Below are 50652 nucleotides of genomic sequence, written 5' to 3' on the forward strand. Positions count from 1 at the left end.
CGAGACAATTTTGTATGTTCACGTACGACATTTCTAACTGCGTCAAAACACAAGCAATTTTAATCGAACAAAAATTTACTGAGTTTATCTGAAGTAAATTACGTTGAGATTGGAGAACTGAGTAAAGCTTAATAGAAACAGAATGGTTGTGTGCAAAGCCACAACCGCAAGGTTGACGTGAAACTACATAAGTCTGTTTGTTACAGTTTTTGGATTATTACATTCGAAAATGATCGCAAGGGATAGCTTCGGAACAAAGCTTTCCTTTACAATACAGTGCTTTTTCGATTTTATCACGGTCAAAAAAAATTTTACCGTGAATTTGGCGAAACCGTGTTTTTAGCGAAATGATAAAAATTGAATTTTTTGTGTTGGATTCATTTGAAATTTATGGTATTTTGAGTAAAACGATGCACTTGCATAGTTGAATGGAATATAAGTTCAACATACAAATGAAAAAAAAGAAAAGGTTAGTTTTTGATATTTTTCTCCGCTGAATTTTCGCGGACTTTCTCACGGCTATTATACATGCAATATCAATATGATTTGTACTGCTCATTTTTTAGCATAGCTAACAGAGTCTAATGCTTGTTTATGTGAAATTGTCGAACCGCTAGATTTTATAATTTTTAAGCCACGCTCTATGAGGACCGAACCGTAGGGATTTTTAAGTTGTTAACAGATCTTATTTCTCAACTTCTCGAATAATACGTAATTTTTTCTTTAAAGTCAATGAAATGCGTATTTCACGGTTCATTTTTCTCAAAATTAAGACACAAACTATTTGTAACAGATATGACACTTGGTTGCCTCAGAAAATTGATCAAATAAATTGAGTTTATAAAACTATACACATGCAAGGACACAAGGCACAAATGAAAATGATGTTCCGAATACATTTTCTGCAACTGGAAGTATATTATTCTTGATTTGAAGTTTTTTTAAAAAAGCGTGATAAAAACGAAAAAAAAACCGTGAGAAAATCGAGCGTGAATTTGGCGATTAGTGATAAAAACGACTGTTGATAGAAGCAAAAAAGCACTGTAATTCTTTTAAGTATAGACGCTAAGATTATGGATGAATATTTTGTATGAATATGTTTATATTCATAACGAAATCGAAATGGCAACTAAAGCCGATTTGCGACCTCCTGGTTCCGGAAATACTCACATTAGGTAGTATTTGTCTATTTTTGGCTGTTTTCTAGAAACCGGAAACCGGGATCGATCCTTTACCGATCATTGGCATCCCGATTATGGAAAAATTCATATCGAGTGGTTTTTGGACATTTTGAGCTGTTTTCCGGAAACCGGAAGCCGGCATCTTGAATTTTTAAATGACGTTTGAAATTGATTTCTGGTTTCTGAGCACATGAGTATCATATTGAAACCAGAAATCAGTTGCCAAATATGGAACAGTGCCAAAAACGGAACATTTTCTGAGAATTGTTTGTTTATTTATCATAAAGAACATTTAAATATTATTTGAACATTACATTCACCCTAAAGTGTCTTTAATTTTTTCTCACGAATGAGAATGCAACTGATCACTCAAGGCGCAACAAAGGATTAGTCCCATATATTCTTCTTCTTCTTGTCGTATTACTGAAGAATCATGGGGTATTATTGTTTCGAATGAAGTGTTTAATTACGTTTGAGAGAGGTAGCTTTGTGAAAAAAGTAATGTTATTTAAGGGGGAACCCCACTCTGAAAGATCGAAAATACTGAATTTTCGTGATTTTGTTTTAGATATTCAGAGTAAAGTGAAGTATTGAGGTATTTTGGCTATTGATTAAGGTATATTTGAAGTATTTTGCATGTCGTGAATGCAAGTATAATGACTATTACGCTGTTGACAGCTGGGAACGTGGATGCTCTCTCTAAATCAGTACCTATCTGGTGGTAAGTTTTTCTCAGCATCTACTGAATCGATTTAGCTGATTTTTTTTTATTTTCAGCATGTAAAAACATTTTTAATTTGTTACATAGCCGTTTTTGAAAATCCCAAAAATTGACAAAATGGCGGTCATTTTTAGTAAAATATAATTTTTTTCCATGAAAAATTACTGTTTAAAAATTCATAACACAAATATTGTAACAAGTAGATGTAACAAGTTAGATAATCCATGTTTACATTTACTTTACGAACTAATTTCATTTTTTGTCATATGACTTACATTTTAAGCTTAGTAAAGCGGGCAATGTATGCAGTTTGCGAGGATGCGAAAATGAACGAGAATAGAAGGTGTGACTTTAGGCTTAGAAAAAAAAATTCCCTCGTCCAGACGGGACTCGAACTCGCAATCTGCATTGTCTCCGGCAAGGTGTTTTAGCCAATAAAACTATAATTACATAAGCATATTTTTCAATAATTACATAAGCATATTTTCCTACTTTTTAAGCCCCCCTTCCTCCCTTGTAAGACATCGTAAGATTTTTTGATACCCCCCCCCTCCCCCCTAGTAAGATCTTACTGCCAGCATATATAGATTTTTAGTTTAGTTTCAACATTATGAAGCAAGCACAATACTTCGTTTCCTCTTCTGTCCTTTATTCGAGTAATTCCGTAATTCCTTTTTCATGATTTTTTCCGTTCACGCTTTCATGAACATGGTTATTTGAACAGCTGCATTAACAACGTTTTTCTTACGCAAGATAATCAATTCACCTCCCTTCCTCCCCTCCCTTGTAAGCTATATGCTTACGTAATTATTGAACGGCTCCTAACTAGTACTAAACCAAAGTCGAATCACCCTCTACTATTGTGTTCCCGTATCACAGCACGCCACGATGAACTGCATACACTGCCCGGTGGGAGTTAAACATGGTGTCGAGAAAAACGCGGCCAATAGCGTAATACTCACTGTATCTGTACCCACGACATGTAATATACATCTTCAAATATACCTTAATAAATAACCAAATTACCCGAACACTTAACCTTATCCTAACATCCGAAAAACTAATCATGAAAATTTTTTTTTTTTTTAACTTTCCAGAGTAGGGTTCCCCCTTAATAAATACTTGAAATATTCTCTTCAAGTTATTTATAATTGAATGCATTTATCCGAATGTTCCACGGAACAGCGTCAAAAAATGTAGAAAGACAACAACGTGGAAAAACAGTGCTTTTTGTCCTTGTAGCATTTTTATCTTCACAAAATTAACAACATTTCATAAAAATCGCTCGAAAAGCCATCATTGGTATTTTGAGTAAAGTTAGTCGATTATCTCCGTCTTGAGAAATATTATTCCCAAATAAAATGTGAAGAAAACAATTTTTGTATTTTCGTTAAGATACGCTCCATTTCGAATAAAATGCACAAGATTTTGTTCAATGCAAGAGTGAAGAGAGAAAAGGCAACAGCTGATGTATGGTGCTGCTAGAACCTTTAAACGTATCAATGTCCTTTTTTTGGAAGTCCTTTACTTCAATCGAAATTGTGAAAATTTGGTTGTAACAAATATTTTAAGCTTACTTGATAAAAAATATTTCGAAGAATTATTCTTTGTCTTGTTTTACATTTTTTTGAGTGAATTAAGTTTCTAAAGTTGGAGACTGTCAAATAGATTGTTTAACTCCCTCGTTTTCTTATCTAGATTAGATCGTAAGCCATGAGTTCGAGATAGATTATACTATCTTGAGATATTGTAATTATATTCACAATCAGTTGTTTGGTATAAAAGAGAGAGTGGTGAGAGGCTCAGTCTCTTTTCCTGATTGGACGTTGCTAAATAAAGTTATTATATGAAACAAGAAAATAAGTTGTTTGAATACGAGTAAGAAGAAATTATCATTGGCGACGAGAAAAAAAGCAGCAAAAGCTGCAGGAAGCGCGTAACATCGTATCGAAGTTTCAATAAAGCACGTCGTTGTGAGTATAGCTGGAATCAACGATAGCTTAATAGATTAAGATGACGACCAAAAAAGAAGATGGAGAAAGTTCTTCACAAGCCGTAAAGCTGATCGGGACACTGGAGAACTTTATACCAAGTGCGGACTTCGACGATTATTTGGAAAGAGCGGAGAACTTCTTTGAGTTGAACGATATCAAGGATAATACGTTCAAACGGAAGCTAATCGTGCACTACATCGGGTTGCCAGCGATAAAGAAACTACAGCAGCTCCTATATCCCAAAACGCACAAGGAGGTCACATACGAAGAGGTGATTGAAAAGTTGAAGTCATACTTCAGTCCCAAAAAGAACCGCATAGCCCAATCAGTGGAGTTTTTCAAGCGAACCCAGAATGAGTTTGAAAAGGTAGCAGATTCTGCGGTTGAGCTACAGGCACTCTCAAAACATTGTGAGTTCGGTGAGTTTCTCGATAAAGCGCTGAGAGACAAGTTCATAGCAGGCCTTTCGAACGCCAAAATCCAAGGGGACCTGTTGAACAGTTCAGACGACACCACGTTTGAGAAGGCAGTGACGGTAGCAAAAAATCTGGTTCCGAATGGCGGAACTTTTTTGCTCACGGATTGGGTGAATGTGTAAAAACAAGTGGAACTGTGAGTGACCAAGAGATCGATCGCGAGAAAAGTAGATTGTTCACTGTGTTGAAAACGAAGTACCGAGAGCTTTTCATGGACTCTTTACAAAATCCCGTTGAAGGATTTGAAGCTAGCATTCGTGTGAGAGAAAACGCGTCCCCCTTGTTTTATAGGCCATATGAGGTACCATTTTCACTCAGAGAAAAAGTTTCAGATGAGTTGGACAAGTTGGTGAGAGAAAATATTCTTAAGCCGGTGCGCCATAGTGATTGGGCATCGCCAATCGTAGTAGTTCCTAAACCTGACGGTAGTGTGAGAATTTGTATGGATTGTAAAGTGACAGTGAACAAGGTCATTTGTAACGAGCATTATCCGTTACCCAACATTAACGACGTTTTCGCTAAATTAAGTGGTTATAAGTATTTCGCTAAATTGAATCTCCAGGGTGCCTATATGCAGATCAAGGTCACCGAAGAATCTCAGAAATATCTCGTAATTAACACCCACAAAGGTTTGTACGCGTATACGAGATTGCCGTTTGGAATTTCGAGTGCCGCTTCTACTTTTCAACGGATTATGGACGAGATACTGGCGGGCATAGAGGGTGTTGAGAGTTATCTAGACGATATTTTGACTGGGAGTGAGACTGTTAAAGGATTGTTTGAAATTGTTTATAAAGTGCTTGATCAGCTGCTAAAGCACAAAGTAAAAGTTAACTGGAACAAGAGTGAGTTTCTAGTGCAAGAGATTAAGTATTTAGGGCACAAGGTTTCGGAGAAAGGTCTCAGTCCGTCAGATGAGAAGGTCGAAGCCATCGTTGATGCTCCACGTCCCAGAGATGTTTCGCAACTAAAATCGTTTCTAGGCATGATCAATTACTTTTCGAAGTTTATCCCTAATTTGTCAGTGAAACTTTGTCCTCTTTATACGTTGTTGAAAAAAAACTCTCGTTTTGAATGGAATGAAAAGTGCGGGCAAGTGTTTGGGGAGTGTAAGAAGCTCCTACTAAGTAACAACCTGTTGGAATTGTATAACCCTGAGTTGCCCATCGTGGTCATTTGTGATGCGAGTTCAAATGGGGTGGGCGCTGTGTTGTGTCACAGAGTAGGCGAGATAGAAAAGCCGGTGTTCTATGTTTCTAGTACTCTGCCTGCGTCGGAAAAGAATTGACAAAGCTGTTTGTCACTGTACAAGAACTGTGTGATGTATTCTGAGAGAGTATTTGTTCCAAGGTCTTGTAGGATAAGAATCTTAGAGTTGTTGCACGGATACCATCTCGGTGTCGTGCGCATGAAACAGGCAGCTCGAAAGTTTGTGTTTTGGCAGGGCTTGGATAAGGAAATCGAAGAGCTCGTCCAGCAATGCGAGGTGTGCAGTAGTATGGGGAGATTTGTCAAGAAAAAATTTTCAGAATGGCCTAAAGCTCTCCGTCCTTTTGGCCGTGTTCATTTGGACTTTTTCCAATTAGCGGGGAAAACGTTTTTAATTTTAATTGATGCTTACTCCAAATGGATGGATATTAGGATGATGCAGGAGAAGGATGCGGAAGCATTGATCGACGTACTGAATTCAGTGTTTAGGGTTTTTGGTAAATGTGATACCCTTGTCAGCGATAACGGTCCTCCCTTTTTTAGTAAAGCCTTTTCGAAGTATGCTAAGATGATGAGAATACAGTTGTTGCATAGTCCCCCTTACTCGCCTGAGAGCGATGGACTTGCAGAGAGAGCAGTACAGACTGCTAAAAGTGGAATTAAGAAACTGGTCGATCCGAAGTTTAACCATCTAAAATTGAGTAAAATTATAGAAATGTTTTTGTTTAGCTACCGTAATAGCTATAGTCAAGCAATAGATTGCACCCCTGCTAGTAAGGTTTTCGCGTTTACTCCCAAAACGGATCTTGAATCGAATTTGAAGCCACAAGATGGAAAATTGAAAAGAAAAGTTACCTTTAATTTGGATATCAATGACAAGAATTATGTAAAAGAAACGGGTGAAAAATCTAAATTTAATGTAGGAGATCTCGTATGGTACAAAAGTGAGTTCAAAAGCACTAGATCTTGGCTTGAAGCAAAAGTAGTTGGAATCAATAGTGCTAATTCGTTTTATATCGATATTAATGGGGTAGTAAAGTTAGCTAGCCGAAATCAGTTGAAACCCAGAGTGGTGAAAAGAAATGATTATATTTATCCTAAAGTTGATAGAAATGTGAGCGAAGCAAAGCAATCTAATGGGAGCTCACGAGCTTTTAATGTCGATATACCCGAAAAACTGAGAACACTCGAAAAACACAAGAGAAGTGTAAGTGCGGAACCACCGAGAGTTCCCAGAACAAATATAGAGATTCGAAAGAGTAAAAGAGTAGGGAACAAACCAGTACGGTACGCTAATCTGACGTAATGGAATTTAGGCAGGGAGTTGTTAAATAGATTGTTTAACTCCCTCGTTTTCTTATCTAGATTAGATCGTAAGCCATGAGTTCTAGATAGATTATACTATCTTGAGATATTGTAATTATATTGATAATCAGTAGGGGTCTTCACATCAAGCTCGTATACCAATACCCAGCCGTAAACTGTGTATCTTCCATTACTCGTCAATGGAGGTGAGTATTTTTACGGCTGGGTATTTGTTTACGAGCTCGACATGAATACCCATAGTGTGTTTCCGGTTGTATGGTATATAAGAGAGAGTGGTGAGAGGCTCAGTCTCTTTTCCTGATTGGACGTTACTAAATAAAGTTATTATATGAAATAAGAAAATAAGTTGTTTGAATACGAGTAAGGAGGAATTATGTTTAAAATTAGTTTATTTGACACGGCACGATACATTTTCTGTTTTACTGAGCCAAGTACAATTCGTATTAATTCTACTTTAGCAGGGAAAAGAGGGAGGCCTTTTTTTCATTCTCGCGGCCGACTACGAGCTAGTGGGGATTTAAGGTGAGAGGAGGGGAGATACAATTTTGACTTAAAACTAATTTGAAACTTTGTTTTTCAACTGGTAGAGCAATTGTATTCTTGTTTGTTGTATGTTCAAAATATTTGTGTAAGCATAGATGCGGGCTCTTCGTTTCCGTGTCTTCAGCATAGCATATTTGTATCCTTAATCTGACAAATGGACAAAGAAAATTTTAAATTTTAATGTCAGCGTTTTTCAGAAAGCAGTATAGCTGTGTCATGTACTGGGGATCACCGCTTCCCAGAATGTCTCTAACGGGTACGTTCGTTTGTTTTCCTCGGGCCCGAAGGGAATCTATAAGCTCGGACCTAACACCACAGTATTCGGTACACGACCAAACAACATGCTCGATGTCATGGTAGCCATCGCCACAAACGCAGTGATTACTGTCTACAAGCCCTATACGAAAGAGATGCGTGTTTAACGTGTAGTGATTGGACAAAAGTATGGACATCACGCGAATGAAGTCCCGACCGACATCCAACCCCTTGAACCATGCTTTCGTCGATACCTTAGGAAAAATGGAATGCAGCCACCGTCCAAGTTCATCTGAGTTCCATGATGATTGCCAACTGTTGAGTGTTCTCTGACGCAAAATGCTATAAAATTCATCATAAGCAATTGGTCTTTCATAAATATCGCCATCAATAGCACCCACCTTAGCTAAAGAGTCAGCCTTTTCATTACCCGGAATCGAGCAATGAGAAGGGACCCACGCTAAGGTAACCCGGTAATTTTTATCTGTTAAAGCACTTAAAAACCGCCGTATTTTCCCCAGGAAATACGGGGTGTGCTTCACAGGCTTCATCGATCGCAGAGCCTCAATGGCACTGAGACTATCTGTGAAGATGAAGTAGTGGTCTATGGGTAGGGTTTCGATGATTCCAAGAGAGTACTGAATAGCAGCAAGTTCTGCGACGTACACGGAAGCAGGAGCATCGAGTTTGTAGGAGGCGGTAAAATTTTCGTGGAAAACACCGAAGCCAGTGGACTCATCTAGATTAGATCCGTCAGTGTAAAACCTTTTATCATAACTAACATGTTTAAACTTATTGGAAAATATGTTAGGGATCTCTTGGGGTCGCAATTGATCCGGGATACCAGAAATGTCTTGTTTCATGGTGGTGTCGAAGAATATAGCATTATTAGAAGTATCTAAAAGTGCGAAGCCATTTGCTCTTTTCGAGCAAATGCGAGTTGAATTTCAGTAGAAAGCAACGCTAGGCAATCGTTCGTCCCTTTGCCCCGGCGAAAGCCAAATTGAGTATCTGAAAGTAAACCGTTTGTTTCGACCCATTTGTCTAACCGTAAGAGGATCATTTTCTCCATTAATTTCCGGAGGCAAGAGAGCATCGCAATCGGCCTATATGAATTGTAATCAGAGGCAGGTTTCCCGGGTTTCCGAACAGCAATGACTTTTACCTCCCTCCAGTCATGCGGAACAATATTTAGCTCAAGAAATTTGTTGAACAAATTCAAGAAGCGTCTTTTCGCAGAGTCGGGTAGATTCTTCAACAGGTTGAATTTTATTCTATCTAACCCTGGAGCCTTATTGTTGCACGACAGGAGAGCCATTGAAAATTCCAACATCGAAAATGGAGGCTCTTCCGTAGTTACTAAAAACGCGTCGCGAAAGGTTTTCTGTTCCAGTACAGAGTCCGGAAAGACCTTTTTGGCAAAATGGAGTATCCTGCGATCTGAATACTCATCACTCTCATTAAAAAAGTCACGGTTCCGCATGCGCCTGGCGGTATCCCAAAGAGTGCTCATCGATGTTTCCCTCGACAACGCGTTTACGAACCACCCGCGTTTTTTCGCCTTTACTAAGCTCTTCATCTGCTCGCCCAGTGCCTCGTACTTTCGAAGTAGGTTGACAGTGCCGTACTCCCGGTAGTCCTTATACGCCGCGGACCTTCGCGCGTACATCTCAGAGCATTCGTTGTCCCACCATTTGTTGGGAGGGCGCTGTCTAATCGTTACCCCGGGTATCGGTTTCGTCTGAGCTTGAGTCACGGCGTCGATTATCAAGCCAGCTAAGAACGCGTATTCTTCCTCCGGAGAAAGTTCCTCGTGAGTCTCGATAGATTGCGCTATAATAGACTCATAACGCTTCCAATCAATATTACGTGTGAGGTCGTAGGAAATATTGATTGGGTTCGGGGGAGTTGAACCATTAGCAATTGATATAACATTAGCAATTGATAATAATTGGAAGATGATCACTACCGTGGGGATCGTTGATTACTTTCCACTGGCAATCTAACGCTAGTGATGTCGAGCAGAGGGATAGGTCAAGCACGCTTTCACGTGCTGGAGGATTAGGTACACGTGTCGCTTCCCCAGTATTCAAAAGTGTCATATTGAAGTCGTCGATCAAGTTACAAATTAAAGAAGATCGATTTTCGTCGTACAACGACCCCCATAGCGAACAGTGAGAGTTAAAATCTCCCAAAATCAAAAAAGGTTCGGGAAGCAATTCTGCTATATCAAGGAGTTGCTTCTGTTCAATCCGCGCGGATGGGGGAATATATAACGAAACAAGGCATAGGTCTTTTCCATTCATATTTGTTTGAATAGCAACAACTTCAATATTCGAGATCGAGGGGAGGTCGATTCTGAAAAAAGAATAGCACTTTTTGATCCCTAAAAGTACCCCTCCACCGTGTGAGTCTCGATCTCGACGAATGATGTTAAAATCGTGGAAATTAAGTTGGTCATTTGAATTGAGAAAAGTTTCACAGAGCGCGAACGCATCACAATTGTATGTGTTTATCAAATGTGAAATTAAATCAAATTTGGGGATGATACTTCTGCAGTTCCACTGTAACACAGTGACAAAATTCCTAACCTCTTTCAACGTATTAGTCATCGAAAGATACGATAGCTGAAATGAGGGGCCAAGTTGCTGTGAGTTGCTTCAAAAAGGTTTTCACTGTTGGGAGAAGGGCAAGAAGAATGTTTTGAAGGGGATCTGGTATGTTGAATGTTTTAAATATCCAGTCCACAATATCAGAGAATTTTATGAACCCTGTTTCTTTTATGTCTTCTGATCGAGAAATGGGTGCACGAGGGGTTTTTGGTGCCCCAGGATGCGGTGGGTACTCCTGGTTTGATTTGAAATTAAAACCGGGGGGTACTTGCTTCGGGTTTTCTTCACCGCTTCCTTTTTTGTGTTGTCTTATTGGTCATTCCGCTAGGGATTATCTTACGACCTTTGCGAGAAAGATTAGGAGAGTTGAGCATTCTCCTCTTCCTAGATCCCTCTGGCAAGGCATAAGAACACCCTTCGACGGAATCGTCAGATGTACCCTCATCGGTTGGCAAAAAGGAAAAGATGTTTCCTGTCGAGGGTGGCTCAGCCCTCTCAAGCATTTCACAAAAGAGCGCTTTGATCGTTCCTTAAGGGAACGCTTAATTTTTTCCTCGCAGGGATGTACACGTGGTACTCCCTTGTAAAGAGCTCGTAGCTAGCAATTTCGTTTGCTTGCTTCAGGCTACTCACGACAACTCGCAGTTTGTTCGGCCTCACCTTCGTAATCTCGGTTACGGCCGAAAACTGTTTTGCCAGGTCTTTGCCTATTTGAATTATATTCAAAGGTTTTTTATGGGCCGGAAGTAAACAACGTAGGGACCACTAGCGGCATCTGGGTAAGCTTTCACCCGTATGTCCGGTACCCTTGATACAGGGCTAGGTAGCGGGGATGGTACAGGGGAAGGTAAGGGAGAACTGCTGGGGGAAATTTCAGTTTCTTCCCCATTTGTTTCCACATCCAGGAAAAGTTGCACCTGCATGTCGTCCATTTTGCGGAAGCGTTACGCTCTACCGCACACAAACGATAAAATATTCGAATGTGTGGGGGGATCAAATAGTTGGTATTAAATTTTAAAAACAATATTTCAAACTACAATGGATCAAATAAAAAAAAAGACAGTAATACTAATAATAATAACAATAGTAATAATACTAATACTAATAATAATAATAATAATAATAATAATAATAATAATAATAACAACAATAATAATAATAATAATATTGATAGTAATAATATTAATAATGATAATAATTCTAAAGTGAATACTCCACCGAACGTCTAAGTCACGACCTCTCGGCTGCTAGTAGGATCAATCTGAAAGTGTGTCTCCGCAGAATAAACAATGACGATCCAGCTTCGTGTTATAACACAGTGGCCGTGGTCTTGTAGATGCCACTTGTTGTTGATTTCGACTCGCTCGGTCGTATGGTGGTCCGTGCTGCTAGCGGGATAACAGCGGTGCGGGGGAATGATTCTTGCTGATATATCAGCTGCGTATCGGATCACTGGCGGGGTAGCCTGCCCCTACCAGTGTGCAGAAGATGTTTCTGCAAGATGTACTGCAGCCTATTGTTATCGCACTGCACAAGAACTAACCGACAAAAAAAACACCCGTACGATAACTCGTGTATTGTTATTTTGCGAATTAAGCAGAGCTGAACAATTTGCGTCTAATAGAGACGAAAGCAAAACAACGAATGCTAAGAAGAAATTATCAGAGACAAAACTTTTATTATTCATATAAACAAGAAAAATATGAATTATCTTTTATTCGCAAAAAATTGCATAAGTTTTTTGGAAAAAAAACCTTTTCTCCTCGTGTAAATTGTCTATCAAAAAAACTAGAGTCGAAAAAAATCTGAGATGACTTTCTTTCAAATCAATTTTTATTCCTAAAATAAATTTCTCAGTGTACGATTTCGAATTTAGTTTATTTAATGCTTTAAATGAAAGTTCAGACAATTCTTTAGAAGTCATCCATTGAACATTCTCAATTTCTCGTCAGTATTTAGATATCTCGATACATAGAAAAGATGTTCAAATTTCAGACCTTTTCAAATGTTAGTCTAGATGAATTTTCAATAAAAAAGGTATGCAAAGTTTCCTAGTCTTGTAAGGTCTACACACACACAAATGTTATTTAAATTTTGAGAAAACCTTGCCAGGCTCTCAGTCGAGTTGGTCAAAAATGTGTCACATATTGTATGTATTTACACTCGTAGAGAACAATGAGGGTTTGAGGCGCAAATCAGCAAAAGATTAAAAAGAATTAGAAAAAATGTGTTGCCAAAAACGGAACCAAAGTCGGAACGTGCCAAAAATGGAACATGCCAAAAACTAAACTTACCGGTATTATTTTTGCTTACCATTTAAAGTCCAACTATTTATATTTCTTTTTGTTCAATATAACAATATAACTCAAAACAAACATTCCAACATACTGAAAGTCGAGAAAATACCATAAATATCGTTTGTTTTATCTAGCAATAATAATTTAGTAATAATACAAATATAGTCCTACGTGCTTTTTGAACAGATGACTTTTGAATGCTTTAAGTTACTAAGGTAGTTTCTTCATTGTGAAGTGGAAAAAAAGAAGACAGAATAAAAACCAAAATTATTGGTGTTATTTATTTTTTCTTTCAAGCAATTAACTACAGCCGATAATACTTCGCGCTATCCCCAACAGAAGCATAAAATTGAATTATAGTCTCTACAGGCTAACACTACAAACAAACCATTAATTCAGCTAATATTGTAGTCACATTAACACCGGGCCTTCGAGAGTCCGCTGTCCACAACACGGCTGCCGCTTTTCATTGTGCCACGAAGGTCCGAAAGGTAAACAAAATATATAATCCCCATTAAACACTTTCGACACGGTGAAGCCAGCATACCGGCCAATTGATGCCGGTTTACTTGTTCGATCACGTTTCCTAGAAGAGGGTCACTTTTAATTCGGCAGCGGATTAATGCCGATTTTCCCGAGAACGCCAACCGAAATTCCTACCCAAACGATCAATAGACTGAATTCAATGGTTCCAAACTGTCTGGTCCGCAGTTTCTTTTCACTAATTCAACTGGGATACGTAAAAGTACCCTGGGCTGAAAATGTGGCGATACTTATAATTTGTGTTTTGTGCAGCCCATAGAAAAGAAGTTAATTTATTATCATATAGCTCAAATGCTTTGTCGGCGAAACTATTCCAGAACTGCACAGAGTTTCAAATCCAATAATCAACCGTGTGCTAGTAACAACAGTTGTCTGCCAGGCTGTCTAGCGCGGCCGATCCCATCTGATTGTTGTGAATGAATTGTACTTTTTTCTGTGATCTCCTGATCCCTATTCGTACCTTCGGCAAAAAACGATCTTTACACTCAAAACAAATAGCTACCATCGATCGGATCGGTGCAGGTACCCGATTGAGGACTCCTCGGTCGTGCTTCTCATTCATGGAATACAGAAGGTGTTCATTCAGTTTCTTCGCTCAACGTTTTGTGTGTTTTTTTTTCCTTTTTGTATGGATATAAACGCATCACTTGTACAGAGGCGTAAAATAATGGCATTGCACATTAACTTTTAAATGTGATCCGAAAATATAGGCAAACGGGGCTACTCGCTGTGCGCGGTGACAAAAACCCCACCGCAGGAGGTTATACCTAGACCCTGAGTAAACAGGTTTGTCCCTCCTGTGGTTCATTCCCTGGTGCGATTCTGGAGTGTTCAATACTATTGAATTCCAACGTTACGCTTCAAGTGCGAATTTGAATAGAATGTTCTTTTTTTCTTTAATGACAAATTTTCAAAAATCAAACCATACGTTTGTGTTACTCCGAAAAACTGGGCAGAGAGCGTGGGAACGCGCAGTTAGCATATTTCATGCATAATTTGCTTTTTTTCTGTAAAAGGAATTCAACCACTGTCCTGAATTAATAATTGCTCCGTGTTAGCATAGAAAAATATTTAAATTTTGTTTTAAATTTGTCTATGATCGGCATTTTTGAAACAAAACGCAAAAAGATGCCTAAATCTTTGTAAGCATTCGTTCTGTATCCCTGTATTCACTATAAAACCTTAATTTCTATTTACACTTCATTAAATCAATGCAACATTATATAAAAATATATTGAATAGAACAACTTTTGGAAAATTTTCGCTTTTTTTTCGTTCTGAATTATTAAAACCTTACTTTACATATTGGGCAAGTTGAAAATCTCAAATTTCAGGAGTAAGTGAAGCACCACAATTGAAATTTCAAGAACATTTTTTTCTAAATTCGATGGGAAAAATTTTAGAGCTGTTCACTATCATTCAACCAACTATCATCAAAAATCTATTTCGAATCCTGCAATTCAAGTATTCATTTATTTATCCCACGATGAGACTTGAAATTTATGCGCTCAGAACTAAACTAAAAACATAATCATATCCTAAGATCCACGCCAACAGTTTATAGCTGGCTGACAAGCGTGATCAATTCGATTTGATATCATTTTACAATTTTAATGAAATTTGTTTGTTATCCTAATTTCACCACTAATTGGATTAAACCTACAACCAATTATCGGCGCACCTCAAACACACCGCTGTCGGTTGCTGAACGCTGCTCGGCCGGTATGGGTGTTTATTTTCGGAAGGAATGATTAAGGACTTTTCCTTTGTTGCTTGCCCGTCCCGATGAAGTATGACGATACGTTACAGAAGAAGGGACGAAAGTGTGAACCTAAACATATTTTTCTCGCCCGTTTTAAAAATGCCTGTTTCTAAAAAAACGCAGTGAAACAGGAACAGGCACTGTACAATAGGGTGATACTGATATCAATTTGATAGTTCACATTTTGATAACTCTCTCTCTCTCTCTCGTTTGTCTTGTGTTGATCAACTTAAAATTCGTTGCAATTATTCCGATAATTATAGTTACAAAAAGTTTTTACCGATTACTAAAGTAGCCCCACTATACTTTAGAAAAAAGCGTAATCCGCTCGAGATTAAATTTGTCCGTACGTTTAACTCCGGAAAAGTACACGTCTCGCTGTGTCGCTAATAAGGTTTAAATTTTACGGTTTTCGGATAAACAGCATCAGCTTGATTCCCTGTTGTTTCGAGTGTGGACAATAAAGAGAGAGCTGTATGTGTCTCGCATGTTCCTAGTTCTCAGGACGACAAAGACGCACTCAGCAGGAAACCTACGGTTACAGGAAGCAGAGTTATTCACTTCGAGTCTAAATGACGCATTCTCCGGCTGAAGTGCAATAAAACTGATGGAGAGGTCCGATCGTTTGAAGTTCGCCTTACCCCCTAGAGCCTCTAATAAAAGTAAGCTCGCCTCTATTGCATGGTAAATTGGTTGGAACGAGTCTTGAGACAAAAAGCCTGCAGTTTCCCTTGATAAAATAGGGATAAATGCATCTTAAGTTCTGGATTGAGCAATTTCTGTTTTGATTGCAATTTTATTACATCATTTGGGACAAACTCAGCAAGAAACTGTCACCCAATGTGAACTCACCAGTTGTGACAGGCAGTGAACATGTTAAGGGGTGAAAATCAGCAAGACCGCATAACAATGACTTCATACTGTTGAACGGGTCGCAAAGAGTTATGGGTTTCACAATACAAATGCAAACGTTTTCCCAGTGTACCAATCTGTCTTCCTTGTTCAACGGGTGGCCTTTTCCAACTTTGAATCCAAACTAAAACTGATAAATAACGGATACCACACAGAGGAGTTTTTGACATACCATCCCAAAAAAAAAACACTTCCCGTGTGCATTTGAAGCCTATTAGCAGTCCATTAAATCCCACAAGAATCGAACTTTCCACAAAAGGATGCCGGCTTACGCCGAAGGAAGACAGAATGAAGCCACTGACGAAGCTGCAACGTAAAATGGTCAATTTCATTTCCTGTCTTTGGACACAAAGAGACTAGAATAAAGAATTGAATAAACAATCCGGAACCTGGAGAAGATAGAAATGAGCAGTCCGAAACAAACATCGGAGATTTGCAGATGATAAGTAAGATTTTAAATTTGACATTGATCCTCTTAGAATGACTTCATTGGTACTTTTCTATATTGTTCTCCTTGAGATAATAAGGAACACGTTTCCATGGGTTGAACAAGAATCGTACAGATAATAATCATACATGTGCAAAATAAATATTTTTTTTTTGCGGAAAATTTATTCAGAGCCCAGAAGTTTTTTGTCAAATTAAATTAAAATTCATTAACTACAAATTTAGAAAAAATAACTTTATTGTATTGGATTAGATTGAATTAAGCTAATATTAGATTTAGAATACATAAAATTAAATTTGATGAGATTTTATTGGACGGGATTGGTATTGAATTGCATTTTGTTTTGGATTGGATATGAATTATATTTGGATCGCATTTGGATTGGATTAAATTTTGATGGGTTTTACTTCAGGTTAGAATTTGATTTGTATTAAATTGTAGTTGGATTGGATTGATTTTGGTTTGAATTTGGATTGAACTTGGGTTTGGATTTTATTAGTTTTAGAACGGTAAAACCGTTCTAGAACTAATAAAATCCAATTGCAATTCAATTGAAGTCAATTGAAGGATTTGGATTGGATTGATGAGCCACTTAAGGCCAATTGAACAATTCTCTGCACACGTTCTATGCTATACGACAGGATTTAGTATTGTTCGGGGTAGTGCGAAGGTTCGCCCCGCGTGTCACTGAGAAAAAATGGTAGCTAACTAGGTATTTATAGTTTTTAATTTCCTAAGTACAGATGAATTGGACAACTAAGTACTGGAGAACCTAAAAAAATATCCAATTTTTTGCCCCATCTCATAAAAAGCAATGATACGGCTTGCTATCTCTTGTAATAAGATGGGCTTGCATAGCGGCAGTCTATTGGTAATTCTCTGGTAATCGTTTAGTTCAACTTGGAACTGTTTACTTTTGAAGTATTTGTTACCCAACAAACAATTTTTAGTTCCACTAAAATTCTCCAATTGTAGCTTCGACAAATCAACCAACAAAATTGTCGCGCCGAAAAAAAGTGTCCTGCTTTACACAGAGAGATAAGCAAAATTTTGTCAATTTTTGAATGGCCAGAATTTTACGCAAGATGAATTTATTTGATGACCGGTTTCATTTTACTGGAAAACTATCCTAGTTTCCTAGTATTACTTGGGAACTTGGCGTGACCAATCTACACCGGGCATGTTTCGGATTTAGGGAGTGTGTGTCAAAGTGATCATTTTTGCAACGCATAGTTCGTTTTAGGCAACTAAATTGTCTATCTAAAATTCCTGAAATTAACTAAAATATACTTAAACTAGGTCCCAAGAAATTGTGACTATCTACTTAACCTATAGCACAATCTAAACTGTTTCTACCTAAGCTACAAAACTAGAGGGAGACTAAACGTAATTTGCATACATTCTAAATGTTCGGATAGTTTGTTTCGGTACACAGATTTTTTGCAGCGAACACTTTTTTTACTGTGTAGCTCAAAGCTAAAATTAAATTGTATTGATTTTTAAGAAAACAAGCATTACATGGTATTCCACTTACATTTAGTCCTCTCCCGTTCTTATCTAAAATTTCCGAACCCTTTAATTTTCCAGTTGACGCAAATACATTCGGGCGTGCGCAAATCTATCGGTCATGTGTAGTAAATTAATTATTTTACATTTGTGGTTTCAAAATGGCGAAATTTGTATTAAATTTATACCTCTTTTATTTTCAACAAGTGGAAACGTTGAAACGGCATCCAATGCACTTGCCAATCGAGCAACAGTAAATTTAAATAATTTCCGATAAACTTAATTTACTCTATAATTTTAAACTCAATAATCTTATCTCCTTTAATTTCTCTCGAACTATTAGCTTTCAATCTTTCGAACTTCAATCGTGACTCTTCTATCTACTACTACTTCTTTCGCGCTAAAAAATATACTTTTTCCTCCTATCTATCCTGTTTATTCCTCCAAATTATTTATGACGTTGGTTTATAGTCCGCCGCAGGGGTGGACGTATCCGCCTGTGCCTGGCGGGATCAGTCAGTGTCGCCAGAACATCCTCCGCCCCGTGGATCCTGGTGGAGTGGTTCCGTAGTGTTACAGGATCCACTATCTACTTCCATTACTGCCAGTTTTACAACTGTTCGCTTAAGTTCTTTGCCCTCAGCTGTTCGAATTACCGCCTGACGAATTCTGCCATTCGAGCCGGCCATCACTTCTACCACTCGTCCACGCGTCCAAGTTTTCCGTTCGCCTTCAGCTATGTAAACCAAGTCTCCGACTTTTATCGGCTTACTCTCCGCGAACCATCTGGACCGTCTATTCATAGTCGGGAAATACTCCTTCAACCAACGGTTCCAAGCTATTTCAGAGAGATACTGTGACATTTTGTAACTACATTTCAGTGTCGTAGCCAGATCTACGGATGTTCTCACAGGCTGGTGTTCTCCTGAAGAATTTCCCAGGAGGAAATGATAAGGCGTTAGCGCCTCATTATCAGCAGATGATTGGGGCATGTACGTTAGTGGGCGGGAATTTATAAGCCCTTCTGCTTCGGCCAGCACGGTCAGCAACACCTCTTCGTTAAGTTTTCGCCCGTTGTCTAGTGCCTTCATCGCTTCCTTTACACTTTCACCATTCGCTCCCATATGCCACCCATATGGGGTGCCGAAGGGGGATTGAATGACCACTTAGTGCGTGCATCAGTAAAGGTCTCTGCGCAGTCGTTGTGAATATTCAGAATTTGTTCAGCCAGCTCGTTGCTCGCGCCGACAAAATTGGTGCCGTTGTCTGAAAATATTTCCACCGGCGATCCTCGTCTGCGAACAAATCTTCTGATAGCCATTATGCAGGAATCGGAGGATAAATTTTGTGTAACCTCCAAATGAACAGCACGAACAACTAAACACGTGAAAACGGCCACGTATCGTTTTTCCTTGCGACGACCAACTGTTACCTCCACTGGGCCGAGATAATCGATACCAACATAACTGAATGGTTTGACGAATGGCATCAAACGTGCCTCCGGCAGTGGTGCCATCCGGGGGTTCACGGGTTGGCATTTTGTTACCTTGCAACGTTGACAATTTCTCATAACTTTGTCGATTGACGATCGCAAATTAAATATATGGAAACGTTGACGTACTGTGGAATGGGGTGAAATTGATCAGTGGGGTGAAATTGATCACCTGAACATTCGTGATAAAAAATACTAATCAAAAGATATTGCTCTTACAACACTAGGCAATGTTAACGTGTCCTTAAACGCAACTTTTGCATGATTCACATACCTGTCAAAGTTAACCCTTGCATGGCCGATGCAATTTTTCATATTTTCGAAAAATTTTTCTAACTCAGTCAAAACTCAATCAAATTTGATCAAACAAGTTTCCAAATAACAAGAAAAAGTGTTGAATTTACTTAAAGTAATCTTAGTTGAGGGTTAATTACGTTAAATTTGGAGAAGTGAGTAATGTTTGATAAAAGTTCAGAAAATGTAATTTTCAACAATGATCATTCCTTACCATTAAAGAAATACTGATGAATTCGCAGGAAACCACAAAAAATTTAATTTCAGAGCTAGTTTTTGAGCTTTTGCAACAAACAGAATTGAAATCGGTCTAACGACGATAAAATAAGAGCAAATTTAGCAACAAGCAGCTCGTGAACCAAAGTAAACAAATTTTAACCTGAAATATCATTATTTTCGTGTCCAAACTAGCTGTAAATAATATTTTTTAGTACAGAAATCATCATTTATCTTTAGCATATCGAAAAAAAGCACATTTCCAAAAGAATGTATGGATTTCAATGGTGATCAATTTCACCCCAATTTACCTTATAGTGCCTTATAGAATGATCGATTTTATTTCATGAAATAGACGATAGAAATATCACCAATAGCCATAGAGGTTTACTGGAGCACATACCAGTACGTGTTTCAAAATTATACTATTTCGGGAAAAATGTACATGAAGCTAGTTTATTGGAAATTGTTATAAAAATTGATCAATTTCACCCCGTTCCATGGTACTTCATTGACGACTGTCTCGCGATTTGCGTGTCCGTACCGGCAATGATAGTTGTTTAGTAGTAATTTAGTGATCAGATGTTCCTTTGGTAGTATTATGGGAAACCGGGCATCAAACGCGGCAAAGCTAGCGTTCGATGTCCTTCCTTCCACTCTGATTACCCCGAACTCATTAGCGAATCCGACAGCGAAGGCGACATCCTATACAAAGGGCTCGATTTTTCGATACTAACCCATTTGTTCGATTGTGACACGTCTCGGTTACTCAGTAAAATTCTAGTTTCATCGGGAAAGCTTTCAGTTTGTGCCACTCGAAACAGATACCGTTCTGCTTGTTGATACTCATGCTGGCGCAGAAGGACTGCGCTTGCTGGTAGGGAACGTAGTATAAGCTTTCGCTGTGCCTTGGTGGCTTTGATCGTTTCGATCGGAAGCCCGGCCTTCTTACGATGACAGTTAGATGCGAAGCGACTCACGAATGCTATGACTCGCAGTAGCACAGTCCACTTTGAGATGCGTCCGATGTCTATCAGAGGTCCGGGGACCGTAATGTGATGCAGTAGGATATGGGCTCTCAACTCTTCAGAAGTGTCTATTATTTTCTTTTGCTCTGGCCAGCTTTCTTCAGGATGATGAAGAAATTTTGGTCCTCTGAACCACCTTTCGTTGGAGCTAGGATCTGTATCTTTGCACCATTTTGTTAGACAGTCCGCTACATTGTCCTTTGAAGGCACATACCGCCAATTATCGGGCTCGGTCAGTGAAAGAATTTCGCCGACTCTGAATGCGAAAAACTGCTTGTAGTTTCGGTGCTGCGACCGTATCCAGAACAGTACTACTTCCACATCCGTGTGTATGAACTTCTCCGCAATCGAAAGAGTATGAATTCTCAAACAGTGCGCATAATTCTTGCTCCCAGCATTGCAGCTTGCAGCTCCATCCGTGGTATTGATTGGTACTTCAAGGGAGCTACTTTGCTTTCCGCCATCACCAACGCGCATTGTACTTCCCCATTCATTACAATCCGAAAGTAGGCGGCGCAACCGTAACCTAGCTCGCTAGCATCGGTGAATACGTGTAACTGCAATGACGGGTACGCCCCAGCGTGCGTGTTATCGAAGTGGAAACGAGGAATCTCCAAGCAATTGATGCCTGAAAGTAGATTGATCCACCGCCGCCACTTTTCAAACTCTTTATCACTTACTTCATCATCCCAATTAAGTCCGACACGCCAGAGATCTTGAATCAACATGCGGCCATGAATTAGATATGGGGCGAGAAATCCCATTGGGTCAAAAAGACTCATGACAATCCGCAGTATAATTCGTTTGGTTGGTCGCAAATCGTTTATTATATACGGAGCCAACTCCGCCTGCCAACTTGTAGAAAATATGAAAATATCTTTCTCTGAATCCCATACAATTCCGAGAACTCGATGTCGTTTTTCTTCCGGGCTACAATCAATGCTTAGCAACCGTTGCTCGTGCGTTTCCCCCAAACGTTGTCGCACTTCGTTACTGTTACTGACCCAATTTCGCATATTAAATTCAGCTCGCGAGTGTATCAGTTTTACTTGCAGTGCTCGTTCTACAGCTTGTTCCGTGGTATTAGCGCTGTCAAAATAGTCATCCATATACGTTTTTCCCTTGATCGCTGCTGCTGCTTCCGGGAATTCCGCTGCATTATCATCCGCATTTTTATTTAGTATATACTGTGCGGAGCATGGCGAACAGGTAGCTCCAAATGTGGCAACATCCATCACATACACATCCGGTTGCAGTTTCTCGTCGAAACGAAACAAGAATCGCTGTGCATGCTTGTCCTCTGGTTTTATACGAATTTGATGGAACATCTTCTCTATATCCCCTCCAAAGGCGATCTTTTTCTCGCGGAATTTACTGATTACACCTGGTAGTGAGTATAGTAGAACAAGTCCTTTTAGCAACTGAGAATTAAGTGACACGCCACTTATTTGTGCGGCTGCATCCCACACAAGGCACGTTTTGTTTGGTTTTCTAGGGTGTGTCACCTCACTCATAGGTAGATACCAAACACGACGGGGATCTGCTAGCTTCAGTTCCGCTTCCGTCGCTATATGTGCGTAGTTGTTTTCCATGTAGTCGTTGATTTGCTGATGAACATTGCTACGCAAGTCAGGATCTTTTTCAAGTTTTGATTCGAGACTTCTCAGTCGTTTCTTCGCCATCGGTAGACTATCGGGAAAGCAAATTCGATCATTTTTCCACAACAGCCCAGCAGTGAATCTCCCATTTTCGCGTTCTGTAGTGCGCTCCAAAATTTGTTTAGCCCTAACTACTTCTGCAGACTCTGGCACCAGAGTAGGCTCGATACCATTGTTGTCCATGACAAATTGCAGACGTATCAGTTCGTTCAGCTCACGCTCGACGATGGATTTGCAACCGTGGAGACCCAACAACTGGTAGGAATCCCGATTTTTCACGCAGGGGCCGTAAAGGGTCCAGCCTAGGGCACACTTTACTGCAATCGGCTCCCCTGCTTGACCTACACGACTGTCAAGTGGAGCGAATAGATCTAGGTGTTGTAAGCCAATAAGCAATTTCGGCTCTGCATCCCGGAATAACGAAATTGGAATATTTTCTAAATGTTTGTATTCTTTTGCCACCTCTTCAAATCGCAAACTTTGCTTCGGCAAGTTCAGCACGCCGACAGTGTGCACCGCAGATAAATTAAATCGCTCTTGCGCTTCTCTACCTGAAATCATCAAGTTAACCCGTTGCGATGCATTTTCTTTGCGTACTACATTTGACGTCCATGTGAGCTCCAATGGCTCCGGTACGCCATCAACTCCAAGATTGCGCGCCACATTCGATTCTATCAACGTCAGAGATGAACCTTCATCAAGAAAGGCGAAAGTGTCGAAACTATTACTACCGTTGTAGAGTGTGATCGGTACTATCCGGAATAGGACGGACTTAATCGCGGCGCGTTGTGATTGGCAACCCGCTTGCCTTACGGTGGCTACCTGTTCTCGATGCAGCCTGTGCTCGATGGGGGTGATGACGCACTCGACATTCTCCTACATTGCAAAAATATCTCGAGCGGCACGGCCAGGTACCGTGATCGAAGAGGCATACTTCACACAATTTTAGTTGTCTCACTGCTTCCAACCGCTCTTCAGTGCTCATTTGCCGAAACTTGTCACAGTTCCGTACTCGGTGGTCCAACTTTGAACAAACCGAGCAAGGTTTCTTAGGCAAGGGATTACTTTGCCAACCGATGTTATCACCATGAGCATGGACATGTGCCTTCTGGTTCTGTTTCCCCTTTTCCGGTTGATCAGTCACCTTTTTTGGTGGTAAGAGTGTTGTAACTTTGCTGGCATCTTCAACCAACCTATCCATAAACTCGCCGAACTCTTTTAATGTTGGCTTGACGCATGTTCGTTTATGTCGCACCCACTCAAGCTTGATTGCCGCCGGTAGCTTGTCTACAAGCTCATCCAGCAACGTCGGAATTGTCATGTGGCTCCGCAGTTTTGCGGCTTCAAGATGATCGCATAATTGTTGCACCGCCATGCCAAAATTCATCAGCGTATCAAGCCGTTCTGGTTTGGGCGCTTCTAGACAACGAACCTTTGATAGTAAATTGTTTACTAGCAATTCTGGCCTCCCGTATAACCGCCGAAGAGTTTCTATTATCGATGGCGCCGCGTCCGGAAACATCAATTTAGTCACTACTGCATCGCGAGCTGGGCCGCGTAGGCAATCTCTTAATCGAACAACGTTTTCGACTGGTGAAAACCCGCATGCCACGTTTGAATCAACGTAGCTGCTGTAAAAAATTGGCCACTCCTCTGGATCGCCCGAGAATGTTGGCAGTTTATTCGGCCACAGTTGTCTCGCCGCTATTTGATTCGCGTTTGGTGGAACTGCCGATACTTCTTCGGTACCAGCGGTTCGTTTTTCCCGCCTACCTTCGGCAGTGTAGTTACCATCGAGAACAGTTGGCTTAATTTTAGGCTGCTTTTCAGGGTCTTCTTGGACTGAACTAGAGCCCCATTTTTCGATTCCGTCTTGCAAACTTCCATCATCTGCAACTGATTCGTTAGACCCACACTCTCCCCCTGCATTTATACCATTAGGAGGTTTGTTTTACTTTCGTTGCGTTCGTAGCCATTCCCGCGTCATTGATATTTTGCTTGAAAAAGTACAACGGGAAGAAACATCGTCATCAGCAAGTTGCTCTTCCAGACTCTGTTTCTGTTCTAAAAACTTCTCCAGCATTTCTAACTTTTTCCTAGCAATGGCATTCTCCTGCTCTTCCAACTCCTTCTCCTCCCGCATGCGCTCTTTTTCTTTCTCCAATTCTTTTAATTGATTCAACAGTTTTTGCTCTTCTAACTTTTGTTTCGCTTCTAATCGCTGCAGTGCTAACTGCGCTAGAGCTCGTGAGCTAGAAGTGCTCACTGAATGTTTTTTCGATGCGCCACCACCAGTCGATGGCACACCACTCTTATAATCGCTGGCCTTCGGATCCCTTTTAGGCGAGGAGATCTGGCCGCCGTCCCCAGTAATAGGATGATCATCATCTCTCTTTGCACTCTTCCGCAATAAGGTGCAATTCGCACAAAACCATTTTCGGCTCGATATTCCCGGCGATACTGCGGCGCAATCCATATGGTACCAGACTGTGCAACCATCGCACTGCACCATGTCGTGAACCGAGTTCGGTCTATCGCACGTCCCGCAGTCAAACCTATCGGACTCATCAGATCCCCGTGACATTCCGAGACTAAATCTTCGAGAATGTTCGGATAGTTTGTTTCGGTACACAGATTTTTTTGCAACGAACACTTTTTTTACTTGTAGCTCAAAGCTAAAATTAAATTGTATTGATTTTTAAGAAAGCAAGCATTACATGGTATTCCACTTACATTTAGTCCTCTCCCGTTCTTATCTAAACTTTCCGAACCCTTAAATTTTCCAGTTGACGCAAATACATTCGGGCGTGCGCAAATCTATCGGTCATGTGTAGTAAATTAATTATTTTACATTTGTGGTTTCAAAATGGCGAAATTTGTATTAAATTTATACCTCTTTTATTTTCAACAAATGGAAACGTTAAAACGGCATCCAATGCACTTGCCAATCGAGCAATAAATATAGATAATTTCCGAAAAACTTAATTTACTCTATAATTTTAAACTCAATAATCTTATCTCCTTTAATTTCTCTCGAACTTTTAGCTTTCAATCTTTCGAACTTCAATCGTGACTCTTCTATCTACTACTACTTCTTTCGCGCTAAAAAATATACTTTTTCCTCCTATCTATCCTGTTTATTCCTCCAAATTATTTATGACGTTGGCTTATAGTCCGCCGCCTGTGCCTGGCGGGATCAGTCAGTGTCGCCAGAACACTAAACTTAACCTAAACTAAACAAAAGATGCGAACTAATAATTTAATAACTAATCCCCTATGTATACCTTTGCTAACCTAAAATATATTTCTGTGACAGGAGAATTATATTCTCGCTATTTTCAACAACGGATCAAAGTGCGTTTCATTTCCGTGTTGCGGGGAATTATAATTTTGGAAAAACTCGTTTAATTAATTTCAACATGTTTATATCAAGTATATCCAGATTTAGAGAACCGGGAGCTGAGAGATTGAGTAGAGACAGGTTTCCTTATTAGTCTTGCGCCTGAAGCAGTCCACGTTACTTCGAAAATTAATGCTGATCGACCGACCTCTTTTTGGGTTTTTTTACAAGCTTGTTTCACAATATATGTTTCTTTCTGGAAGGATGAAACTATTATCTACAACTTTTCTGAAGACACTAGGCCGATCAAAACGAAGCGTTTAGACACTAGAAATATTTTTAATCATCAATAGACGTTCGGCACAGGAATAAATATTTTACTCATCAGGCACATTTTTGGATAGGCCCTTTTAAAACAGCAGTCGTGAGTCTACAAGAAGAACTCATATCATCAAATGACCTTTTTATATATAAGGAACCACTGTTCAGCAAAGTTTCAGCAAAATCTGAAATGACATGCTAAAAAAAATATTTTTTTATTATGTTCAATGGAATATCTCAGTTGGAATTCCATCGGTACCAGCGAAGAAAAAAGGTTTCAATTTTCATTGCGGCTTTGAATAGCATTCGAGGCGTTATTTTGAAAATGTCAAGGTCAATAAGATCAGCCGGAACATTGGCAGTGGCGCGACTTGCGTTGTCGTTGAAACACAATCAGAAGCAAATACCGAAGAGAATTTTTTTGAATTTTTTGACCATGAAAATAGATTGAGTTTGGATTAAATTCAGATTGTTTGACCGTTGGGCTAGAATTCGATTCAGATTAAATTTAGATTAGATTGGTTATGGAATAATATCAAACTTGGGTTGAATTTGGATTGGATTGATTTTGGATACGATTTAAATTGGATGGATTGGATTCGGATTGAATTTGGATTGGATTTGGATTGAATTTGGATTGGATTTGTATCGGATTTGGATTGGATTTGGTTTCAATTTGGACTGCATTTGTATTGGATTAGATTTGGACTGGGATTGTGTTTGGTCTAGATTCAAATTGGATTTGGTTGGTATTTAGATTCAATTTAAATCGAAATTGGATTTGGGTTGGATTTGAATTGGATTTGGATTGGATTGAGATTGGAATTGGACTGGACTGAGATTGACATTGGGTTGGATTTGGATTTGGATTGGATCTGGATTGGATTTGGATTGAATTTGGTTTGGATCTGGATTGGATTTGGATTGGATTGGATTGGATTGGATCTGGATAAGATTTGAATTGGATTTGGGTTATAATTGGATTTATCTTGGATTGGATTTGGTCTGAATTTTGATTGGATTCGAATTCAATTTTAATCGAAATCGGAATTGGATTCAACTCATATTGGATTTGGATTAGATTTGCATTGGATTTTGATTGTATTTGGACTGAATTTTGATAAGATTTGAACTGGGTTTGGATTGAATTAACATTGGATTAAGATTATTTTTGGATTGGATTTAGACTAGATTTGTATTGGATTTGGATTGGGTTTGGATTGAATTTAGATTGGAATTGGATTGAATTAGAATAAGGTTTGCATTGGATTAAGACTACATTTGAATTGGGTTTGGATTACCGTATAGTTACCATCCACCGTGCACTTAAAAAAAGTCATACTTTGTATTATCATTAAAAAAAATTTTAACTATTTTCTCACGGAATTTAAGCCATCAGATATGTTAGCTAATACTTCTTCCATGAAAAATATATGAGACAGTTTAATTTCTCAAAAAACTTTAATAATGGACAAAAATATGCCAACTCTTGGGCGCCATTTACCTCTCATCACAATCAGAAGGTACCCATTCACCGCTCATGCGTGAGCCATTCACCGCTCACTTTGAGGTTCATAAGTATTTGTCAGGTAAAATTCAATTTTAGAGGAAACTTGTTTATTAAATTTTCAGTACTTACAGATTATTATCACGGCTTGATTGTACAGTGGTTTTCTTTTTAAATTGAGCTTCTTTGTTTGGTGTTTTGCGCTTTAGTGTTTGTATGCGTTTAGCTTTTTTAAGTGACTCTTTATCGAGCTTTCGTTTTTGTCTCTCTATGCGTTTTTTCGCCTTTAGTTCCCCCGCAGCTTGCTTTTTTTCTCTTTCGCATCCATATAGGCCATAAACTCTTCACTAGTAGCTACTGACGGTAGACTTGTAGCCATTTTGGCTCGTGTCCCTCGATTTTCAGTAGCAGGCATAACGAATACTTCGTCGAAACAATCCTTTACACTAATAACTAAATCCTTATCTTCCCCAGTATTTATTTTATCTGCCAAAGTGTTTGTATAACTGGTGTCTTCAACTTGAGTAGGTATGTCAGCGCCTTCCAAAACAGTTGTATTTTTATCTTCATCGTCGAATCCTAGAAAATCCTCGCGCTTCGTTCGTCCTGTTGATCTGGATATAACTTTGCCCATATGTTCCGTCATACCTGATACAGATTTTTATCTTCTAGTGGTACATGCCAGGAGTCCGATTTTACTTGTCATTCAAACTCTGCTTTCTGCTCTGCAGTAAGGAATGTTTCAAAATTTTCCAGGAAGTTGTGTTCTATAAACGGCTGTTCGTTATCGGTCGTCACCGTTTCCTTTACACTGTCATAACACTGTCATAACATTGACTATATTTTCAAAACTTTTCAAAGTCGAAGCGATAAGAGGGCAGATTTCAGATTTGGAAGTAGGTCTCATTCCATTTTTCGATCGAAATCGCAAGAGCTGCTCTTCCCATTGTTTTTTTTTTTTTTTTTTTTTTGGCGCGAAATATCCTACGTCAAGCGGTTGAGTAATATGGGTGGAGTTAGGGTACAGACATACAAGAATTATACCAGCCTGTTTGCAAAAGTCGGCTACTTGAAGGGTGGTATGACTCTTATGTCCGTCCACGAAAAGAAGAATGGGAAGTTCTACGTTGTTTTTAACAAGCCACGGTTTAAAAATGTTCCTAAGAAAGTCGGAAAAAGCGTTACTGGTCGTCCAGCCCGATTCTGTTCTTCCGATTCCCCATCCGGATGGAACACTACGAATGACATGAAATGGAATTCGGCATTTGTATGGAAAGAGTATCAACGGTGGAATCAACGATCCGGTAGCACTTGCCGTAAAAAGAGCTGTGTAGCTCTCTTTTTCATTGTTTCCGAACACTGAATATACTCGCTTCATTCCTTTAGGTCCCAGGCATTTCCTTTTTCTAACAACTGAGTTCAAAGGAAGTTTCATCAAGGTTGAAAATTCTGTCAAGGCATTCCAATAAATGTTTCAAACCTTCTGAATCCAAATAACTTTCATTCTTTTCGAACCAATCTCTGACATCTTCCTCTTTCACTGTAGCTCTGTACCGGGCCATCGTACTTGGTTTGCAGATCTTGATACTCGGATGCCGTTTTAAAAATAATATCATCCACTTTTTTCCAGGTACACCATTTTTGAACGGTGTTACTTTTTTAGATACTGGGCGAACCTTACGCGGAGTTGGTTTTTAGTTACAGGAAATCCTGCACGAGCAACAGAGATGGCCCACTTTTCTATTTTAGCTTCCTCTTCCTGACTAAGAATTGGTGACTTTCCAGGCGACGAATTTCCCGGATACTTATAGTCAATCTTGTCTCTCAAAGTTGATTGTGGAATTCCGTAAACTTTAGCAGCATACCGGACGGAAACTCCACGACGAACCATTTCCAAAGCTTGTTCTATGTCCTGCTGCTTGTATTTACTTAGTTTTCTGTTAGATGACATGCTGTGTGGAAGAATTTAATAAATCAATTACGAACAACAACAAAAAATCGGAATTAAAAACATAAACGGTGAATGGGTATGGGCGTAGCGTGAAGGATCCATTTGCCGCGCATTCAAACTTTCATAAAACATGTATAAATACGCATGTTTTATAATCCTTTTCATCTTTTTGCGGAAGCACTTACCTGAAAAGGCAGCTCTGAATAGATTTTTCGGGAAAAATAATACAAATTCTAGGTTCATTGGCTTAAAACCACAGATGACTATTTTGGCGAGTACATGCAACAACGTGAAAAAATGGCGTTTAAGAGAGACACGGAAAATAAAATATTTATTTTTATTGTGATGAAATGGTTTTACACTGAAAAGTTTTTTACGCATAATTTAACTATGCTTTGCTGAAGTGTCGTTGAAATTTTTTTTCATGAAATGTGTTTTGCTATGGAAAAAAAATAACATTTAAGTAAAAAGTGAGCGGTGAATGGCACCCTCACGGCGAATGGGTACTGTACGGTAGATTTGGATTCAATTAGGATTCGATTTAGATTGGCTTTGGATGGGATTTTGATTGGATTTGGTTTCTGTTTGGACTGCATTTATATTGGATTAGATTTGGATTGGATTGGGATTGCGTTTGGTCTGGATTAAAATTGGATTTGGTTGGTATTTAGATTCAATTTAACTCGGATTGGATTTGGGTTGGATTTGAATTGGATTTGGATTGGATTGAGATTGGAATTGGATTGGATTGGGATTGAGATTGGAATTGGATTGAGTTTGAATTGGATCTGGATTAAATTTGGATTGAATTTCGTTTGGACCTGGATTGGATTTGGATGGAATTTGGATTGGATCTGGATAAGATTTGAATTGGATTTGGGTTATATTTGGATTAATTTTGGATTGGATTTGGTCTGAATTTGAATTGGATTTGGATTCAATTTTAATCGGAATCGGAATTGGATTCAACTCATATTGTATTTGGATTGGATTTCTACTGTATTTGGACTAAATTTTAGAAAGATTTGAATTGGGTTTGTATTGAATTAACATTGAGATAAGATTATGTTTGGATTAGATTTAGACTGGATTTGTATTGGATTTGAATTGGGTTTGGATTGAATTTGGATTGGAATTGGATTGAATGAGAATAAGGTTTGCCTTAAATTTAGACTAGATTTGAATTGGGTTTGGATTAGATTTGGATGGAATTTGGATTCAATTCGGATTCGATTAGGATTGGCTTTGGATGTGATTTGAATTGGATTTGGATTGGTTTTTGATTGGTTTTTGATTGGATTTGGATTGGATTTGAATTGGATTTGGATTTAATTTGGATTCAATTTGGATTCGGTTCAGTTTGGCTTTGGATTGAATGCGGAAAGAATTTGAATTGAATTTGCATTTGGACTAGTTTCCGATTGATGTGGCACATAAAATTAGTTTTTGATTGGTTTTAGATTGGACTCGAATTGGATTATGATTGAAATTGGATTGGACTTGAATTGGTTTTGGATTGTATTTGGATAGATTTTGGTTTGAATTGAGTTTGCATTGAATTTAAGTTGAATTTTGATTGGATTCGGATAGGATTTGATTTGAATGGATCGGATTTGAATTTAATTTGCATTGAATTTCGATAGGCTATAAATTTTCTTTTGATTGGATTTGGATTAAATTTCAATTGCACGTGGATTAGATACGAATAAAATTTGGAATGGCTTTTGTTTGCATCTACACTTTGTTGGATTGTTAATGAACTAATTAAGAAAATCGCACAACCATAACCATAAACCAAAAATTTTCAGCTGACATCAATAGCAAATTTTCTCTTATTGTCAAACAGAACACATTTCGTATAGGAACCGGAAGGAATGATCATTTATCAAATATTTACCACCGCCGCCGGGTTTGTTTAAAGTGTCAATTCATCGTTAGATCGATACATCAAACAGTAACTCGCATTTTATTCCACCTCACAAAACCCACGAAAGGCCCTGTCTTAATTAGCTTACTTCCATAAGGAGCGAACCACTAAGCACCGGATGTGAGAAATGTTCCGACAGCGGTCGGTCGCACTGTCGACCGGCGGCTGTTGGCCGGAACATTATAATGTGGCGATAAATGAGAATGCAAAAAAAAACTCTGCTTCGAGATGCACTTTGCCGTCATCAGTAGAGAAATAACGAACTATAGCTAACAATACAACACGGTACCACATGCAGGAATATAATTGCTATTAACATTATTCTGATCAACTTTATGTGTTGATCTGCTTTTGGTCGGAAGGTACCTGCTTTAGAATGAAAAACGACTCTATTGTGTGGGAGGTGATGCTTTCGGAATGGAACAGAAGCCTACGATCGGAAGAACCAATTTTTCAATTTCGGAAATATTAATGACCAAAGAGAAAATCGCCAGCAAATTGGCTTCGTATCTCTTGTTTGATGTTTTATCTGCATCTCCAACTCACTTCCTTTGACGTAGGTCCGGGTTGAAATGGTCTACGTTCGAACCACAAAGGAAAGATTGGGAAAATGGGATTAACTTGTCTCCGGTTGAGTGGAACATTGTTGATCTTTGGGATAATCCGACGAGGAGCATGAAATTAAGAGGCCTCTGAAAGCGTGTGGCCTATTTGAATATCCCAAACGGAAGGTTTCCGAACGACTGGTAGTTGATTAACGGAAATCTTCCGATTCCGTTTTCTTTTTCTTTTCTAGTGTTGAACAATGCCGTGAGGGATAATGCAAATTTCTTCATCTTAACTACGGTATCTGCATATCTTGAAATAGATTTTTTTCTTGTAATTGTGATATTTGTGCTTCAAAACTGGCCTATCCAATTCACAGCTCATACTGAAATCAGAGGTATAGCATTTTCAGACTTTGTTATATTACACTGGACATCAAGAATTGAAGTCCAGACAAAATATAAAATTGAAAAGCTTGTGTTTCCTTGTCCTATTTGGAAATAGCTTACATGCCAAGTTATCATCTATATTTTAAATTCCAAAGAATCTTTTCCATCTGTGCTGTTCCAAAATCTATAGATTTTATTATATATGAGGAAATTGTTCAAAAATTGTTCAAAAGCGACCAACGTAGAGTTAGTTTATTGAGGAATAATGACCTTATGATAACCATGCCATATTACATTATTGCCCGTTATCATAAAAAGTTCCTTATGTTCTCAACAAATTACCAAAAAATATTCACTTTAGGCAATTTTAACCCATTTTTTGGAAATAACTGAAGCATTACTAATTTTTTTCTCAGCATTTTATGTTTCAAAGAAGGAATTGAGTACTCAAATGCATATCGATGAATAAAAACACTACGAATAAATCAATAGGTTTTATAAGTTTTCATAAGTTAAACACGTAAATGATACTTCAGATTGTTTGTTGCGTACAAGTGTCAAAGAATGCAACTACATATATTAATAAAACACGAAAACAATAAAAAACGCGTAAAATAAGACTCAATCGTGCAAACGTAATTCCAACACAATGGAGGTACATGGTGAAACGCGCAACGCTTGCAATTCAGTTCGCCCGTATAAATCAATCTATAAAAGTAAATCAGTATTTGGAAGAGAAGCGATTAAAATAATAACAAAGAAGATATTATTCTACGCACCGAACATTTCACGAAAAAGCGGATGATATAGGATAGTGGCTGCCGATGGCTAGACGCCGTAAACAGATTTCCACCATGAATGAAACAAAAAAAACATTTCAACTGAACGTGAGCGGATTCTAAAGGGTAACTAATAAACTACGCCGGGCAGTGCAATAGGTGTCAATACACATAAACAAGCGAATAAATATCATAATGTTTATTCCGTTTGATTCAGTACTGATGATTGGCTTACATTAGTTGATAGCAGAAGCTAGTATGAATAATATTTTAATTGAAAGGGTAACCTACCTACCGTACAAGATTGCAAATATTTACTTATCAGATGACTGACCGATTTCTTCTGTCGGGTACCTGTTGGATCAACGTAAACTCTTCACAACGAAACGGGTGCACAATCTGGCTGCTTTGAATGTCTTCTAGATCGTGCGAAAGGAAGTCAAACTGCCGATAGGCGTTCGAAGCAACAATGATACCAAGACAATGATTTGGATTCTATGCCTCCCGGATATTTGGTGAAGTTATAGTATATAGTTACCCTTGAGCATGTGAAAAGTAAACAACATATATCTTGAGTCTAGCTATTAAGGGATCATAACAGCTATGAACTTCAGGCTTTTATATCTCTTGAATGGTTTAGTTTTTATTCAAGGTGGGAACCCATATTTAGTAAAAGAATCGATCGAGTCTGGAAGAATGTATTATATTCAAAAGTAACAAGTAACGGTTAGTTTTTCTTAAATAATTTAAGTCCAAGTTTCAATTTCAGATTAAAAAAACTAATTTGTATTTAACAATAAGGCCGATAGTCAATCTACCCAAGAACTAGTATTGGCAGGTAAAATACAAAATTTTCTCTAGCTTTGAACGAAAGCTTTAATTTCGCCTCGCAAATTATTAGATGATTCAGCATAAGCGGCTTGGCAAACATTCCTTTTTCACGGTCTTCAGAATTGTGCTATCGACAAAAAGAAAGGGGTGAGCACTGTTGGCAAACAGAACAAGGATCACAATCATGTCTACACAAGGTAAAGATTTATGATTATTTCGTTATCGTTTTGCTTGTCTTTCTTTGTTGCAGCTGCTACTACGTGGATCTCATCGATGTTTTTTTTTCGGTGGATGCCCTTTGGGTAGAAAAGCTATCATATCCGAGATAAGAAAGTAAGATGTTACCAACCATTCCAACCAATAAAAAGTATCTGTCGAACAACACTCTTCCAAGTGGCATATGGGTTTCTGTTTCTGTATTCATCCCAAGCCAAAACATATACAAGTTACTCTTTAAAAAAATAGCTAAGTTTTATCTTAGTCACTTAATCAAACTAATACAGCTGCAAGGTTTGATGCGATACAATTCGCATTCTAACACATAATGCATAATGGTAAGTACATACTCAAATTCTTAACAATGTTTAAAAAAAGATTAAACTAAACTGACTAGCTTGAACCATAAGTACGGAGTACGGAGACTGTTTGTAATTCATGATGTCATCATTTGGAGAATATGAATCACATTTACATCTATCCTCTCTCCCAATTCTTCAATGTCTTCTAAAAAATGATGAATTTGAAGCACATGTCAGTTGATTGTGCGTCAGTAGGTCCATCTCGTGCCGGGCTCCAACTTCCGGTAGACTGAATTTATCGTTTGCAGAGCGAAGAACATCGCTCTGATGCTGGAGCGCTCGTCTATCTGCTACAACTTGGTAGCTTATAAAGTTCTGAAATTGATACGAAATACATTTTCTTTGCATCCCATAATCCTTTAATTGTGCAGTAAGTAAAATTTCTCTGCCACTCGCCAAAAAATTGCGGGCGTGTCTTCGAAAATCTTATTACTATTAGTACTATAGTTCACGATTACTATAGATGTTTTACTACTTCAATCGAAAATTTGTGGTCGTTTTAAAAAGGCGGTGGTTTTTAGTTTTCATGACATGCCTGCATGACGGTGCTGCACACACAGCCGGGAGATCCAAAATCTAGTGCTGTGAAAGGCGACCTACAATCACCAGTGCGCGGTCCGCTAGCTTCGTTAGTTGGTCCGTCCGCTGTGAAAGGCTGCGAGATATTCGGAATCACTGGTCGATCCAGTTCCCAGTATATCATCCTCTTGCGGCAATGATCGGTTACACATTTGTTCCAACTCGTGTGTTTAGTCAGAGGAAGCAGCACATAATAACACTTTCAACATTTCGTAAAATTGTTTCATATTAAAGACTGGAACGCGCAAAAATTTGTCGACTTCAAATTGGTATATCTTTTATCCAGCTTTTTACGCACCATAATGGCGGACGCTATAATGAAAAGTTCATTACATGTTATCTACCCTTTGTAACCGTTTCGGTTAGAAGCCGTCGGTGATAACTGCTAAAGTTACCACAAGGGGCATGAGAATATCGCACTGCCGTAACACCTCGATTTAGAACAACGATGCTATAACCATAACCGATGAAACCCGAAGCAGGGCGAAGATCATCGGATCATCAGGCACATCCGATATTGGCGAGCTATCGTCAGCCATTGCAGATTGATCGCTCGATAAGCCCAGACCAGTTTAGTCGAGTAAAGTTAAAAACCAGAAAAGGTTTGAAAGGGCTAGTGTTCGTACACGTAACCTCAAAGATCAAATGGGGAGAGTGAATCAGGTAAGCCTCCGTATAACCTTAGGCGAAAGGTTGAGCTAATAGCTGTTATAAGCAATTAATTGGGCCTTTAGTGTTCCAATCAGGACCCAGAATTTGGATTATCGCTTCGTCTCAGGGGTAGTACATTGGCCACGTGCAAGCCCTCCGAGCGATCGACCTACAGGCTACGCCATCTTTCTACCCTCACCACCAAGCGTAGACAGTACGTCAGTCAGCGAAGTCATTGGGATTCGGACCAATAAGCAAGACGAGCGAACGAGCCGTGGGACGGCGAAGATTCGCTGAATTCCCCAATGGTTGCGGCCTGGGAGGAGGAGAGTTGCGGAAACAGCCAGCAGACAGCGGTATCGTCGACGTGACGGCATAGGTTGCCGAGCTACAGAGCAGCCAGCATCGGTAGCAGAGTTCTTCAGAGAGATTGTATGTAATTAGCATGTGTATAGACCTAAGATAAAAATGCATGTACTTAGTTAAGACAAAAATGCCACGTGATAGAGTAGAGTCAGGTTAAGCCCCCCATATCGTAAATATAGAATGCATGTGAAACCCAACTGCTATTTTCGTCATATCGGCCGACCCTGAGAACTTTTGCAAACCTTGGAGAAGGTGTTCGAGAGAGATAGAGAGACATTGCTCACCTGGTTGAGTAGCTGAGGTGACACCTTTTGACAGCTCTGCTTACGTCGGTTCGACTCTTCATGTATTTCGCAAGGAAAACAATAAATCTGGCAACATTAGTGTTGCCAAAACTCAAGAAATCACTAAATTGACGTAAGTAGAGAGGTTCGCAAATTACGAACACGCATTATAACACCCACCATTATAGTGCGCAAAAAGCTGGATAGATGCATTTAAAATTTCGCTCGCGCAGCTAGAGAATCCGACGTTCTCGCACGCCAAGTTGGCGAAATTTCTGGATGTGGTCAAATCGACTGTAAAAAACCTTTAAAAAATGTTCGGCGAGCGTCTGTCGATCACCAGGAAGCCTGGAAGCGGTGGCAATAGTAATCCAGAAGTGGCAACGACCACGATGAAAGTGGTGGCGAAATATATGTAGAATCATATCCTCTCCATCCGGGAAGTCGCTGGCAAGCTCAATGTCTTCCATACTAGTGTGCAGTGGGCCAAGAAACGAGCCGGGTTATTGACGTACAAGAATTTCCGAAAAAATACCTAGTCTGGCAGGCCATATGCACGTGTAGTCTAAAAAGCGGTATTTTCATTACTAAACCATAAATCAAGATATCTACGTCCAGGAGTGCTTGAAAAACGCGGCTTCTACCATTCCTTAGGAAACCTGTGTTGTTCTGGCCGGATATGTCGAGCGGCGACGGGAAAAGGGCAATCGAGTGGTATGATGCGAACAATTTAATTGTGGTACCCAAAGACTACAATTCTAACAGCCCAGAACTTCGCCCTATCAAGCGGTACTGGTCCTTGGCCAAGCGGAATCTCAAAAAAACTCTTAAATCGATAGTTTGGCGGCGAATAAGGTCGATAAGGTGTACAAAATTTTATGTAAGGTGTTAGGCGAAGACGTGGCAGCTCGAATTTTTTTATTAAATATTTGAGACTAGTTGAACGTTCCCGGCGATGCTCGGGATCAAAAGTTCAAAAAAAAAATTAGGAATCATTTTTCAAAATTCATTGCATTATTAGCACAACTCACTTAAAAAATATTCCACATCCTATACGTCCATCATCACTTTAAGTACTTCAACATTCTGAGAACGCACAGAACGGAAATACCCATATTGGATTGCGCTTTGTGATTTGGGGATGTTTTACAGAAACTGGAAGTCGCCATTTCGGATTTCAAAATGACTTATGGAGTTCGGAAGTTTCGGAAGTATTGAAATGGTTGGCCAAATACCACTTTAGATTATTTTCCTGAAACCAGAAGTCGTTATTTTAGAAAATGTTATGTGGGGTCATCCCAGTTCTGAATATACCACACTCGGGTTATAACCTGATATTCGTCAATCGTTCACAGTAAAACCTCTTTTCATGTACCTTTTAGAAGAAATAAATCAAAGTAAGAAGAATTTAGCGTGACTATTCATGCTTAGTTCTCCTCTATAATCACATCTAAAGTGAGAACATGTGAATTTTTATAACGAAAATGTTTGTTGGTGTCCAAGGAACACGTCTGAGAAGAAGTTAACGTTTTAGTCCACATAACAACGTAGAAATTTAAAAAAAATTAAACCAATGAAATCCGGCCTTTCCTCCAGCCAAATGTTCCAAGATCTAGTTTTGGTAAAAGTAAAAAAGTATTTCGAATCCCTTAATGTGTTACTATTCACAAAGCTACGAAAACATCAGAAATGTAATTTTTTTCTGCTCGACTCGCACCAAATTAAAACATAAATTCTTCTGCAAGAAAATATTTGCAGATGTTGAAGGAACAACGAACATTTTATTGAAAAAAAAATTAATTTACAGGCGAATGGAGCTCATGCTCAAAAAGTCAAAATTTTGCATGTATTATATGTATAATATATAAATTTCAAAAAGAGTATTTTAATGTGTTTTCCGGTATGCAAAAAATCATCTTCAAACATACGTAGTTTTTAAAGTAATATCTCAACTTTTAGCAATAAGATACCTATTATTTTTTCTCAAATGTCTTTCCTGAACATTAACAAACATTTCAATGAAGAACAATTACATATCATAGTTTCGAATTTTGATTTAGAGGCAAATTGAGTTCAAATATTCATGATTTTGCTTGTTTAACGTAGTGTTGTGAGTTTGTTGTCAATTTTCAGTAATCAAAAACCTGTTATTTTTACTCAAAAGTCTTTCCTGAACATAAACAAACATTTTAATGGAAAAAATCATATATCATAGCTTTGAATTTGGATTTAGAGACAAATTGAGCCAAAATATTCATGATATTGCATGTTTTACTTAGTTTTGTGAATAATATCTCTATTTTCAGTTATCAGATAACTATTATTTTTTCTCGAATGCCATTCCTGAATTTTTCATGTGGTTTTGTGGAAAATATTTAAATATTTAAATTTCAAATAATCAGATACCTGTTATTTTTCCCTCAAATATCTTTCCTAAACACAACGAACATTTTATTATAGTAAAAATCACAGTTCACTGCTTCGAGTTTTGATTTAGAGGCAAATTCAGCATAAACGTCATGATTTTGCATGTTTCACGTAGTTTTGTGAATAATATCTCAAGTTTTAGTGATCAGATACTAATTATTTTTCCTCAAATGTCTTTCCCGAACATTAACAAACATTTAAGTGAAAAAAGAATCACATGTCAACGCTTTGAATTTCGATTTGGAGACGAATTAAGTATAAAAAGTCATAATTTTGCATGTTTTACGTAGTTTTGGAAATAATATCTCAAGCTTTAGTGATTAGATACTAATTATTTTTCCTCAAATATCTTTCCTGAACATAAATAAACATTCTAGTGAAAAAAGAATCATATGTCATCGCTTTGAATTTTGATTTAGAGGCAAATTTAGCACAGAAAGTCATAATTTTGCATGTTCTACGTAGTTTTGTGAATAATATCTCAAGTTATAGTAATTAGATACCTATTATTTTTTCTCAAATGTCTTTCCTGAACATCAGCGAACATTTTCATGTTAAAAAACCGCTTATTATTTTTGATTTAGAACGATTCAAAATGATGATGATTACTGTACACCTCAAAGACTGAGGGAATATCAATAAGATCAAGCGTTACGGAATTCCATTTTTATATAGTAGATGAATTACCAGAAGAAAAATAAGAAGATATTTGTATTATAAAATTTGACTCAAAGAAACAATTTTTTTTTTTGTCGACCAATTTTTGCTTTTCATATGTTTTACGTTATTTTTCTGATATTTTTTTTCCTGCAGGTTCTATATTGGAAATTTTGAGGGGAAACATAGCTCTTTGAAAAATAAACGGTAACTTTCATTGACACAGTTATTTTTACGGTGATTAGTTTGGCAATTTGTTTACAAATCTAGAACTATTCTTTGTTCTATATGCATAATTGCATTTGTACAAGTTTTTGAGGCTTTGAATGCATGTTACTTTGCCATTTTTATAATAAAACATCACTCTCACGGAGCTCGTTCTAGTTTACCTTCGTAATAAGCGATTTCGCACGCGCTTTTTTGATTGTGTAACAGAGAATCGGTGCGGAACACAATATCCGTGCGCGTTTGTGTCGGTAGGAAAAAAATAGAGCGGTCATGCATAATGTCCCGGTGTAAACGCGCCCGGGCCTGTGTAAGTTTTACTCATATATGGGTTCACGAAGCGTAGTGACTTCGCGAGATGTACTAAGATATTTATTCATGTCATACGATGGTGGCCGTTTAGCCGGATACTGCTCGCTGGTTGGTTTTGTTTAAGCACGTTGCAAACGAAAGTAGGTTTCGTTCGGTCGATAAACATTGACTTCGCGATGTATACTTTTCAAAGAATTGCGTCTACCAAAATGCTTTCTTGGAGGTATTTGGGAAATACTTATCCGGTTCGGGTGATAGATTGACATCATTCGTTTGCGTATTGAGCGACGTTTTCGCACGTCGATCGTATAGAAAGACTCTCACTGGGACCTGTTTTCCCAGGCAAAAAGACCTCTTGGGGTTCAATAAGCAACATATAAAAAATTGGTGGAATTTCATTGAGGTCTAGAGGTGGCGCAGAGGGCCTAAAGGTCAAATTTTAAAACAAAATATATGCTTATATAGGTAAACAGGTGATTTTATGACCCTTTCCGTTTTGCGTTAAATTCAACCGTTTTTGAGATATTCGCAATTTCAGTGTACACTCTTGCAATCTCGGGGTATGCGATTGTAAGGAAATGAACAATGTGCCTGTATAAGTTAACACGTCATGTTCTCGAATATATTCTCGTAATAGACATCATTGTGCCTCCGAAAAGAGTGCAAAAGAGATAGAAAAAGAATAGGAAAAGCGAAAATATGGAACGTCACAAACTTGAAATTTACTAGTTTTTAAGGATTAAATACAAGTAATACACGCATTCGACTTTTCTCAGTTTCCCTTTTTCCATTCTCTTTCTTTCTCTTTTGCACTCTTTTCGGAGGAACAATGATGTCTATTACGAGAATATATTCGAGAACATGACGTGTTAACTTATACAGGCACATTGTTCATTTCCTTATAATCGCATACCCCGAGATTGCAAGAGTGTACACTGAAATTGCGAATATCTTAAAAACGGTTGAATTTTACGCAAAACGGACGAAATTTACGCCCTAAAGGGTCACAAAATCACCTGTTCACCTATATAAGCATTTATTTTGTTTTAAAATTGCTTTCGTTTAAAATTTGACTTTTAGGCCCTCTGCGCCACCTCAGACCTTAATGAAATTCAACCAATTTTTTATATGTTGCCTATTGAACCCCAAGGAGGTCTTTTTGCCTGGTAAAACAGGTCCCGCGAACATTTTGGAAAATAAGCCCCACCCTACTATACAGCCCTACAGTTGTATGAAATAGTGACATGGGACAAAACACTGTAATTAAGTGGATTTTTCGCTACAAAGGTTACAGGAACCGCAGACAGAGACAATTTGTTTGTTCAGTGATCTACTTTTTTCATTCTCATTCTCTTTATTTTTTTTTTTAAGAAACTATGTTGAACAAAACTATCAACAAGTTCCAGCAAAAAATCGTAGCAATCAACAATTCCAAAGAAGTTAAATTAGTTATACTACGAAGACAACTCATATACTACATTATTTGTTAAGTTGAAAATTAAAAAATATTTTCTTAGTAAATAAATCTTAGTAAATGGACTAATAACTTACAGCCATTGCAAAAATGTTCAATTCTTGTTGAATAATTTATGGTACTCATATTCACGAGATAAACTTTTAATCACCATCAGCAGTGGCATTGCAGTTTGAAATCTGACGCAACATTTGCCAGTTTCATTTCCAATTTAACAAAATGTGTTTCAATATAAAAAAAGAAGACGTAGTCCCACGTTAAAATCACAACGTTCCGCGTTTCGGTGGACGCATAACAAATTCTCCAATCGATTGCTATAATAATGAAGGAAACCCGTCGGAAACTGACTGAGTTTAAAGCGTTTGAAAATGGACAATTAAGTGACACTTTCGATGATATCAGGTTTTCACTTTGTACTCCTGAGCAATTCTCGCTGAAACCGTGACATGAGGTCTTTTAAAAAGGATATTTTTATATCTAAATGATTGAAAGTAGTGAAAAAATGAGAAAACCACTTTGGTTAGTTCAAATTGTTGGACTCCTCGGGCACAAATCGGTTAAACGGTTTTTACAAAAAATGATTTTTGAGCAATTCTTGACCTTTTTATTGATTTATTTCTCTTGAATTTGTTATTGAACCCCCTGCAACCAACACATCGTTTTCAAGAGGAATGATAGAGCTTTCATTTGAAGTACAAAAAAATTGGCCGCCATCTTGGATCTCGCCGACATCTTGGATTTTATCAGAAAAACGTGTTTTTGAGCAAGTTCGCAACCACCGATTTTGAATTTGAAATCACCATTGGAAAGCTGAGAAAAAATGCTTTAAGATACATCCAAAACATTAGGTGAGCATTGAGTTTACCTTGTCATTCTGGTCACTTTTTAAAATCGACCTTCAAACAGTACGACGCATGACGTGCGGCGAATATCAAATCATGGTGAGCCTGTGGTGTATGTCTGTGTGTAGTGTATATTAGGGGCTACCATGTTCCACGTGGACAGATTTTTAAGGATTTTATTAAGCTTCTCTACGATTCTTTTGCTAGAACAAAGTTTGGTTCCCTGTACGGAGGACAGTTTTCGCGTGTTTAGTAATTAAACAAATTAATGTTAGATGTTGTTTTTACTACTGTTATATACTGTTGTTTTCATGCATTAAGCTACTATCAACAAACTTAGGTATGATATACCAAGGTATAGTATGAATCAAGTATATCCCGAGTAATCTGGAGAAGATTTGTGTGTACCAGCGTAAATAAAGTAAGAGTAGAATCATCACTTTTTTGATCCCTAGCAAATTCTTATCGACGAAAAGGGTGAGTTTGCTACCTAACGAAATTCAGCCAATTGATTAAAGGCTATTCAAAAATTACGGTGCGTGGGTGCACTTACTACCTGTGAACTAGGAATACTGACTGTCCACATCATACGCACACCACAGGGCCAGTATATTGCGTAGATTTGATATTGGACGCGAGTCATGCGTTGAACTGTTTGAAGCTCGATTTCGAAAAGTGACCAGAATGACAAGATAATCTCAAAGCTCACCTAATATTTTGAATGTATCTTAAAGCATTTTTTCTCAGCTTTCCAATGGTGATGTCAAATTCAAAATCGGTGGTTGCAAACTTGCTCAAAAACACGTTTTCCTGATAAAATCCAAGATTGCGGCGAGAACCAAGATGGCGGCCAATTTTTTTCTACTTCAAATGAAAGCTCTATCATTCCTCTTAAAAAACGATGTGTTGGTTGCAGGTGGTTCAATGACAAATTTAAAAGAAATGAATCAATAAAAGGTCAAGAATTGCTCAAAAATCATTTTTTGTAAAAACCGTTTAACCGATTTGTGCCCGAGGGGTCCATCAATATGAACTAACCAAAGTGGTTTTCTCATTTTTTCGCTACTTTCAATCATTTAGACATAAAAACATCCTTTTTAAAAGACCTCATGTCACCAGTGGAACGGTTTCAGCGAGAATTGCTCTCCTATGAAGTAATTCTACGTCAAAAAGTTCTCTTCCGCTTTATCTTTTTTTGTATTTTCCCATACATTTAGTACTTCAATTGTAATTCAGAAACCTTTGATTATATAGACTAGGGGCGATTCTAGAAAAAAATTAAAATAGGTTGATGTTGGACGATAGGTCATTTGGTATGAAAAAAAAAACATTCCCAAAGAGATTTCTTCTTACCTATCTAAATAACCTTGAAATTTTCTGCGTTTAGGTAAAAAGACCTTGATGACAGTGACATCATACAAAATATGCAATTATGAGACGGCGAAGGAAACCTACACCCGACTGAAACCCGTAACCAGACGAATCACACTGCGGATAAATGCGTCGAAAACTAAATAAATGCGAGCGAGAGGCTCCAAAGCAGGCAGCATCAACCTCCCAACTATTGTTGCCAGGTATCCAGGTTTATTTGGATTATTTTTTTTTTTTTATCTCGCAAATCGTTGATCACTTCAAATTCTGCACAAAACTTTGCAATTTTGTCACTTGCGTACCTACCTCAAGAATTTTATTCGTAAAAATGACCTTTTGTCCCACGAAATGACTGTTGTTTTTTTTTTAACTTTTCCAGATATCGATGCTGCTCCCAATTCAAGTCTCTGTAGACGAAGATGAGCTTGAGTTACTTGACGACGTCATGCATTTAGAATCACTGGTGACCGCCGACAATAACACCAGCAAAGAAATCCAGAGAAGCACCCAGGCTAGAAATCGTGTCTACTTTTTACTTCGGAAGACCCTTCGATCGAATTGAGTGCGACGACGGACGAAATTGACGAAGTAAAAAAGCCTGATAAGACCGGTAATCCTCTACCAAATCGAAACAACAACGCTTACCGCGGAGAACTTGAACGCTCTTAGAGTTTTCGCATGAAAGGTGCTGCGGACTGTCTACGGTGGACTACAGATGGACGACGGAGATTAGCGAAGGCTCACGAGCGCGCTGCTTGGAGATAACCCTATTGCACAACTTGCAAAAGTCAATTGACTGCGGTGAGCCGGTCACGTCGCGAGAATGCCGGACGACAACCCTGTAAGATCGCTTCTCGAAATAGAGGGGCGCATCGTACAAGATGGCTCGACCAGATCGAAGGATACTTACTGGTGATGAGACGCTTGAGAAACTAGCGAAACACTGCTCAGGTCCGAGCAACATGGTGACAACTTTTTGATACAGTGCGAGTCACCACGGCTCTCTTCTGAATGATAAGGTAAAGTTACAATTTACAAACCAAACAAGTAGAGTAATAATCATAAGGCATTAACTGACGCAGCATGTTTTCTTACAAAGTGGAGAGAGGAACTAAGACACCTCATTTCAAAGTCCGTAAAAACGATTCGTAAAAAATCTCAGTAACAAAAGTGTGCGATTTTATGAGTCCTCTTTCTCCGAATGACGCCATTTTATTTGTATATATTATTTATCATATTGTAAGGCAGCAGATGAGAAATAAATGGCATTAAAGATACGTTACCAAACATTCCCATAATTTTTAGGATAGTTATCTCTAATTTTTACTTAACCGCAAGCCATAAAATTACAAGCAACGTTTATTTATTTTAAAAGCAAACGTTTCGTTCATACCTATTTCCATAGCTTAATCAAATATCCCGCAGAAGGGCTTTTAAGTGAAGTACCAGCAATGCAAAATGTAAAAACTCGCATTGCGTATACGCGCTTGCATTGGCTTCATGCACATCTCTTCTGTTACTTCGTATGCATTGTTCCCTCGTTTTGAAGATATTATATTTGCACAAAAAGAATACAAATCGGCAGAAAAGAAAGCAAATCGTATAAGATCAGGTCCTGATCGGCTGGTAACGTTACATTCCTCCACTAGATTTGCCTTTTCATCACACTCTTTTTACAAACTTATAAGAGGGCTCTCGCAACTTCAAACGGCAATTTATCACGCTGCTGGAGTGAGGCTTGTTTGAATGTTTTGTGGGATTTGACAACGATTTTCCAAGTGCATCCCATTCATTGAAGTGCAATCTCGACAGATAGGTGAAACGATCGATAGATCTTTGTTGAATGAATGAACATAAGCGAGAACGAGCAGAGAGAAAAGAACTGAAGAAAAGGACACTTTTGAATTCGTCCTCCTTGCCAGACTTTAGATGCTATTCAATTGGATTTGGCTAAGGTCAATAAAAATTGATTGATAGTTGGGCCAATTGTGTGCTGAGGAATACTTGGCAAAAACTTTTACTAGCGGCTTGCTCATAAGAGGCATAACAGAAAAAAGTAGCTGCTTTACGATTCTAGCGAGTTCATTCATAAAGTTTTGGGTTGATTTTGGTAACATTAACTCATTTTGGAGATGCTCCGTGAAATTCTAGGAAACTTTTAACACCTCCGAGACATCAGGAGTAGTAATTCCTAGAAAGATGGTCAATGACGATTTGAACGAAAGCCCATTGAATATCAATACTTCATTCATAACCGCTGCTACGTTTCATACTAGGCTGGCCAGTCGATTAATATTCAAATCAGTTTTCAAACAAAACTGGTAATAATTCTAGCGAAGCGGTAGAATTTTCATCAAAACCGACAGGTAAAAATATTTCACGACTCTGCTTATCACTACACTCAGAGCACATTCATGAACGGTCCTTCAAAAATCAACTACCGAAACTCCTTGAATCGGCACCCAGAAATTGTCAAATAGCTTTATGTGACCGTCTTTCGCAAAAGGGTCACCCTTGAAGCAATGCCGCCACCCGTCAGACTAGCGATCGACCTTTGATGTTTTCCGATTATTCAAAGTGCGGTAGACTGACAGATTTTCCCATCACTATATGCAATTAAGCTGGATGGTGAATTCTGCGCAATCATGCCGAAGATAGCTATCACCAATTCGTTACGCATGAACCAAATTTTGAGGTTTTTTGTTCTCATTTGTTGAGCTCCAGTGAAACTATTCAAAGATTGTCGGTCTTCGAAATACAAAAAAGGTTGTTACTGATTTTGTAAAGGCATTTGAAATTACACGCATACTCAAAGCTCTCTCATTCTTATAGTTTATTTTTATTTGTCAAGCTAACTAAAGCCATGCGTTATTTTAATCAGTTGAACTGTAAATTTACCCCATAAAAACAAAATTTGCAAGTACATAAACTTTTCTCCCATCACTGTTCTAGTTGTGGCAGCAAGTTACAGTGACGCTCTAACCTCGAAAACATCTCTATCTAATGCACCACTATGCTAATTTTCTTTTGTCTGGAGGCTAAACATTTCGTTTCTGAACTTCAAATAATCGAATAAGATGATCCTATAATGATATACCTTTCTTCGAGCTTCGCATATTATACTCTCGGTACAATGATTATTATCATCGCATAATAACAACAAATAGGATTTAATCTGCCCCGATCTGGGACACGAATGAAAACAGTAACCGAATGGAATCATATGAGCGTGAAATATACACACAATAGAGTGAGCTGATGAAGGGTGTACAAATCATACACATCTTCGTCCCATTGGCGGTCGGTGGTCGCAGCATCCCTTTCATTTCGTTTTCATTGCAATGCTTGTCAAACGAAGCTAGATGGAAAGGTAACCTTTGCATCGCCTCGCAAGAATGGCGGCTACCGCTGTTCATATGCCTTAAATGTCTCTACATTGCAACTACTAGCGCTGGAAAAAAAAACTGCCTTCATATATAATTTATGTTGTCTTCCAGTAGCAGCACCCCGTAACGGCTAATGATGATGATAAATGGTTTCATAGCTTTTCAATTAAAAGGATTTTCCACTCCGTCAAATTTTGATTTTGATTAGCCAACAATGTTTTGGTTTTGTTTGTTAAAGGTGGCTACTTATTATATTCGGATATGGGTTAACGGTGTTCCCATATCGTTTTAGTAGGAATTAGAAAACTGGAAAATGAAAATTTCATACCTTTTTTAAACGGCTTGAACCAATGACGAAATGTATTGAGAAAAATAAATACGAATAATGGTTTTTATGTTTCTAAGAGAAGCTAATGGATATGGATACACCCAATGCAAACGGGGAACATTTTATTAATTTAGGGCAATTTTTTATTACTTATTGTGTCTTATGACTGCTCATTATACACAATTAGTAATAACCGATAAGTAACAAAAATTATGACGGGCACACGCTTGTATGTGTTTCCGCAGGAGAACATACAACCAAGCACCGCAATGCATGTGTTAGCAAGACTTCACTCGCTGCATTTGTATTGATGCAACGATCAGGTTCATTTTTGTCCCCTTCATCCACACATAATCAGAATCTCAACCGTCAACCTCAAATATCTAATTAGAAACACTTTCGTTTCGTCCCTAAGTGTTTACTTGAAATGGAAATATGTAATACTGTCTGACCAGATTTGCCGAAGTTGCGAATATTGTTCTGAATGGGCACGAGTTTTGTATTTTCAAACAGGTGCAAATGGGTTTCCATGAACCAATGAGTATGTGTTTTAAATAGCTTGCAAGAAAGCGAATGTTTTTGTTTTTCTCTAACGCATTTTAAAGGTCGTGATGTCATTTCAAGACGCATTTAAAGTCTTTGAAATCATCAACGTTTGCATACTCTATGACGGGGAAAATGCTGTTGCGAACTAACACACGCACACCGGATGAATTGGAGATTGAAGAAACTTGTAACATGTGCAACATATGCGACAGTGTGTGATTTTTTTGTTTGACTTGAGATGGAAAGGGAGCAGTTTTCGACAGAAAAAATCTTGCATGTGGTTGAAACGACCATTATTAGATAGTCGTACTCCCATAACACGGGCTAAATATATGACAGTATGTGTTGTTACTTGACTGGGGAAGAATTTTATTGCCTTTTAAGTAATAGGTTTGTTACCTAAAAGGCAATTTTGCGCTATTGCTTCTAAAGTAATAAGGGAAAGTTTTGCGTGTAGAGCTTAAAAATAAATCAAAAATAAGGCAATACAAGTTTTTAATTCCATGATACATCACAAAGTTTCATCAAAGTCGTGCACGATTTATTTAGCTTCAAAATTGTCACACATTACTAATGTAGTAATGCTGTGCTCAGTTAAAGGTTTCTTAACCCTTTTTCCATGCGAAAAAGTTGATTGGTTTGTGAATCCTAAGAATGACCTTAAAGATTGCAGTGAAACACACCTACCTTACCAAACAGTCCTCAGCCGTGATGTGGCCTATAGTGTACTGCCCATAAACGCATAAGAGTCACACTGTCAAAAACCTACAACTGAGTAAAACGCAGTAGACGCAGGTAAACCATAGCATTTTTTCCTTCCTATGGATTCAATCAAAGTAACAAAAATTTAAAATAAGCATTCATCCAAGGTAAATATATTTGTGCAGAATACTTTTATATGCAATAAGGTTATTGTTGTTTCGATCAGTACACTTTATTTGGCCTTTTAATGAAAGTTACCATTATTCTCTGCTAATTGGTTTTAGTTCTGAGCCTGTTATGCGTTTAGTCGTAACGTGGGACTGACCAAAATCAATATTTTTTTCATCATTTTAGCAACAAACCTAACTTTTGTTGTAAATTTTCGAGAGCACACGTAATGTAAAGAAGTTTCTAAGGTTTATCTCAAAAGTGATGAAAACTCACATGGGACTGTTATGCATTTATGGGCAGTGTACGTAAGAGTCATTTCCACCCCAGTCGGTCCAAGGCTGCAGTTCGCCAGCTCTGCAGTCTGCGTAGGGTCCGTAAGTTGTCGTCCACCTGATCGATCCACTTTGCCCGCTGTGCACATCTGCGTCTCATCTTTGACGGATTGGTTACAAGAATCATTTTTACCAGGCTGTCGTCCACGATCCTTATGACATGCCCAGTACAGATGGTCAAATCCGGAAGCCGATGGTTGAGAACCCGAAACCCGACCCGTACTCGTCGGGTTCGGGTTAGAAAATGTTTGAAACTGTCGAGTACGGGTCGGATTCGGGTTTGGTAAAAAAAAATTGTGTTCGGGTTTGAAAATGTCGGATTCAGATCGGGTTTCGGTTTGAAATCTTGAAACCCGACTTCATCAAATAAGCATAATTAAAAGATAATGATGTCTAATATCATCCAACTGTAAAAATCACTAACATTTTAATACCATTCGAGGTCAAACGAAGTTCCTGCTGGGTTCGTGTTTCACAACTTCGGGTTCTGGTCGGGTTGGGGTTTCACAAAAATGAAATTTTCGGGTTCGGGTCGGGTTCGGGCTTGATCGAAAAAAAATTCAGACTCGGGTCGGGTTCGGATTTGAACCGAAAAAAAAATCGGGTTCGGGTCGGGTAAAAAAAAAGGCTTGATGCTACATTCCGATTCGGAACTCGACCTTCTGTTTATTATACACAGACTTCGCAGCCAACTGTCAAGTGTACAGGACAATTGCGGGGCTAGCGCTACGATCCTACTGACACTAACACTCTCTCCCGAGTCGAGACTTGAACCTACGACAACTGGCTTGTTAGACCAGCATCGTACCTCGAGACCAGGATTCGGGTCGGGTACGAGTTTGAAAAACATCAAACCTGACCAGCTCTACCGGTTAGAAAACGGTTGTTGGTTTTAGCCAAAGTCGATAGCGGCTTCATAAATGTGAGTATTTTTTTGGCAGAAAATTTTTTTTTACATATTTTAGAATTTGTTTTCAAGACGATCTCGATTAGATGTGTGTATTTATCGAATTCCTGGAAAACTATCATGATTTCGTTTAGAATAACAGTAAAATTGCTTTTTACCTAGTTTTTATCGTGGTTTTCCACGAGTCTTTTTTAACGTGGATTTCGAGACATTCGTAGTTTATGGGGCAAATTCCAGGAAAAGCCGGGTTTTTGTCGGAATCTCTTGAACAATTTGTCGGCTGAATTGTATTTACAGAGCATGGGAAAATTTTTCATACATTTGATTGGGCACTCAAAAGACGTAGGCAGCCATGAAGCGAGATGTTCCGTAATTCAAATAATTTTCGTTTACGTTCAATGTCCGCATCTTTTCAATGTCATCAAACTTCAATATTGTAGCTTTACAAAC

General features: G+C 38.4%; 1 protein-coding gene across 1 annotated transcript; it reads right to left on the reverse strand.

Moving 5' to 3' along the window:
- Nucleotides 1–20449: 20449 nt before the first annotated feature.
- On the reverse strand, nucleotides 20450–25057 carry LOC129729018 (uncharacterized). The gene is made up of 4 exons (XM_055687496.1): nucleotides 24484–25057; nucleotides 23408–24396; nucleotides 21205–23349; nucleotides 20450–21151 (listed from the first exon to the last, which is right to left on the reverse strand). Exons 1-4 carry the CDS (start codon nucleotides 25055–25057, stop codon nucleotides 20450–20452), a joined length of 4410 nt encoding a protein of 1469 aa, XP_055543471.1.
- Between the last annotated feature and the right edge of the window lie 25595 nt (nucleotides 25058–50652).

This window comes from Wyeomyia smithii, chromosome 3 (genome assembly GCF_029784165.1).
Source record: "Wyeomyia smithii strain HCP4-BCI-WySm-NY-G18 chromosome 3, ASM2978416v1, whole genome shotgun sequence".
Classification (NCBI taxonomy): Eukaryota; Metazoa; Arthropoda; class Insecta; order Diptera; family Culicidae; genus Wyeomyia; species Wyeomyia smithii.

Coding starts and splice junctions, on each gene's coding strand:
- LOC129729018 (XM_055687496.1), bottom strand. CDS start 25,057: ATGTCACGGGGATCTGATGAGTCCGATAGGTTTGACTGCGGGACGTGC. Junction 23,350..23,407: donor GACAACTAAAATTGTGTGAA/GTATGCCTCTTC, acceptor TTTGCAATGTAG/GAGAATGTCGAGTGCGTCAT. Junction 21,152..21,204: donor TGCAAGCTGCAATGCTGGGA/GCAAGAATTATG, acceptor ATTGCGGAGAAG/TTCATACACACGGATGTGGA.